Consider the following 71157-nt stretch of genomic DNA (forward strand, 5'->3'; position numbering starts at 1 on the left):
GGATTTGTCAAAATTAATGACCTGGACATAAACTTTATCATATTCAGCAAGTATACCCTTCACACATGAAGCTTCTTCTCGTGTAGCCCTTGCAAAAATCACATTGTCATCTGCAAAAAGGAGGTGTGAGATAACAGGTGCAGAAACATTGCGAGCAATCTTAATTCCACTCAGGTGGGAAGCCCCAATCTTCCTCTGAATTAGAGCAGAGAAGACTTCACCACAAATAAGAAACAGATACGGAGATAGAGGGTCTCCCTGTCGTAGCCCTCTCCCGGGATCAAACGGGACTTGAGGGTTACCATTTAACATCACTTGGAACAGCACAGTGGTGACATAGTCCATAATGAAAGAAACCCAATTAACTGGGAAGCCCATTTTCTCAAGGGCACTACGCAAAAATGGCCATTCGACCCTATCATAGGCTTTTGACATGTCAAGCTTCAGAGCCATGATGCCATTACAGCCATAGATTTTCTTTTTCATGAAGTGAAAGCATTCATAAGCCACAAGGGCATTATCTGTGACCAATCGCCCTGGTACAAAAGCACTTTGAGGCCCAGAAATTATATCAGGCAACACAATCTTAAGTTTGTTTGCAAGAGTTTATGTAATAATCTTAAACGGCACGTTGCATAGACTAATAGGTCTAAAGTGAGTTGCATGAACAGATTTTTTAATCTTAGGAATAAGAACCAGAAGGGTTGGAATAATCGTACCTGGTGAGACTCTTCCTTGCAACACACTGAGACAAAAATGGGCAACATCATCTCCAACAATATGCCAAAATTTCTGATAAAACAGAGTATGAAGCCCATCAAGGCCCGAAGCCTTTGTTGGGTGCATCTGGAAAAGAGGTTCCCTCACCTTCTCTCCAGAGAAAGGGGTGTTCAGAATGGCCAAATGGCCCTTATTGAGGCGATTAGCAACTAAAGATGTTGCTGCCTCAATCCCCATGGGATTGGATGTCGTAAAGAGAGTCGAAAAAATATCCATTAAGAACCCTGGATATGTTCGCATCCTCCACCCATCTTCTGCCCTCATCATCCCAAAGCTCATCAATTAAATTACGTTTCTTCCGCTTGGACGCTTTCTGATGAAAGAATTTTGTATTCTTATCTCCATGTTGAAGCCAAGATGCCTGGGATCGCTGGCTCCACGAGATTTCTTTCTGAACAAGAAGTGAATCAAGTTGTGCCTCAACCAAGTGAGTTTCGGCCACCACCTCCTCTGTCTGGATCCTCTGCTGCAGTTTCTGAAGTTGATCTTTAGCATCAGAGACTATCTTCGAGATCTCTCCATATTTAAGCTTTCCCCAACTACTTAAGGCCTTTCCAAGCTCTGTAATTTTTGTGTCAATATCAGTACTTCCTGAGTGCCATGTCTCTGCCACAATTTCTGCACATTCCTCACCAATTTCGAGCCAAACCTCCTCAAACCGAAACATATGTGTCCTCTTCCTTCCCCGATCTGCCCTCCGGAAGCCACAAGAGACAATAATTGAAGTATGATCTGAGTGAAACCGGGGAAGGTGGAAGATCTCCACCAGTGGCCAAAGAGTGGCCTAGCTATCATTTATTAAAGGATAATCCAACTGTTCTTGTATATTGTTTTGAATCAGGCGCATGTTGGAACAAGTAAATTTGTAACCTGAGCTCTCTACATCATGAAGCCCTCAGTCTGAAAGTGTCTGAATCACAAGCTGTAGGTGTTGAAGATCAACTGGGTTACCTCCAATTTTGTCCGCCGGGACAACACATCATTAAAATCACCCACACATAGCTAGGGTATATGTAAGGCCCTAAACTCATTTTATACTATTCAAGTGGAAAATTGAATAAAAATGAAGGTTTTGACAAGGTTTGAGTTTTGACAGATTCTGGCTGTCACTTTGTACAAATTTTTAGAGGGTCTTAACGACCTCATTTGGGAAAACTTCCTTCATGAGAGTTGTAACCCTTTAAGTTAAGAAAATTCTCCAAGTGGTTTCAGGTCATTACAATCTCGGTAGCTTGAGATATCCGCGTTTTAGAGACGATGGTTTTGGTTGTACAGTGCCATCGGATTAATTGGTAATTTTTCCTTTTAATTCCGGTTTTAATCTTGTTTTTAATAAAAAAAATAATTAGGTTTTCTTTTAGTTCAGACCTTTTTAAGTGTGTAATCAGTTGGGTTCAGGGTTTGCTTGTATTGGGCTTAAAAAGAAAAAGAACAAAACCCTAGTCCATCTATAGTGTAGCCGCAAGTTGACTAAGGAGGAGAATAAGGATTCAACTTCTTTTCCTTAAGAGTAAAACGGCTGACAGAGAGCTCCTTCAACCCACAATTACACGTGAAGCACAAGAGAGAAAAGAAAAAGAAGAGAGGCCGTGAGAGAGTGAAGTAAGGGACGCAAGTTGAAGGGGAGAAGAAGAAAGAGCAGCCGAGAAAGAGAAAGGAAAAGAGAGAGGATGTGAAGGAGAGGAAGGATAGCATGGATTCTATCTTCTTCATCTTCATTCTTCTCAAATCACAAAGAAAACACAACATTTTCCTCTCATTCATGTAAAAGAAGAAAAGAGAAGAAAGAAGAGAGAAAGAAAGAGAGAAAGAAAGAGAGGAAAACCGAGAGAGTGAGAGAGAGATAACGAGAACGAGAGGGAGAGATCGAGTGGGGAAGAAGAAGAGGGGCTGGACAGCAGCTTGTTGGGACCTCTTTTGCATCAAGATCCCTTCTTTTTCATCAAGATTCATTAAGGTAAGGGCTTGTTCTTAGGAAAAGGGTAGAGTTAGGGCTTTATCATGAGTGTTTTGTGATGTTGTGATTCTTGGCATACTTTTATGAAATCTTGTTGAGTGTTGTTGGTTCTGGAAACTAAAGCATGTTATGAGACACATGTTAACTGGATTTTTGTTTTTGGAATATAGCCTTAAACCTTGTGCTTAATTGGTTTATAAATTAATTTAGAGGCGGGAGTTTCTCTGCCAGTTTTCTGTACTGGTCAGCGGACTTCAGGGCCTATTATCACCCGTTTCTGAATCTCGGATGAAAAGGTGTTTAACTAGAGAGTTGTAGATCTTTAAAATAGCTTTCCAGAAAGGTATCATACGTGATTTTTGATTGGAAGATGCGTTCTGTAGGCCAGTTTCAATGAATGTTGTCCCTGCTGTCAAAAGCTAAGTTGCGAAAATGTTTGAAGATTTTGTTTAGGAATATGTGATTAGGAGATGCTATGAATTATATGTGGTTAAGCTTTTGAACATGTTCATGATTGTCTATATGTTAAGCATGATGTTACTTGTGAAGTTTTTGGAAGGTCGCTCATCCAGTTGTAATCTCTTCCATTGTGTTTTGTATGTTGTCGTTTATTTCTGAATCGACGTTGACATAAGACTCTAGGACTGACTTTAGAGCCCTAAATTATGAGATTGAGAATAATCGCTTGCAAGTATTATGTGATGAGAATGTGATTAATGGAACATAGGTCTAGGTGAGGCTATGTACCATGAGAAGATGGTGCCGTTAGAGACAACGGTAGCTTGCACGCGAGGGAGAAACTTTGGTTGATTGCGGTCGTCGTGAGACTTTTGTGAAGCATTGCGGTTTCACGTGATTTGGTTGATTGCGGTCACTGTGAGATTTTTGGTGAAGCATTGCGGCTTCACGTGATTTATACATCTGCGGATGTATGTGATTGGCCAAGGAGTTTTGGTGGGTTGTGTGATGTGAGGATGCGCTAATCTAACTGACTAACTGTCATAAAACTTAAATTTCACAAGCGAATGATTATTGTGCTTTATGATATGGATTATGATTATGTTTTCTTCTTTGTTGCGACCTGACCCTTGCGCTACTTGTTTATTTGTTATTTGTGGGGGGTAGATGGTCGTGAAGATAACGGTGACGACCCATTCTTGGGAGTTGATACTCCGTGACGAGCCACTACCGGATGACGACTACACTCCTGATGAAGAGGAAGAAGATAAAGAGGAAGAGGCCAAGGAGTAGGTTTGGGTTGAGAGACATCCATTTTCTCTTTGGGTTGAGAGTACCGAGTTCGGGAAGCACTGAACAATTATTTTGCTTTCATTTGGATAAATAAAGTTGATGTAATTTACTTTGGTTTTAGATGTATATTTCATACTTATTTTATTTAATTCAAAAGTTTTGGGATGATGTTTACTTCCGCGAGATTTGTTAAGGTTAATCTTTCAAGAGTTTCGCAGTTAATGAACCTTTGTCATTAATTAAAGATTAATAATTGAATCGACGAAAATTCTTTACGAAAATACACATGATTAGTTACTGTGTGACACTCGAGAAATCGGGGCGTTACAGTATAGAGCTATGTGGCTTTAATATGCTAATCAACTCCCAAGTACAATGTTTGTTTTGTGCTTCTGGGAATCCATATACAGCAAGAACATGCATCTGGGTTTGGACTTTTGGATGGTCCACCAAACAAAGAATATAATTCAGGGAAGCATTGATCACCTGAACCTCAGCATCATTTCTCCATAGGAGACAAACTCCACCAGCTCGAGATTTACTTCTTCTTGCACAACTAACAGGAAAAATATTAGGCAAAATTAAATTATAACGCATACCATACATTTCCTGCGATGATTTACGTGTCTCTGATAGAAAGACCACGTCGGGAAATTCTGAAGAGATGAGTCCTTTCAGGACTCGAACTGCCTCTAGGGTTCCTAACCCACAGCAGTTCCAAGATAACAACTTCATTGAGGTGGGCGGAGCTGCTCAGTAGTCTCCGCCGATCCCAATCCATCAAAAGAATTTTGTTTCTTCAAAGAGGGTGAAAACCATGTGTTTGTTCTGTCCAGAGCTGGAGAAGAGACTCCAGTACGCTTCCTGTGGCTATTATTAACTTGCCCCAAATCATGTGACTCGCTCTGCTTTCCACCACCCTTTGTTTGATGTGGCGACCTCGAGTTTGCCTTGCCCCCCCCCCTCACTCTTGCATCGGGTGTGGACTTCTCAGGCATAAGTAAGGAGGCATCATCCACCGCATCAGGCTCCTCTAGCTTGTCCTAAAAAAACTGCTCAGTACCATCATCCTCATCGCATGCATCATCATCTTGAGGCTCCTCCTCCTTGTCGGTTTTTGAGGCCCTTCGTTTTCTTTCGTTATCCCTATCTGTGTCACCACGGGGGATAGGTGGAAGCCTTGAAGGACCGTCCTTGCTTAGAGAGAATGGGCCACCATGGTTAAACTTACTTATTTACCAAGTAAGTAGTTAGTTAAATACAATATCTTCAATACTCCCCCTCAAATTGAGTATTAGATGTTCAAAATTGATTATTCTTTTAAATTTAATTCTTTAATATATGAGCCTACTTTTTAATTTTTTTTTATATTAATTAGCTTATTTTATATTTTTCTTTAAGGAAGCATATTTTAATTAAAAGTAAAAACTATATATGTGACCAATTGGTTTTTGACTTAGTAGTTACAAGTGATAAAAAAAAATAAGTAAATTTAAAAATACTATTATTTTTTTCAAAAGTAATTTATATTTAAATTATAAATTATTATGTAAGTACAGAAATAGTTTTAAATAATAGCAACTAATGATATAAAATTAATATATATTTACTACTAATAAATAAATATTTATAAGTGAGTAGTCTATTTCGTTGTTAGTGAATAGTAATTTTATTTATTTTTATTATAATATAAATAAAAAATAATGTTAACTAAGTATAAGCAAGTGACAAAAAAATGATAATTTAGTTATTTTATATGAGTAAATTCAATATTTTCTCACCAGTAATAAATTATTTCATTTTTAATTAAATTTATGAGTAAATAAAAAATTTAACTTAGCAATAAAAACTACTAGTATTTGTTGAATAATAAAATTAGTATATTACTAAAATTTATATTTTTTAATTAATATTATTATAAATTATATTAAATATAAATATTGAAATAATTTAATTTAGGGTTACGGTACTAAAATTGAACCGAAAGCTGCTATCCTATTTTGTCAGGATAATTCTATCCTAACTCCCCCTTCAAGATAAATTTTACATGATTGACAGGATATGATAAGGGACATGATTGTGTTATCCAATCTTGCTGGCGCAACAAACAACAGATAAGAACATGATATGATTGCACTATTCTATTCTTTAAGCTTTTTTTGTCCACCAAACGGGCTTTGAAGGTAAAAGTTGATTTCTGCTTCAATTTAGTACATATGATGAACTGATGAAGTATTTTTGTTGATTTTACAGAGTGGTAGGATTGACTATGGCTATTTAGATAAGAATGAATTTGAGGGTGTGTGGGAGGTTTTGTGTTTTACAGGGTGGTAGGATTGGCTATGACTATATGGCTATGACTATTTGAAAATGGAATAATCGTCTCATCTGAGCATGTGGGAGGTTTTGTGTTAGACTTGATTTGACATTATCCCATACACACATACCTGAGCATTAAGAGTGGATAATTTAAGCACCAATCTGATTCAATCCCATACACACACCTGAGCAATGGAATCTCATATTTCTTTCATTTTTGCAGTTTGCTTATCATAATATCATGAACTTGCTATTGGCTCTCTAAGTTCTTATCATTTGAGAGAAAATTAGTCTACTAATGAAACTAAAAATTGTATATCCTTCTCAACTGTCACTACTCCTTAGGACATGCTAGGTTCGAAGCATCATGTCATGATATCTCACCTCTGCTCTCAACCACTAGTATAAGAAGGGTCAAGAAGGGATATATTGGACCAAGATTTGAAATTTTTCAGAAACAAAAATGTAATCACTCAGCTTTTGTACTAAGTTACAGTGTTCAAATCATTTGGTAAGTAATTGGGGAGGATCAGGAGAACCATAAAAATACCAACTTAAACTCCTTGGATGCATTTTGTCTTAGCTTTAGTAGTCCCACATCGCTGCAATTCTAACATAATTGACTCTTTATAAATGCTATGGTATGCAACTTCTATCGCCGAGCTTGCACGATAGCTTGTAACCCGAATGGGGGCACCAAGATGGTGGAACATGGCTATGACTTCACTGGGTTGGTCTGGTGGTTGCACCTTGTTGGCCTGCCCGCTCCAAGTCGAGAGGTGGGCCATGTGTCTTTAGTGAAAGCTAAGGTCTTGTGGTTCCTAGACAGGAGGGCAAAGCGTGAGGCTGGTGTCACAGAGCAGCGAACACTTCTGGCTCCTGACAGTGGAGGGATAACAGGCTGCTGCACCTTCAGCCCACAAATGCCTAGTGAACCCAGCTACCTGAACTATCATTTTCTTTTCCCCTTTGTTAATAATTTCAATTTTTTCTAATATCAGTTGTACTATATTTTGCTCACTGCCATAGTGCCATAATTTAACTACTGCAACTAAAGAAGAATCAGAATCTCCTATGTCTTTTCCCCTTTGTTAATAATTTCAATTTTTTCTAATATCAGTTGTACTATATTTTGCTCACTGCCATAGTGCCATAATTTAACTACTGCAACTAAAGAAGAATCAGAATCTCCTATGTCACATGACAATATCAAGTGTAACATTGTATAATGTAAGTTAGCATAAATCTGGTTTTTGCCAGTACACTCACCTCTTAAATTGTATCTCCGTCTCATATTTCTTCACTTTTGATTATCTTAATATCATGAACTTGCTATTCGCTTTCTTAGTTCTTATTGCTGGAAAATTTGTCAACCAAGTGGAACTGAAAATTTTATCTCCTTCTCAATTGCCACTACTCTTAGCAGGGGGCGGATCCAGACTTTATATATCAGTGTGGCTAAACATAAAAGAAATTATAGACATTTTTTGAAAAAAAAATTCCAAAAAAGTTTCTTAGTTCTTATTGCTGGAAAATTTGTCAACCAAGTGGAACTGAAAATTTTATCTCCTTCTCAATTGCCACTACTCTTAGCAGGGGCGGATCCAGACTTTATATATCAGTGTGGCTAAACATAAAAGAAATTATAGACATTTTTTGAAAAAAAAATTCCAAAAAAGAGAAATACTATAGATAAAACCATGAGAGAAAGTTTCTCGTGGAAATAGAAGAGTTTACAATCCAAGAAGGAGACTTACAACGAAATATAACAAAAGAAATAAAGTGAAAACAACAGTACAGTAAAGAAACAAGAACAATAAAACAGGGAAAATGTATTGTATTGGATGACATAATGAGCACAATAATTTGAGTGAACATTAATTTCATGATGGATATGAACAACAGACACAGTATCAAATACATTCAGGAAGAGAATAAAATGAAATCAACACACAATTGTGAGAGACTTGGTTTTTTTTTTTGATCAACTAAGGTAAGATGTATTAAAATGGGAGTACTAGGTATACTCCAAACCCACTTACAGCAAGAAAGCACAGAACTGTGAAAAGCAAAAAAACAGAGCAACAATTATGTTTTGCTTCGCACAAACCTGTTACCCACAAAACCAAACTCAAACAAAACTGGTCATACAAGAAAAAAAAAATAGAAGAAAACCAACGAACACAAGTTTCAGTATAGATACAATTGCCTCACAAACAAGGATAAAATTTTACACGCCTAGGATTGTGAATTGGATAACACAAGATTCAACTCATAAACCAGCATGCCTCACATAAAATCTTACACAACCACAGAGAGCGTGCGTGAGAGGGTTTTTCTTTTGTCATATATTTTTTATAGTAATACTTTGTCAAGCATATAAATTTTTTTTTAAAAAAAAACTGGTGTGGCTTTGCCTTAATGTGGATCCGCCCATAGGAGCAGACCATAATTTCAACTTGTACACCACCTTGTAAGTATTCGTCTTAGCTTTAGTAAGTACCACATCGTGAAGAGTTTGACAGAAATTAGCTTTTATAAAACTCATGATATGCAAAACTGTTCGCCGAGCTGGGTAACACTAGCTTATGACCCAAGTGGGGACACCAAGGTGACCCAAAATTGCTGCACCATGCTGTCCTGCCCACACCAAGTTGAGAAGTCCTCTTCTTCCCCACCGCTGCTCCATCTGGCTCATGGCTTTGGACTCGCCTGGACTCACACCAACAAAATGGCCCTTGTTCATCGTAAGTACTCCTCCTCTCTCCTATTTCTTTTATTTTTAAATTACATTGTAAAAAACTCTCAAAGATTAGAGTAATTTACTTGAAAATACTTGCATGCTAAAGAATATATAATTTAAGTATTTTTTTTTCATAATTTTAGGAATATATAGAGGGATGTATCCCATGAGAATAATATTTTTATATGGGAATATAATAAAAAATCATGATCAATCTAGAATTATCTTTTTATATGGGAATATAATAAAAAATCATGATCATTGATCTAATTATGAATCGTCAAGATCAAAATAATTTTATGATCATGTGACTTTTTTTAACTATTTTAAAGAGTCACATGACATTAATTTCGCAAAATACTAGTTCATATATGTGTATGAGCGAGTTGGCTACATTTTTCAGTCACATTTTTCTACTTCTCTATTCATTTTCACTTTTTACCCTTCACAAGCGTACTAGTTTTATTTTGTGATTATTTACCATCATCTCCGATTATGTAGAATAAAATTTGGTAATAATTTATGGTAATAATATATTGTATGTGGCAGAGCCAGGTAGTTTTTCCCCTTTATTTATCTGTTGTTTTCAAGCTACTTACGCCATCCATCCATCTCTTTTAATCTACAGAAATGATCACTAAACATTAAATCTAAAAAAACAATGTGAGGATGCACATTTGACTAGTATTTGGATAACATTCATGTGTGATTATGTACTAATATATGGTACATACAAAAACAGGTAGAACGATATATTATCAAGTAAACTAATTTTAACTCTTTCTCTTTTGATCTTGTGATGAATTCATGAAATGCAGCATGCATTGGGATTTTCATCACTGAAGAGCTGAGGTGGAGGGATATGTTCAACCATATAGAGTGGCTGGTAATAGTACATCATTCTCTTCATGCTGCCTTCATCAATATTAAGCATCATTCCATTCTGATCACCATCCACTTCTCTATCAGCTTCTTCTTCTTCGCCTTCTTCTCCACTCTTTTCTTCTTTATTCTCATTCTTATCATCACCACCCTCTTCTTTCATCTCTGAGTTTTCTACTTTCTTTTCTTCAGGTTTCTCATCAGTGTCTTTGTCTTCTACTTTCTGTCCTGGTTCAGTTTCAGGTTCAGGTTCTGGTTCTGGTTCAAGTTCTAGTTCTGGTTCTGGTTGGGGAATTATTTTGGCTAGCTTTTTGGTGCGTCTATAGACATATTCAACTAGCTTGTTAGCATCCATGGTCCCCGTCACAATAACCTTCCCTGTGCTAAGCTTTGCCACTGCTGTTTGAACTCCTACATTGACAAACACATATTTTCACATTAAATGCAGATTCAGATAACAATTGTAAAATCTTAACACACCATTTTATTAGTAATAGTGAGTATGGAGTACGCCAAAGGAATTAGGCTAAATAAACGGTTTTGGATTTCTAGGATCATGAATACATGACTATCATTCATCATGTATAAAGCCTTTTATTTTGTTAGAACATGTATAAAGCATGATTAGTTTGTCCATGGAAAGAAAGTGTTAAAGAAATTGTTAGGTCAATGACATTGTTATTTTTAAAATATGATTTCTTTTTAGTTGTATCTCTAATAGATATGAAGTTGTTTCATGATTTTAGCACATTGAAATGCTAAAAAGTAGAATAGTAGTACCTCTCATTTTGAGTATCTTCCCCTTGAGCTGCTCAGCACAGGCCTCACAGTGCATATTTACGTTAAGTTCCACAGTAACTGGTTCACTAACCTGGAACAGAAACCAATTACTAATAATTCATGAACCACATAGCCTGAAGGGGGGAAAAAGAAAAAAAAATATTGTGCTATCATACCTGAGAATTAACAATTTCTGGCACAGGTTCTCCTTCTGCTTCAGGCAATGGAGATATAACTTTGGCTAGTCTCTTTGTTTTCTTGGTAATTATGTTGCAGATTGCTTTAGGCTCCACTATTCCTTTTATCATCACTTCCTTTTTAGCCATATCAATCAAGACTCTTTCAACTCCTGTTAGAAGAAAAGTACAAATGAAAATGAGTGGGCATGCATGCATCAGCATCACATGTGGAATCAAAAGCAAAGAGATTGGTGACACAAGAAAACCTCTCAATTTCATAATACATTTCTCAATTTTCCTAGCACATCCCACACAATGCAAGTCTACAAACAACACACATGGAGATGGCGGCTTAGGATCTTTCTTCTCCTCTACTGATTTTTCTCCTTTCTTCTCTTCTTCTGGTTTTTCCTCTGGCTTGGACTCGGCCTTTGGTGGTTCCTACACAACAGAAAAGAAGAAGAATAAAAACTAGTCAGTACTATCCCAGAAATCTATAAGACAAACTAACATCACAAAGTGCATGTTTGGAAACTAGTTCTAAAACCACAGTGAAACCAACATCATGGTGGACAGAAGCATCTTTCTTGAGCTTTGGCTTTTGTCCACCATTATTTTGGCTTTAATGTGGTTTTCGAACGAGTTTCCAAACATGCAAAAAAAAAGTAAAGAATGCCAAAATTGAAGGCTCACCTGTTTTGCTTCCTCACCCATTTGCTCTATGAAGCTATGACAAGAGATCAAATTAGTGTTCTGAATATGGGGAGAAAATGGGCCTAAAGATACTAGACTCTAGAGATGAAAATGGTTAATCAATATAGCGGAGATTAATATATCATAAGGAAGATGTAGGAGTATGATAGGTGGCTGGTTGGTGATTAGCATATAAAGCTTAACTGAGTTATTCCAGAGCACATGTGGTGCCACTACAGAACCTCTTAATTTAATAATTTTTAGAATCGTTTTCAATCTTTAAGGTTGATAATGGTAGAAAGGAGGGGAATAATTGGAGCATGGTTATCAGATTTATAGACTGAAGGGAGGTTAAAGGTAATAAGGACAAGAAGGAAAAGAGATAAAGGAAGCTTTGAAAATGATAATTCTGCTGTGTTACCTATCCTCTATGGTAGATTTTTCATGAAAAGGTGGTGAAGTGCCATTCTGTCAGATATGCATGACATGTGTGTAAGTGTGGCACCTAATTAGGATAACCTAGAGAGTTTCATAATTCATAGTTTTGTGGATTACCTTACTTCCTAGGTGAGGAATAGTGTGGACCATTTCTTATTATTATTGGTTTAAACCACATGTATTCTCCACTGAGATAATTCTGTTCGAACCGGGTAAGACCCCTATGCGCCACAAAACTCTCCCTACAAGCATTTAACGTATTTGCATTCATAGGGACTCAAACCTAATACATGTATTTATGCTGCATAATCAAGTGAGTTAAACATCATCAGTGAAATCTCAGATGCAGTGTGATAATTATAAAGTAGTATTAAACCTTTTTCTTTTCCCTGTACATTAGCAGAAAAAATTGCAGTTACAAATCAAATGAGCCAAGAATTCATGAATGTAATCACGTATACATTGTGATTTCTTAGAATGAGGTAAACTTATTAAGCTTTAACCATTTTCTTTCTACACAAATTAGTGTTTAAGCAATGCATTTCGGATTTTCATATGGTTGGGATGAATGAAACGTGCCATCTTCATTAGGGGGTTTCTTTTGGTTCCACCCGAAAACTCTGATTGCTCCATCCACATGCTTCTGGTCCGGTCCATAAGCTATTTTCGTGGGGCAGGTAGAGCTTTCGGGTGGTACCAAAAGCAAAAGCCTCTTCACTGTTTGCACTCTGAATTGATTGGATTATAAAATGCATATTCCTGGTTTTATCCATCAATTCCCCTTTTTTGCTGGCTTCAACGTTGTAATTTTGCACATGTTAAAATAATAAATGTGACAAAAAGTTTGATTGAGACTTTTAGAAGATGAAATTTGATCAGCCACACCGGAAGTTGCTCCATTCTCAGATGAATGTGAAGAGTTTGAATGAATCTCACATTTATATTTATCATGGTATTGGAGTATTGGTCTCTAATAAAAGAAAAGAAAAGAAAAGAGTTTGCTTTGGGAAACAAGGAGATGATAACAACCGTGGATTTTGGAGGCAGCATTGATATTAAAAGACCGAATCATATGAAAGGAATATTTACACAACAATAACACATTGTATCACATTGTATCTAAAATCACTTATATGTAGATGTAGACATGGAGCATAACAATAGAACTAACCTAACAATTTTAGGAGAAGAAATTACTTGTTCCTTGAATATACAGAACCTTCAGGCTTCAATGCATGTATCAGCAATAACTAGACGAATTTTACTGAACACTATGCTCATTTAAATATAACTCAGCAATAGCAGTGTGCAGAGCTGCTCCAATTGGAAGAACTTCCTCATCAAGAAAGAATAAAGGGGAGTGCGGGGAGTGAATTGATCCTACTTTCTCATTTCTGATCCCAATGGAAAACAATATTCCGGGAATTACCTCCTGATAAAATGCAAAGTCTTCGCCGGCCATCACCTTCTTGCCTGCATGGACATTGTCTGGACCAAACAGAAGCTTGCCAACTCTTTCCACATGCAGATGTAAATCATTGTCATTGACAACAGCAGGATATGGAGTAGAGTCCTCATCTTTGAAATCAACATAGGCCTCGCATCTGTGCACAACTGCCTGTGCTTCAATAACCTGCAAGTATTTCCGAACAAGATACGCTAAGCAAAATTTATAGAACAAAACCATCAAGTTTATTATTCACCCTACTATTACCATGGATAGATAAGTATGAACAGCCAAATGAACCACTAAATTCTAGACAGTAAAACAAAACAAGTGTCGTGAAATAAGCAAGGTTAGATAAAGGATGTATGTAATGAGTGAATCTGAATACAACAACACTTAGACATGTAATCTACTCAATTGAATCTTCACGGCTCAAAAATCAGAAGCAGGCATAAAATATTGGAAGGCTTCACCGTAATGCCAATTTAAGGGTGGAAAAGAAAATATTTTATGCAGAATGTAATAGCAATAAATGAGCATTAACCAGCAGAAAGTCATAACAATCAACACCACTCATGTTTTTTTTATAGGCAAATGTTAATTGTTAGTACTGTTAGTAAATTAGTCCCTCCTCAGGGTTCGAAACTTGGACCCTTCACCCTTCATTCCCCCCAAGCCTTATGTCCCCTGACTCTTACCACTTGAGCTAACCCTCAGGGACACTAACACCACTCAGGTGAGTTTAGACGACTTCTCAGATTCCTTTATGCATTTTCTATTGATAAGCAAAAAAAAAACACTTGCTGTGCAAAAATAGAAAAAGTTACAACTTAAATCAGGATCTGAGGAAAGTCTGCGTTAGAATGAAAAATAGGGTTTCTGGTGGCGGTCAGGCTAGGGGTCAGTTATGTGCGTGATATTTATGTGTGGGTTTATTCTATTTGTATAGGAGGGTAATTACTATTTACTAGTTATTATGAGTTTATGATGGTTATGTGGGGGGGGCGGGATAGTGTAATGTTTATGTACCAATTTAGAAACCACTCTTCTTGTTATGAGTTTGAGAGAGGAAATGTCTGTTAGGGCTTAGGCCTGGGAATGTGTTTTCTTGGATTCTAATTCTTGTTTAAATCCAGAATTGTTATCAGTAAAAAAGTCCTATTTGTTTGTGCAATCTATTGAATCTAATAGAACCAAAGAAATGATGCAAAATGCAGATGAACCAGAACATTCCACAAACTTTTGAAAGCTTCTCATTTTTATTAATGATATCTACACTGATCAACATGTATACCTCCTTTAATCTCTGTCTGAAATGGTACACTCTCTCAGTTGTCTGGCTCCTCAGGGTGCCTCCAAATTTTACATGGGGTGGGATCACATTTAGTGCAGTCCCACCTTCGACATAAGTCACTGATAACACCTGTGGAGAACATATTTGGTCAGGTACTTCATTACATCAATATTGCAGTGATACTAACTTAGTTTTTTGGCATAGTAAACAGAATACTTGAGAGCTTTTTCAAATGAAATCGCTTAAGCTAAGACCTGATAGAGAAAACAATCTTTTTCTTTTAAAACAGATAAATAAATTCACCTAGACTTCTAGCTATATAAACAACTAGGTGAGGATGCATGAACACAGATCCACAACAATGGACTTAGATGAAGTTTTCGGAAGGTTCTCATTCAAATTTGTTGTAACTAATAAATGCTATGGATAAATCTTCTTGAGAAAGTCACAATTGAGAGTAGCGCATACTTGACTCTGAAGAGGGTCATTTTCCCTTGAGACAAGCTGTTGTAATGCTAATATTGAAAATGATGTAGCCAGCACTGGATCCACATTCCTGTGGGGTGAAGCAGCATGACCACCCACTCCTACAATTTTTGCCTCAAAGATGCATCCAGCAGCTGTAAAAGGCCCTGGAATGGATGCTATGGCTCCAGTAGGCGTCTCAGCATCAATATGAACAGCGAAAATTGCTTCTGTATCTTGAAGAACTCCTTCTTTTATCACTTGAGAGGCGCCCCTAGCTCCCTCCTCAGCTGGTTGAAAAATAAGTCTCACAGTTCCCTTTAATACCAAAGAGTAGGGGGTCAGTGTTCAATTAACAGATTTTGATTTTTTAGTAGTTATCTTATGCATATGTCAGAACCTCCAACAAAAAGAAGAAAACCTCTACTTATATCTTTCTGAACCTCTGCTTCAATACCAGGAAATAGGCAATTCAATTGCTGATATCTAGATTATTAATTGATTTAATTCCGCTGAAAGCAAAAAAGATCTGAACATTTAGTAAGATGGTTCTAGCTGGAACTCTGTTAGTTAATATATCTTGGAGTTTATGCAATTCTATTTTATCTAAAAAATTTATTTTGGATGAAATACTACAAACTTTTAATGAACTTATGATCTGTTCTCCAACTAGCATGTCATCTCGTCAAAGAGACTGGTGGTGTTAAAGGCAGAACAGACACATGCTTAAGAAGCACAGCCATAACTTCAGAACCAGATAAAACTCAGAAGTCACAGGTACAACATACATATGATGTTCTCAGCCATGCTTGAACCTCATTGCATTTTTAATTTCATAAAATTATCCTCGCTTCTGTATGTTCTCAAAAAATACTGGACCAACATAAAACTTATGCTGCAGCAGCATGAATAATATTATTAAAACATCACTTTCACAATTACAGCAACCTGCCTACTTACATACAAGAAATAATGTCCTAAAATATGTAAAATGACATTATTACAGTAAGATCAATCAGCAAATAGCAAGTGGGGGATTCAACTTCAAAAGCCATGTGATATATATATATACCTAATTTGACTAGATGGAATTGACACATCAATTTATTTGGATCAACAAATAACTCCATCACTGCAGACTACTCTTCAACACCACCTCATGTTTATCAAAAGTTCATCCACCCAAATTAGAGAATTTGAAAAGAACCTGAAGTTTATCTTGGCGCTGATGCAGCAACTTTGCAGCCCCAAGTAGCATTGTTGTATGAGCATCATGTCCACAAGCATGCATTCTGCCATCAATTTTGCTCTTGTGCTCCCACTCAACAAGCTCCTAAGCATCAAACCAAAAACAAAACAGTAAGTTTACCCCCTGAAGCAGATGAAGAAGCTAAAGTGGGGTTACCTGCAAAGGAAGTGCATCCATATCAGCACGAATAGCAATGATGGGACGAGAACCAGAGCCAATTTGGGCAACGATTCCGGTTTTGGCAACTGGGTATGTGTAAGTGATACCAAGCTTGTCAAGTTCACTGCGGATAAGAGCACTGGTGTTGTGCTCTTCAAAACCCAGTTCTGGGTGCTCATGAATCTCCCTTCTCACCTGAACCAACCAATCTTTGTCCTTGTTGGCTGCACTAAGAATCGCTTTGGCATAGTCATCGTCTTCCTCACACCACACCAGAGCAGAAAGATTTACACAAGTGCAGAACAAAAACACAACAAGCACGTTAATGGCTGCCATCAAACATTCTTGATCATGGGTTCTTGTCTTTCATAGAAACAGATATGGAAAATTTAGCACAAAAGTTAAAAAAATGCTTTAGAAGTGAAATAATAATGCATATTTGCAATCATTTGCTTATACAATAAAAATGCTATTTTATGTTGTAAGTTTTTTTTAAGGTTTATAAAATCATGGGTTTCCTAACATGGTCCTCTTTAAAAGAGGTCCAATTTTGGACCCTTGGTTTTGACATGTGACCAACCGTCATTTTTAATAAAGTTTTGTTCACACTTGAAAATACATTTTAATCTTGATATGTATGAAGAAAAATGAAAGAAATGAGAGATATAATGGATGATGTGACACTAATAGACGTGAGATATGAATAGAAAGAGAGTTGAAATGAGATGGAAAAGAACGTAAGATGGGAATGAAACATAACTCTTAAAAATCCAATTTTTTTTTTTAATTTCAGTTTGAATATATGTTTATCCAAGCTTTGTGGAAGTAATTTGGGACCTTAATTTTCAACACGCCAACCCTAGTTTGTCAAAATGACCTTAATATGTTTTTGGAATTTTACTAGTGAGTGAATCTGTTATTACGGGGGGCAAATTGGCTTTTCCAACTCACATTCTCTCGAGTGTCAACTCTCTCTGACATGCTTTGACGGGTTGATGTGGTTCAAGAAGATTATTATCTCTAGGAAGTTGTGAACCACAACTTCAATCTTGAACCTCTGTGACCGTGACAGTAGCAAGTTCACGGTGGGTCATGGGTGGTCAAGACGGTTGGGCTATGAAGGTAGTGATGAGGGTGGTGACGACGAGTTCGTGAGCACGACCACAACAAGGACTTCTCAAGCGGCGAGCCTGGTGCTCATATATATTCCTATGTAAAATGGAAACCCTAACCAAATCCAACTAAGTATGATATTGAGAGAGACATATCAAGGCTAGGTTGGAGCGAAATTTCTATTTCTTTTTTCAACAAACATCTCTCATCTTTTGGATGAGCATGGATTTAAAAAATAAATGAGATGGCGTTTGAATTGGGTAACCCATTACCCTTAAAAAAAATAGTTGAACCTGACAATTTGACTTGCCCCTCTCATCGCAAACTCACATAACTTGCTGGCTAAGTGTGACAGGTTATGTCAGTTGGCGAGCTGGATTGTCAGACTCGCTCCCCTAACGGGTTGGCTCGGCATGTTAAACCCACATTGTCAGCTTTAATTACTTATCACAATTCTAGTGAAAGAAAGGTTGATGTCTACTATTCCAACTAAAATTCATTCCATTACTTTCAAATTTTAAAAAATCTCTAATCCATAATATATAGAAATAGGAATTGTTCAGGGTCCCACTATTCCAGGTGGCATTTCAATACCTTTTCTGCATCATAATACACGTGGCATCTTTTCAGCATTTTCCATTTTTTTTTCTTTTTCTCTTTCTCTCTAAGTTTCACGTTTCTCTCTCACTGTGTGATTTCAAATTTCAAGTTTCAAATTTCAAGTTCCAGCGTTCTCTCTCTCTTAAAAATGTTCTCCCTCAACGATCTCACCTTATCGCTCATCAATCTCATTCTCTCATCGCCGCCTTCTCCTCTCCGCCTTCATACGATCCCTATCACCGTTTCCAAATCGCCGCCGCAAACTAATCGACGCTCCCTTCTCCGTTTCATTACGAGCACGCGATTCTGACATGCTATTCTGTTTCTAATGGCCTCCTCGATTCAAGTATGGGTTTTCTGTACTCCAATACTTTTCTTAAAAATGTTCTCCCTCAACGATCTCACCTTATCGCTCATCAATCTCATTCTCTCATCGCCGCCTTCTCCTCTCCGCCTTCATACGATCCCTATCACCGTTTCCAAATCGCCGCCGCAAACTAATCGACGCTCCCTTCTCCGTTTCATTACGAGCACGCGATTCTGACATGCTATTCTGTTTCTAATGGCCTCCTCGATTCAGGTATGGGTTTTCTGTACTCCAATACTTTTCTTAAAAATGTTCTCCCTCAACGATCTCACCTTATCGCTCATCAATCTCATTCTCTCATCGCCGCCTTCTCCTCTCCGCCTTCATCTGATCCCTATCACCGTTTCCAAATCGCCGCCGCAAACTAATCGACGCTCCCTTCTCCATTTCATTACGAGCACGCGATTCTGACATGCTATTCTATTTCTAATGGCCTCCTCGATTCAGGTATGGGTTTTCTGTACTCCAATACTTTTCTTAAAAATTTTCTCCCTCAACGATCTCACCTTATCTCTCATCAATCTCATTCTCTCATCGCCGCCTTCTCCTCTCCGCCTTCATCTGATCCCTATCACCGTTTCCAAATCGCCGCCGCAAACTAATCGACGCTCCCTTCTCCGTTTCATTACGAGCACGCGATTCTGACATGCTATTCTGTTTCTAATGACCTCCTCGATTCAGGTATGGGTTTTCTGTACTCCAATACTTTTCTCTTCTCCATGACTTGATTTTGGGTGCTTCTGGCGGCCTTATCTGTCGTTCTTCCAATCGCCGTTTTGTTCACCCATGTCCAGATCTTCAGATGCTTACTTCAATTTTAGTCTTCCCACCAATGCATTGAAATTGTTGATTAGTTGACTGTTAATGATTAGTTTTAAATCTCCTACTAATCTGTCGTGTTGTTATGTTTATATCGCTGATTTTACGTTTTGCTTTCAAATTTTTTCCTTACTTGACCTTATTAAATTTGAAATTCTCCTCCTATTCTTACATTTTACATTTAATCTGTTTCCTTATAGTGTGATGAAAAATTCAAACCTAATCATACTAGAGGCGAGAAATTGAAATTTGAGATTTGAAACTTATTAATTTTATGAATTAGTATCAAAGGTGGTAAACTGAATTTCGAAATTTGAATTAAAAATTAAATAAACTTAATTAACTTTATCAATTAGTTATTTATGTTTATATTACTACCCCTATTCATTCCTCACCTTCATACTTCATCATGGCCTCTTTACCAGATGGGTGTAACCTTTTCTGCTATAGGATGAGAGCACTTTACTGTGATTTTTATATTTGAGCTTTTATTTTGATCATTAACTCTGTTTATAGTGAGCACTTACTAACTCCAAAAAGAGAGCAACAAGGACGGCCATGGTGGAGCCATGAGGATGAAAGCTCTTGAAAACTACAGATATTATGAAACAGATAATGCAAACTCTTGAAAATTGCAGTTTAGAAGATGCATTTCATATTTGGTGCTGTGCAGAATAAAATGCTTAACAAAAGGGATCTTTGTATATATATTCAGGAAAGTCTGACCAACTTGATACATGACTTTCAATTTAATTTCTGAGTGGAGCACACATAAAAAAAGGTAATGAAGAAGCTGGAAGCCAAACCTATAAGCTTGCTCAATGGTATTTGGAGAGGACCACATGATATTTGGGAGGAGAATTAACCGAAGCATCTTTTTTTATGCCAGGAAATACATCTAATGTAAAATTCTTCTCTGATAAGTTTTATGCATGAGTGAGTGATAAATCATCTTCGTCCTTCTCTTATCTGCAACAGTTACAACTCATACCAAAATAAAATCACTGATTAATTGGAATGGGTGATAGGGTGAAACTCTTGTGGGAAAAAAATGAAATCAAGAAAGAGATGAAAGAAAACTAAAAAGAAATATCATCAAAGTTTTAGCTGAGCTGACTCCAAGTTAATTGCCATATGCTGATGTGCTTCCCCTTACTTTTTAGGTCCCATATTGGTAGTTTGAAAAGGTTTTTAATTTTTTTTTGGTGGGCAGGGTCATGATGTTCCGCCAAGGCTTTCATAATCATTCTCTTATCTTCTTTCTATTTTATTTTCAGAGATTTCCAATCTACTGTAGAGTTGTGTAGCAAGAATGAACCAGCCACTGTTAAGTGATAATGTCAAATAAAGTGAAATTCACAATGATGATGCTTTTGAAACATGTAGCAGAATGACTCCTTTCCTTTTAACTCATTAGCAGATTATGAAAGCCGACAAGGTGTTTTTCTTTCTTATAAATGTGCATGGGTTTCAATATGATGACATATCTGGAATTAAACTTTGTAACGTGATAATGCGTTTAATTGGATCTATTATGGTGTCTTCTAATTTCAAGATCTTTAGATAATCCATGTCACACATTCTATAGTATGTTTATAAAACAAGTCTTTCAAAGAGGATTCTCATATTTTAATGTACAAGGAATAGTCAATTTACATTAACTTTTAAGTTTAAAGACCAAATGTCTAATCAAAACTAAAACCTTAGATGTTGATAAGTGTGTAATAACATTTCCATTATTTCGGTCAAAAATGGATCGTTGTTTACAGTTTATAAATTTAATTTATCTATCTATCTATCTATCTATCTATCTATACTATATATAAAAGCAAAGTTTTTGTAGCCTTTAGGGTAAATCAGTAATTCAATAAGTTAATGTACATGAATTGCAATTTTAACATGGTTATTTTAGTAAATTTTGAAATATTTAAATTGAAACTCAATCTTAGTCGTCCTTTGCTTTTAATCTGTACGGTTTTGACTTCTTCCAACCTTGGCCAAACAGAATTGCCTTCTCGCATTCGCTCCGGAATTAGGATTTCCATCTTCTCTTATGTTTACGTTTTGGTTCCGCAATCAAGGCTTCCGTTTCAATTCTACCACTTCTTCTAACTCCATTCTTTCCGTTCCAGTGATAAATCGACCAATTTGTGCTTAAAAATTTGGATGATGAGAGAGGTTCAGGACGACTTCGACATCACCACTAGGTAACGTTTGTCTGATCCTCTGTCTCCACTGGCTTTGCGTTGTATTCATTCCTAATTTGCAGGTTTTGGAGCATCATGTACGGTTGACTTTGAGAGAAGCTTGGAAATTTGGTGTAGCAGAATACGAATCCTCAGACTGCAATGGGCAAGTGTGATTTCTTCCCCCTTTTTTTTTCTCATGCTATGTTCTCTTTGTAAAATCGATGTTACTTGGCTTACTTCTTCCTCCATTTGTATAATTGAAATCAGTGTTACAAATTGATTTTAGTTTTTTGGGTTTCTCTCTTATCGTCGTACGTTCGTTTCATTTCTTTCACAGGGGGCTAAAGAGACGTCCAACAATTAGGTTTTGTTTGCCACTTGGTTTCCTCCTTCGTTTTCATATTTGTGTTATGAATTCAGAGTTCGATTTCATCATTCATCTTTCAGGTCAATAGCGCTATCAGCAGCAGCTTAATGAAGGATGACTTCAAGCATCCAAAGCTCAGTCCGGTGAGTGAGCCACTAACGATCTCTTTCTCGCATTCCATTTGTTCATTCATTCTTCGACTTTTAAATCACATTTTCTCAAATGTCGATCCTCTTACTATTTTTCAGGAGCATCATATTCGAACTGGCTGCGATTTTGCGTTTGTTATATATAGTTTATGGGGATAATGCCATCAATGATCCCTTATTGAGATTTATCTTTAAATTGTAAGTGGAGTCTATTCTTTTTTTAACTAATCATGTCATGCTCATGCATGTTGAAAATGTCAAGATTTAGATCCCGATTTCTTTTATCTTCTGTGGTAGAACTTATCTTTTAGTTCCTTCTTACTTTCCATAGTGTTTTGATATGTTTATATTCGAAGTTGAAACCTGGGAAAATAGAAATATGAGTTAATATTTTACTTTCTATGCATTGGAACATATATGTCATGTTTCCTGGGATTGTTTTTCTTTCCACAGGCTGCTTCTTTGTTGCTTCACAACTTTTGCATATATCATATTAGTCTTTTTGGACATGATCAGTCAATTTGAATTTATTTTTTTTTATTGTAATTAGAACATATTATTCTTATTTACACAGTTTCTTGATTTCTTCTCAACCCTGAGAGTTTTGATTCATGTAGATGTTTAGATAATGCATGCTGCTTATAATATCTATATTTCATTCCTTATTCTAATTGTTTCCCTTTCATTAAAATTGTATTTGTGAAGCCCCTTTTTCTGACAAAATCAGATTGGCATGGATCCATGCTTGCTTGAGATTGCTTTTCTTGATGAGAATGTCAGTTATCCAAGATTTTTTATTTTTGGGATTTGGACAAATATGCGGTAGTCTATTATGGTTATACTGCATAAGTAATTGAGATTTTATAATGATTTTTTTGCTTCAGAGGAAAAAGATTCAGGCTCAGTCAGAAATTCATTGAAATTTTTTTGTTTGTTAAAAGAGCTAATTGAAGGTCTGTATTTGGACAATTAGTCTACCCCTGAGGTGGGCTATGAATTTGTGATTTTTTCCTTCTTTGCTCTAATTGAAAGCACTCCATGCTATATCACAAGGCAAGCCGCTCCCCTTTTTTTCTTTTCAAATTCTCTCAATTTTGGTGTTTGTTGAATGGACATTCTTCTTCTCGCTATTAAGTTTTTCTTTCTTTATAATGCTTTTATTTGCAGGTAAGTTGACCTAGCACTGACAAAATCCATTTTGTTGAGTCCTCATTATCAGCCATACTTTATGCCACTAGAGGTACTACTATATACATATATGTCTTTTCATAAAATTCGCACTTGGTAATTACTCTTTAATGGGTTATAGCCTAAAACTAAAAGTAATGGGGATGACTAGCTGCAAGCCTGCAACTGATCTTTTCGTTAATGAAATTGTGTTATCTTCGGGGCTCATTTTGAGTACCATTGAATTTAAGTATCATTTGATTATTTTCACATTTTTGGACCATACAACCAGCTGCGTCACTTAGTTTTCTTATCAGCATCACTTAATTCTATTGATTGCTTTTGTTTTTTTATGTTCCATTGGAAATGTCAGATATTGGAATGGCTAAGTTCAGTGATGTCTTTTGGGTATCCTGTTTTGACATTTTGTAGTTGTTTGACACTATAAATGTTTTTCCAAACCATTTCCATGTTTTGTCTTATGAACCCTTTCTTTCATCTATTCTCTCAATCTCCATTCAATTGACATATCCTCCCCCATGTATTTGTTCCAGTCACATAAGATTTGTTCTAACACTGTGCCTTTTATCGATTTCGCCTATGTGGAGATTTTATTTTTCCTTTGAGTACAAATATTACCCTTTCCTTCTTTGATTTGCTAGGTTTTTCAGTTCTTTGTACTTGAGGTTGCAGATCAAAGCTGAAAATAAGCTTCTGAATGGTGAGATTGCAAAAAATAAGAAATCAGATTGCAAAATGGGATCCTTGACCTTTGATATTTATTTCAGATTTGTTGATGGTTACAGCTGAAGTTTTTGTACATATCATGTTCGAACCGTGAGAGTGGAGTAAAGGATAAATGCGATGTTAACAGGCTAAAGAAGACAAAGGTGGAAAGAAATCCTGATTTGAAAGGTAACTAATAAGTTTTCTTTTCTTACCTTTGGCATGGAGTTTTCTTCAAACCTTCATGTTTGAAGTTACAAATAGTTATTTCCTCGATGTGGACAAATAGTTATTTGTTTGGAATTCCCCATTTTGATTTCCCCTCATCTCTTCTTCATACTAAAATTAAACGGATTTTAAGTGTCAATTAAACTATGTCAACTATGTCAAATAGGATCGTTTTCTTTTTCTTTTACATGTAGGCTCGGTTTCTCATAGGTATTTTTATTTTTAAATTTCTGTTTTCTTTCAGTGTTGTTTTTTTACTGAGTTGGGGAATTAATTATGGTCTAATGAGTCATGATTTGGTTAAGTGATGTGTGTTTAGGTAGTGCATGATAGAAATTGAACCTGTTATTTGGAAAATATCATGTTGATCAGCTTTTGTGAATGATTATAGGATTAGTATGGCTGAATTAACGCAAGGAACTATTCAAAAAACTAGAAGACTGTGAAGGTATGCAACCCATTTCCCTTTCTTTTCAAGTACCCCATTATCTTCACATACACATATGCGCTGGCAGGTGATTTTTTTACCCTATTGAACCAATTTCGCATTTTACGGTTCATTTTGCTCAAAGCTTAATTATTTAAAATCTAAAATAGCAAACTCTTATTGCATGAAAGATGAATTTCTAATGTTTCTTCATATATATATAATATGTTAGACAGAGATAAGGAGTGTATGAGAAGAACCAACTAAGGCTTTCAAATGTTCCAAACCAAATATAAATCCTGCGTGGTATCTCAAAAGTGTAGGCAATAGTCAATCAAATCTCAAAATTAAATGGTGGATCATTGCAAAGATGAGCTAGATAACCTTCTAAAGGAAGAGCCTTGCTCAATACATAATGGTCTTTTGCCAGTGCATGCCTCTCAATGTTGAAGAGTTATATAAAAGCATGAGCCACTGTGGCCTTAGATTTTGGTTCTTTCCTTCTTTGGTCTACATAATCTATGAATCATTGATACATGTGTTTCCTTCATGTATTCATATTCATATAGGATACAAGTTCTCTTCAGGGATGTTAACTAGATCCTTACGATACATGTATTCATATCTTCTTCATGTTAATTAGTTCTGAGCTATACTATATAATTAAATGTAGCCTTAAAAAGATTCCTATAGGTTTCCTGGAGCAAATTACGAACAAAAGACCTCTTATGGTAGCAACAACGATGTCACTACCCAATTACTGTCCTGAAAGCTCATGTGGCCAGTGTAAGTTCGAGGCTCATAAATACATATATCTTCAAGAATTAAGAAAGTCAGCTTTGTTTCTCTTCTTCCGTTAAAAATAGTTCTGATATTTAATCATTTTTCAGCTTCTGTTTTGAGCACTATTAAATCACTTAAACGGAAGTTACTGTTAGTAATAAAGTCACTTTTAATTAAAGGTTTGACAGTTACAGAAACGAATGGTCATGAATTATTATGCATTAAGTGCGTTTAAGGGTCATCATTATTTGTTAGCTAACCACTAAGCATTAGCTTTATGTCTATTTAGTATTTTTAATTGAGGAGTATCATGTCATGTAGCATATCCAAATCTACCTTCTCATGTAGCATGTGCAAATTGAGGAAATGATAAAGTTTCTTTCTGGATTAAATGATGATTCATAAGGGAACATGAAGAACATTTTTGTCTATGTGGTTGTTGGCCTAATGTTCCACTTTATTTAGCACCAATTAGTTTGGATGGGCTACTAAAAATGTTGACAGAAGAATGAGACTTGAAACACTTCTCACCCCAGGTTGGAAGTAGAAGAAAGCGTTTATGGTTTTGATAACTAAAATATGTTCTGTGAGCTATTCACCAAAAGAACTCTGCCATGTAATTTGCATCCTCTTACAATACGACCATTAGACCCCTTTATGACTAAACAAACATGTTACTGAGGATAAGTCTTATCACAACTTTCTATATAAAAACTTGAGCCAATTTTTTTATAATTTGATTGTGAAAGTACCTCATTTGATAGATAACCGTTTTAGTTTTCAAGCTAAAGAAGTCTAACAGGTTCTAATATTATAATATTAGAAGTAAGGTTGTTGATTCTATTAAAATATAACTCTTTTCAAGCTGTGATTACCATTTTTTCTTGGTAACCTAAAGTTACTAATTGGCCTTTAGATGGCGTAGCTATGGATGTTGTACTTTGTGAAAGCTTGAGGCATGCTAATGGCCATCTAATAATGATTCTGGAATGGCTTATCATTCTACTGGATTTTCTGGAAATATAAATAGCAATTCAAATCTGCCTTCTATTGATGATAGCTTTGATAAGCATCAACGATTATCATTTTTGTGTCATTTTTGCTGCTTATCCAATTTTTGTTGTCATCGTTCTTTTAAGAATTATACTGAATCATGTGAAGATTTGGATTGCCTTTGGAATGAACATCTGCAAGCTTCCCAAATGAATCTGTAGATACTCCTCATTTTTCAAGGAGCTGCGAACTCGAGTACTGCTATGTGTTCACCTGTTCTTCCTGCTCTAAGGTCCTATTCTGAATTTTCAATATTAACAAATTTGTTTTTTTTTCTCCCTTGAATTTTAATCGTTGTTCTGGCGCAGCCTGATGTAGCAGATCGGAGAGACTTGCGGGTCATGCGATTTAATTCAAAACATGCTTTGCACTAAAAGTTTTTTGATACATGGATATTTTTTTTTTTGAACATTGATACTTGGATATTATATATTAGAAATGTTTTACTTTTTTAAATTTGGCCTTTTACAAGTCTCATGTTGATAATTACATATTCTTTCAACTTTCTCTTATATGTAGAGGGTGAGTTATTAATTGACTCACGCATCCAAGAATAAAAAAATTTCTTTGGCAATGACATGATATTCATCATTATATTAATCATGATTCTTGATCTTATTTTTCATGATGTTGTGGTTGAATGTAAGTTGGAAAAATAGAGGATTAGTGTGAGGGAGATTAAAGCTTGCATCATTTTTTATTAACTTTAAAATTTCCATCAACTAATGACCCTGAAACTTTGGCCATGAAAAGAAAATGTTTCATATTTTGCCTAAGGTCAATAGTAGAAAAAGAGCGAGCATAGCGCCAAGTGATGTTAGTTTCATTTGTTTTGTTTAAATGATAAGAATAAGAATTTAATTTCTATGCACCATTTGTGTAAACTTTCTTTACACAGACATCCAATTGATTTTTCACATTTGTAATTAAATATTTAATTTAATTAAAATAAAAACAGAAACATAACTACTAATCCTACATGACATACAATAAATGGATGACAATTTAAAGATTTTTTTACACCGTCAATACATCAAAATTAAACTTAAAAGAGAATCACATTTTTAGTTAAATATTATTTTCTCAACTTTTAAGGTAATTATTTAATTTTTAATAAATAATTATTTAAAAAAATTGTAATCAAATTGTTTCAAAAAGGTATTTTAAATAGCTTTTTACATGAAAGTGTTGCTATAGATGAAAGAGAATGGAAATTGAAAATAAGATAAAAATATATGTAAAAAATCATAATTTGACAAACAAAAACCTAAACATTTTTTTAGATAAATGCAAATCACTTTATGTTTTTTTATAAAAAAAACTCTCAAAAAAATAATATCATCTTATTTTACAGTTACAAATTATGATTTAAATATTAAACAAAAGGTACTCTTATTTAAATATTAAACAAAAGGTACTCTTATTTAGATATTAAAATATAATTAATTTTGAATTTTGAATATGAAGAAACATTTATTGAGAAATTCTTACCCACTTAATGCAATCCTTGGGCCTTAGAGATTAATCTCATGGTTATCCGTTGTTGGATATAACGAATAATCTTTGATGTCATTGGGATGAAAAAGATGTTCCCTTTTGGAAAATTTATTTTACTCATGCCAAGCAAAATATTTAACAAATTTTTGTGTGCTTAAAGTAAATTTTTAAATTAATAATTTATTTAATAAATAAATATAGTAAAATATTTAAATAAAACTATAATATAGAAAATATCTTAATAAGCAAAATTAAATGGAATGTATTAAAAATGTTCATTTGTGACAAACAAACCAATGAGGAAAAACATAATTCCCAGTTTTATTCTCAATTTTATTATGGCGATAGGAAAAACGAATATATGACCATTTACTCAATGACTTTTATAACCTTATATATGTTACTTTAAGTATTCAACTTTTGAATAAACTATTAAATTTTTATATTAAAAAATTCAAATAATGCAAACATTTAGACAAACAAATAAAAAATATATAATTATTGTGCTTCTAAAAAAAATAAACACCCCGAGGGTTAGCTCAAGGGGTAAGAGATTAAGGACATAAGGGTTGAATGAGATGATGGGTGACGAGTTTAGGGTTCGAACCTTGAGGAGGAACTAATTTACTAAAATTACTAACAGCTAACATTTACCAATTAAAAACATTAAGGTTTATGTTTTCTTATATCCAAAATTAATTTAAAAATAATATCCCTGTTGCATGGGTCAACAATGATGAAAACCACAAATAAATTAATAGTTGTGCTTCTACAAGACAAAAATAAACACATTTATCACCAAAAAAAACTTACAAAATTTCTGATACAATAAACATTTATTCTTTCAATACCAAAATTATATTTTAAAAAGTAACACACAAATAGTAAAAATAAACATAATAAACAAAAATGAATATCCCCCGTGCATCGCACGGGTCTAAAATACTAGTAATTCATAAATCATAACAAATGAGTACTAATATATATCAAATGTCACCCGTGAATGCACGGGTATAAAACTAGTCTAAACTAAAAAGAGGTTTACTCCCTTTTTTTCACAAAAAGAAAAATTATCAATATTCAATCATGCTAGTCATTAGGATTTGATTGATTCTGATCTTCTTTCTTCCCATTTTTTCTCTTTGAATCTAAAGAAATTAAAGGAGTAAAAATGTCACCTCACATATGGCTATAATTTATTCTCCATTAGCTACCACGTGCTTATAAAATGACAATCTTCGAGGCTTCCCAACAAGAAAGTCCATGGGGAATTTCTTTTGCACCTGAGTCTGAGTGATTTTCACCATCGCCACCCAATTATGGTACCTCCGTCCGGACTTATTGGGGTTTTGTGGGTAGAAAACAAGTACATCCCGTGCAATGTAATATTTTTTCTTACAAGGTAAGAAAAGACCATTGAAGTTTCTTCCTTTTGTCTTGCTAATAATTGCTCAAGGTATCCATCCCATGTTTAAATTTGAAAAGGAGAAACAAAGAGCTTATAGGATAGAATTGGGAAGAAAAAAAAGTTAAAACGGTGAAACAGAAGATCTCATGTAAAGCAACAGAGTCTACAGACTAGCCAACCAGGTGAGGCTACATATTATATGCACACACATATATCACAAAGGCAGAAACTAATGATCTAAGCAAGTCCAGCCCTACATGCCTCTCCTCAATTGGCTCCAAAATAAAAAAGTAATGATCTCCTAGACTAGAAGTTCAAAATCCAAGACATCCCCAAATGTTAGTAAAGACTAAAGACGGATAACTAAGACCATCACAAAGGCAGAAACTACAAAAACAGAAGACCACAGCACGATTAGAAGAAGCTTTTGATATGCAAGGCACCCTTCTGAGCAGTAACAAGTCTATTAACACCTTGGTGGAGGAACCTGCATTTGAACCTCGTTGATAAATCTTTCTATTGTTTGTTGACTTAGGTGTCTTCAGCATTGCTTTCACATGATTACTAAGAGTATCATCTTCATCAGCAGCAAGACTTTATGAAGCTTTCTTCTCCTACAGAAGAGAAACAATCGGACAACACATGCAGGCAGAGACAATCTCTTCGACACACGACCTAAATAAACAAAATTCTTACCACTGCAGTGATTGGTTTTGAATTACGATCTTCTTGTGCACGTCTCCCACCTTTCACCACCCGACTTGAGCCATGTGCACTCTTTAACAAACGAATTCACCTATTTGCAGAACCTTGATTTATGTTTGTGTTCACAAGTTCATTTTGCGGTCGTCGAGCCCTTCTTATGATTCCAGTATCACCATCAGCAGATACATTACAATTTCTTGGTTCCTCATAATCATTAACTACATTGCTCACTTGGCCCATGCTAACATCGGATGAAAAGGTCATCTGGGCATCATTTTGATTTTGAAATAACCCAACATTTCCCTTCTGCTCAACGGCACTATGGTCAAAGGGGACGCCAACGGTGCTGAAAAACTCTGGCGCTGTCCCCAAAGGAACATTCCTGTCCATTGCCTCCTCAGGATATGGAACTTGCATAGACTGCAGCATACATACAATTAGACTATCATTAAAAAGGAGACACAAGAAAATCGTGTTACAGCCAGAGTTGACACTAGGAGTTAGGAAGCTACCACATGTTACCATCATGGCAGAACCTACCCGGAAAGACAAAGCAAAAGCGTTAAAGCTGTGTTTACTCACAGGCATATTGGTTACTTTTAAATCTGAGTCACTACCCCATCCGCTGTCCTTAACATTAAACAAGGGGTAGTTCATTGGTTGACTTCCGGTCTCCTCATAGGAGAGTTGATCCGAAGTAAGTGACTCGAAAAGGTCTGAAATACCTGTCTCATTTGTACCATATTGAAGCCCACTTAGACCATCTGGTTCATTGCTTGCTTGATAATCAAATACTTGTGGAAGATGCACAAGTGCCGGGGAGAATAATATGTCATCAAATAGATCATTTTCTAGATCAGAAAATATGTCCGAGTTCAACAGCTGATTCTCCTGTAGGGAACATCGTGTAAAAATACACAGATCAATAAACCAAATAAGGGAGAATGAAAACAATAAAAGAAATGAAGGAATCTATCTATACAGATCAAAGATTAACACAGTTAGGCCATCTAACCTCTAGAGCCAGTTTTACATTCTGAGGTTGGGCATTATGAGCATCATATTCATCACTATTGCGATCAACTGGTGTTATAATGTTGGATGTTGTTTCCTCAGAGGTCTCACGGATAATTGCCTGGGTCTTATCTTCTGTAAGCAGTGATGAGGATACAGCAACAGGAGGTAGAGGAGTATCGGATTGTACATCTTCAGGAGAATACTTGGCAGCCATAGGAGTTGAAGCTGTCTTCTCCACTTCACCACAGTTTGAAACTTCAATGCTCTCATCTTGTTTCTTAAATAATCGACAAATGACATATGGATTCTGGTCCAAGTCAAATAGACCAAATTGACAATTTAGTAACTATCATCATATTCATATAATTCATTAGCTAGTAAGTTGCAATAACAGTACAGAAATTAATAATTACAAATTAGTTGAAGTAATGAATAAGGATTAAGGAACAAGAATGCAAGAGCGTAGTCTAAGAACCTTCACAAGAATCTAAAGCCCTTGTTCTTTATAATACAAATAATTATAAGGGGGAATTATTTCTAAGAGAGATTTGTATGCAATGTCACAGAGGTTGATCTCAAACTCAACAAACAAGAGCTTCAGATAGAGATATAAGATCTTGAAGGCGTATCAGATTTAAAAACATGAGATTTCAGCTTCAGCGAGTAGGAACAAAGCAACCCTTAAATAAAAAGGGAATGAGACTCAGACACAAGAAACAAAACAATAATAAAAAATTCACAAAATTGTATAGCTATTGGAATTCACAAAGATCCAATGTCAACTAAAATCCCATGATAATGAAGACACATTAAAAAACTAATGTAACATAATCAAGAGAATCGACCTGTCCAGGATTGGTACCATCAAGCTCCTGCAAGGTGGGCTGGTACTCATGCATCACCCAATTTGTCCTCTTCCCTCTGGGTGCACGCCCATTATAGAATACCAAAGTCTTCTTTATTCCAATCAAGCTGGACCCAGACTTGACTTTACGATCCCTGCCTGTTGCTTTCCAAAATCCATGTTCTGTTGCTCGGTTCACTAGATTCCCATTTGGATACTTCCTGTCCTGTGGACAGAAGAAGAACCACTCCGGATCCTTGTTCCGTATCACTGACAAATCTGCAACAAAACCAAACCACCACCCAAGAAATTAATAAATAAAAAATAGCAAATAAAATAACATAACCACCTCAAACTCCAAGCCTACTAGCTCTTACAGAGCAGCCCCACACTCATACTTGTAATCAAAATAAGCACTCAGGGGTAAGTACATAACAATCAAATTTATAAACATAGTTTATGAATTATGATATACCCTTTCAGCTTACTTAAGCTTCAATATTGAGTACTGGTTAAGCTATTCTGATATAATCTCTCATGTAATGAACTCATTGAACCAACGACAGCTCTATTAATAGCAAGTTGTGATTGGTGGTGGCACATAATCCAAAGTACAATAACTCCATAAGCTAGACTTCTACTATGTTTGGATCAGATTATCTTTCATCTAAATCAAATCTGAAACCGAGAAGCTTGTTCCCAGATTTGATTCGGACAATTTTAGAAGAATTTCTAAGTGCATGTTTGGAAACGCTTCTTCCCAGAATTGATTCATCAGAAGCAATTGTAGAAGTATTTCTAAGTACATGTTTGGAAACTCGTTTGAAGACCACCATGAAGCAAAAAATCATGGTGGATGGAAGCAACTTCTCTTAATTTTTGCATCTGTCCGCCGTGATTTTGGTTTCACAGTGATTTTCAAAAACGGTCTAAACACATGATCAGTGCATATTAAAATCAGAATTTGCATGTCTTGAAATTTTGAACTTCACTGAATCAGCGAGAGAAAAAAAGTACCGGGTAAATCCCAGGGCTCCCATTTGCAGACATCGATTTCTCGGATAACCCAAACATCATCACCATTACCGTTGATCTTCTGCCTGAGGTAGAAATCGATGATTTCCTCATCCGATGGCCGGAATCGGATCGCAATCGGCAGAGAATTCAAAGACAACACCGGCTTGGATGTTGTTTCCTCTGAGGTCTCAGGGATAATTGGCTTGGGTTTAACATTTTCTGTAAGCAGTGACGAGGATAAAGCAACAACAGGTAGAGGAGTATCGGATTGTACTTCTTCAGGACAATACTTGGCAGCAATAGGAGTTGAAGCTGTCTGCTCAACTTCACCACAGTTTGAAACTTCAATGCTCTCATCATGTTTCTTAAATAATCGACAAATGACATATGGATTCTGGTACAAGTCAAATAGACCAAATTGACAATTTAGTAACTATCATCATATTCATATAATGCATTAGCTAGTAAGTTGCAATAGCAGTACGGTCGGAAATTAATAAATACAAGTTAGTTGAAGTAATGCATAAGGATTAAGGAACAAGAATGCAAGAGCAGTCTAAGAACCTTCACAAGAATATGAAGCCTTTGTTCTTTATATTCCAAATAATTGTATGCAATGTCACAGAGGTTGATCTCAAACTCAACAAACAAGAGCTTCAGATAGATATAAGACCTTGAAGGCGTATCAAATTTAAAAGCATGAGTTTTCAGCTTCAGCAAGTAGTAACAAAGCAACCCTTAAATAAAAAGGGAATGAGACTAAGACACAAGAAACAAAACAATGACAAAAGAATTCACAAAATTGTATAGCTATTGCAATTCACAAAGATCCAATGTCAACTAAAACGCCATGCTAACAAAGACACATAAAAAAACTAATGTAACATAATCAAGAGAGTCGACCTGTCCAGGATTGGTGCCATCAAGCTCCTGCAGGGTGGTCCGGTACTCATGCATCACCCAGTTGGTCCTCTTCCCTTTGGGTGCACGACCATGATAGAATACCAAAGTCTTCTTCATTCCAATCAAGCTGGACCCAGACTTGATTTTACGATCAATGCCCGTTGCCTTCCAATACCCATGTCCTGTTGCTCGCTTCAAACGATTCCCATTCGGATACTTCCTGTCCAGTGGACAGAAGAAGAACCACTCCGGATCCTTGTTCCTTATCACTGAAAATTCTGCAACATAACCAAACCACCACCCAAGAAATTAATAAAAAAAAATTGCAAATAAAATAACATAACCACCTCAACCTCCAAGGCTGCCAGCTCTTACAGAGCAGCCCCACACTCATACTTGTCATAATAATAAGCACTCTGAGGTAAGTAAATGCAAATCAAATTTATAAAAATAGCTTATGAATTATGATATACCCTTTCATCTTACTTAAGCTTCAATATTAAGTACTGGTTAAGCTATTCTGATATAACCTCTCATGTAATAAACTCATTTAAGCAACACCAGCTCGATTAATAGCAAGTTATGATTGGTGGTGGCCCATAATCCAAAGTGCAATAAATCCATAAGCTAGACTTTTACTATGTTTGGATCAGATTATCTTTCATCTAAATCAATTCTGAAACCGGGAAGCTTCTTCCCAGATTTGATTCGGACTTCAGAATCAATTGTAGAAGAGTTTCTAAGTACATGTTTGGAAATTCGTTTGAAAACCACCGTGAAGCAAAAAATCATGGTGGATAGAAGCAACTTCTCTTAGTTTTTGCTTCCGTCCGCCGTAATTTTGGTTTCACCGTGATTTTCAAAAAAGTTTCCAAACATGCATGCCACTTTTCTATATGGGGCTTCACATCGCTGAACCAAAAAAACTTTAAATCCTCATTTCACAAATCAGATTCACACTAAGATCAATTCCATTCCTTTAAAAGCAACAAAAACAATCTAAACACATGATCAATGCATATTAAAATCAGAATTTGCATGTCTTGACATTTTGAACTTTACTAAATCAGCGAGAGAGAAAATGTACCAGGTAACTCCCAGGGCTCCCATTTGCAGACATCGATTTCTCGGATAACCCAAACATCATCACCATTATTGTTGATCTTCTGCCGGAGGTATAAATCGATGATGTCCTCATCCGATGGCTGGAATCGGAACCCTAACGGCAAAGAATTCAGAGACAACACCGGCATCGCCGTCTCAACCACACCCATTAACACAAAAAAGGGAAAACCAAAATTGAGATAGAGTAAAGGTGGAAACTTTGGATGGAATGAACCTGGATCAAATATAAAGAGTTGAAAACCTAAGCAGATGCTGACGTGGCTAGTGTAGAGTGTAATATAGAGATAATTTGGCGGCGTCATAATCCGCACTTTAGGATTTATATATTATAATAGATAGATTCGGATAACAATTGTTAAATCCTAACACTCTATTTTGTTAGTGAGTATGGAGTAAGCCAAAGGAATGAGCCTAATTAAACGGTTTTGTTTTTAGGCATCATGCATACATGACTATCATTATGTATGAAGCCTTTTATTGTGTTAGAACATGTATAAAGCATGATTAGTTTGTCCATGAAAAGAAAGTGTTAAAGAAATTATTCGGTCAATGACATTAATATTTTTAACATAATTCCTTTTCAGTTGTATCTCTAATAGATATAAATATGTTTCATGATTTTAGCGCATTGAAATGCTAAAAAGTAGCACATCTCATTTTGAGCACCTTCCCCTTCAGCTGCTCAGCACAGGCCTCATAGTGCATATTTACATTAAGTTCCACAGTAACTGGGTGACTAACCTGGAACAGAAGCCAATTAGTAATGATTCATTAACCAATAGCCGGAAGGGGGTGGGGGGAAACAAAAAAAAAAAAGTGATATTATACCTGAGAATTAACAAATTCTGGCACAGGTTCTCCTTCTGCTTCAGGCAATAGAGATATAACTTTGGCTAGTCTTTTTGTTTTCTTGGTAATTATGTTGCAGATTGCCTGAGGCTCCACTGTTCCTTTTATCATCACTTCATTTTTAGTCATATCAATCACAACTCTCTCAACTCCTGTTTAATAGAGTATAATAGACTATTTTCTGCAGATCAATCACAACACTCTAATCTCTCATTTTAGTCATATCATACATGATGATAGTCATGTATGCATGATCCCTAAAAATCTAAAACCGTTAATTTAGCCTCATTCCTTTGGCTTACTCCATCCTCCTCACTAACAAAATAGAGCGTTAAGATTTAACAATTGTTATCCGAATCTATATATTATGTTTTTCTCAAAAAAAAAATTATATATAAATCCTAAAGCGCCGATTATGATGCCGCCAAATCAACTCTATATTACACTCTACACTTGGCACGTCAGCATCTGTTTAGGTTTTCATTTCTTTATATTTGATCTAGGTCCATTCCGTCCAAAGTTTCCACCTTTATTCTATCTCAATTTTGCTTTTCCCTTTTTTGTGTTAATAGGTGCATTGAGACGGCGGTGCCGGTGTTGTCTTTGAATTCTCTGCCATTAGGGTTCCGATTCTCGGATGAGGAAATCATTTATCTATACCTCATTGCGTTTTTAATTTCATAAAATTATCCGGGCTTCTGTATGTTCTCCAAAAATACTGGACCAACATAAAAAGAATGCTGCAGCAGAATGAATAATATTATTAAAACATCAATTTCACAATTACAGCAACCTGCCTACCTTTTTTTTTATAAGCCAAAGAATATATTGAAAAGAAGTACAAGCGATACTTCACCCCAATAGAGTAGCAAAGACAGTTTAAAACAGCCATTGGAATTACATCCCACAGAGAACTTAAAACCCCTTGGAGGCAAGGCTTTTAAGGATATGCCTCACTAAAACCTTACTAGGCCTACTTACATACAGGAAATTGCAGGCAAGAAATAATGTCCTAAAATATGTAAAATGCTACTATTACAGTAAGATGAATCAACAAATAGCAAGTAGGGTTCAACTTCAAAAGGCATCTGATATATATACCTAATTTGACTAGATGGAAATGACACATCAATTTATTTGGATCAACAAATAACTCCATCATGGCAGACTACTCTTCAACACCACCTCATGTTTATCAAAAGTTCATCCACCCAAATAAGAGAATTTGAAAAGAACCTGAAGTTTATCTTGGCGCTGATGCAGCAACTTTGCAGCCCCAAGAAGCATTGTGGTGTGAGCATCATGTCCACAAGCATGCATTCTGCCATCAAACCACAAACAAAACAGTAATTTTTTTCCCTAAAGCAGATGAAGAAGCTAAAGTGGGGTTACCTGCAAAGGGAGTGCATCCGTGACAGCACGAATTGCAATGATGGGACGAGTACCAGAGCCAATTTGGGCAAGAATCCTCGTTTCGGCAACTGGGTATGTGTAAGGTATGCCAAGCTTGTCAAGTTCACTGGTGTTGTGCTCTTGGAAACCCAGTTCTGGGTGCTATGAATCTCCCTTCTCACCTGAACCAACCGATCTTTTTCCTTGTTGGCTGCATAGGTTTCTTCATCCCCTTCATACCTCACCACAGCAGAAAGGCAAATGCAGGACAGAAACACAACAAGCACGTTAATGGCTACCATCAAACATTCTAGATCATGGGTTCTTTCATCTCTTTCAAAGTAACAGATGTGGGAAATTATGCACAGAACTCAGAGGTCAAAAACAAAGCTTGGGAAGTGAAATAATTCATATCTGCTATCATTTGACTATCAAAATTGTTAAAATGTCTTGTTGATACCTTAATCATTAAGGTGGAAAGAGGTGGATAAGGCAAAGAGACAAAATAGAAAATATGAGATTTGATTTTTTTTTTTTTGTTAAGGTAGAAAGCTTAAATAAGAAGGAAGTAAATTAAGTACTTGCGTCTAAACTCTAAATACAAGAACTCATACGAGATTTGATATGTGACGTGATAGATTGTATCTTGATTTAATTTAATAAAAATTTGCTTTAAAAAAATGGAAGAGATAAATAGAATCAAAATTTGGTGAAAATGAAATAGAAAAGATTTGGAGTGTGAAAAAATCAAAAAATTATGGATCTTTACCTATAAAAAATGCTATTTTTTGTTTGTTTATAAAGCTTGTGCATAACCCTCATAATATCCCGGTTGTTGTTGTTATTTGGTGGTCCTGACGTTGGCGAAATGATCATGGGATGGGTGGTCAATAATGTTGTGTGTCAAGTTTTGAACGATGTTGTGTGTTTGAGGTGATGGTCTACTGTATATTGGCACTGCTTCCTTGACTATAGTTGTGAACCTGTGTTATTTTGCATATAGTAGCTTCAATCTCATCTCTAAGAGAATGTGGTGCACTACAGTGCAATTGTGAGAGATGCTCATGGTAATTGGATTTTCGAAGTGTCAGTTAGCTTTGGGTTTGGAAATGATTTCCTCACAGAAGTCTTAGCCATAGAAATTGGCTGGTGGCACATATGGGATCTTGCCCATAAGGCGGTTCTTTGTTACTCTGATTGCTCGAATTTGGTTGATACATTTCATCAGAATTTGGATGTGTCGTATTTCATGGCGATGAATTCTATTATGAGGGTTCGAGTCTGGCTTGGTCGAGACTAGGATGCTCGCATTGCTTACATTCTAGGGAGAATAACAATGTGTTAGAGATAAATAAGCATAATATCCTACGAGATATTTCTTTATTTATTTATTGAGTTATTTTGTAATATGCCTTAGAATATTCTTAGCATATTATGTACTTTCATTATTATAAATAACATTGTCTACCTCACACACAATTTTTGGTGAGAGTATCTAATCTTACATGATATCAGGTTTAGGTTACAAACCCTAGCCTCCAAACCTAGTGCCACCACCTTTCTCTCCCTTTTTACTGGTCCAGCCGCCGCTCCCGCCAACCTCTAGGCATCTCTGTTGTGCTCCTTCATACTCAAATTCTGGGCAAATTGACGTTATTTTTTGGTGCAGTCGTTCTTTTCTTTTTTTTGCAGCAGCCTCGTGTTTCGCGCTGCCAGACAGCCGTCAAACTTGTTGTCCACTCACCTTACGCGCCGCAGGTTTCTGTCACCTCACATCTCGCGCCGCCAGACACCTTTCCTGCGCTACCAGACCTCATGTTCCGCGTCGCTCCCTTGTCCATGCAAGCCGCTTGCTTTTCCTTGTTTTCAACTCGCCGCCACACGTCTCTCTCTTGTTTCCTGTCGCCTCTTCTTGGGATTCGACTGCCTTCAGCTTTCGGGATCCGCGCTGGTTCCTTTTTCTGTGCCTGTTGACCGCTGCCAGTGCATAACAGTTGAACTTTTCAACTTTTAAATTATCTTTTGTGTTGTCTTTTGACCATTGAATATTTTTCAGAATGGCCGACACACCTTCTCCTTTGTCTCTTCCATTTTCTGTCTTGGTGCACATGATTACAGTGAAACTCAAACCAGATAATTTTCTCCTCTGGAGTAAACAGGTCACTGCTCTTCTTCATAATCAGAACTTGTATGACATTGTTGATACTACAGTTGATCCTCCGTCAGCATTTATCCACCAAACATTTACACAAACAGGCACCCAACCGCTTCATGATGGTGCTTCTGCTCCGAATCCTCTATATGCTCAGTGGCAGGCTCGCGATCGTAATGTCAACAATCTGCTTCTTTCCTCTCTGACTGAGGAGGTCTTATCTGAAACTCTTAGTGCAACCACTGCTCGTGATGTTTGGGTTGCTCTCCACTCTGCTTATGCTTCACGAAGCAAGGCACATGAACTCCGTCTCCTTGATGAACTTCAGCTCATGCGTCGTGGCTCTCTATCTGTTTCTGAATACGGAAGAAAATTCCGCACTATTTGTGACCAATTGACTGCTATTGGTGCAATTGTTCCTAATGATGACAAAGTTCATTGGTTTCTTCATGGTCTTGGCTCCTCCTATGCAAATTTTTCCACGGGTCAGCTTGATCAACTACCCCCACCTCTCTTTACTGATATTCTTTGTAAAGTCGAGAGCCATGCTATTTTTCAGGCTTCTCTTGAGGAATCAATGATCCCTCCACCTGCGAGCCATCAACCACGCTCTTCTGGTAATCCGTCTTCTAATAGTGGCAACTCTAGTGGAGGATCTCGTCAGCATCGCAATAATGGTGGCTCTAGTCGTCGTGGCTCTTATACTCCTCGTTGTCAAATTTGTCGTGAGCAGGGTCACTATGCTGATAAATGGTCGGTTCGCTGGGCTCGTCCTTCTGAGTCTACAAATTTGGCACAATCATTTGCTGCAAGTTATTCGTTAAACAACTCAAACCGGTTCGATTGGTATATGGATACGGGTGCTACCTCACATATGACTCATTCTCTATCTCAGCTGACAGACTCTCATGCCTGCTCTGGTAATGATCGTGTTCTTGTTGGTAATGGAGCTGGTTTACCTATTACTCATATTGGCTCTCGTTCTGTTTCCCATTATGTATATTTATCTAATGTCTTGGTTGTGCCTCGACTAACCAACAATCTTGTCTCTGTTAGCAAATTGACTCGTGAACACAATGCTAGAGCTATTTTTCAGGATGATTCTTTTGTTATTCAGAATCGACAGACAGGCACCGTTTTGGGAAGAGGCCCATGTGATAAAGGGCTTTATGTGCTTGACCAAGGATCACAGGCGCTGCTTGCTTCCAGTTCTCCATTACCTCGTACCTCTTTTGAATTGTGGCACTCATGGTTAGGACATGTTAATTTTGACATTATTCAACAATTGCATAAAATTGGTTGCTTCAATGTTTCCTCTATTTTGCCGAAGCCTATCTGTTGTACTTCCTGTCAGATGGCTAAGAGTAAACGTCTAGTCTTCTATGATAATCATAAACGGGCTTCTGCAGTTTTAGACCTTATCGATTGTGATTTGTGGGGACCGTCTCCCGTTGCTTCTGTTGATGGATTTTCTGACTTTGTTATTTTTGTGGACGATTTTTCCTGGTTTACTTGGTTTTTTCCATTGAAGCGCAAGTCTGATTTTTTTGATGTACTTGTTCGATTCAAAGCATTTGTGGAAAACCAATTCTTCCGGTCGATCAAAGTTTTTCAAAGTGATAATGACACTGAGTTCACTAATAACAAAGTCCAGGCTTTATTTGCTTCTGCTGGTGTGCTTCATCGGTTTTCATGTCCTCATACTCAGGCACAAAATGGACGGGTTGAACGGAAACATAGACATGTTCTTGAGCTTTGTCTTGCTATGTTATATCACTCACATGTCCCTACTAGCTATTGGGTTGACGCTTTTAGTACTGCGGTATATATTATTAATCGTGTGCCTTCTAAGGTGTTATCTGATCAGATTCCTTTCCAGCTCCTATTTCAGGTTGCACCTACGTATGCAAATTTCCATCCTTTTGGATGTTGAGTGTTTCCGTGCTTGCGTCCCTACATGAAAAATAAATTTAGTCCTCGGAGTACTCCTTCCATATTTCTGGGATCCAGCAGTCACCACAAAGGATTCAAATGCTTCGATCCGACTACTTCTCGCACTTATGTGTCCCGTCATGCTCAATTTGATGAATTTTGCTTCCCTTTTGCAGGCTCAAACTCTTCTACCAATGACTTGGTGGCCTCTACATTTTATGAATCAGCTGCAGGTTCTTCTCCATCTTCACAACCTGTTATTCCTGTCGTTCCGGAGAGTTCCCCACCGACTGGTCCTCTACCTTGTCCATCTTGTGCTGACCTAGATGTTCAGCCGGTTCTTGCTAATGATGCACCACCTTGGCCAGTTCCTCACAATGATGCTCCACCTTCGCCGGCTCCTACTTCACCAGCACAACCGGCCACCCCTCCTGTTGCGACTCAGGCTCCGCCTACTTCACCGCCTACCACTCCTCCTGTTGTGGCTCAAGTTCCACTTGCTCCTATTGATGCTCGTCCGCGGACTCACTCTCAGAATGGTATTTTTAAGTCGAATCTGCGTTATGCCTTGGTTCACGCTCAGCCTACTGGCCTTCTCACTGCTTTGCATACTATTACTGAACCTAAGGGATTCAAATCTGCTATGAATCATCCTCACTGGTTGGCAGCTATGGAGGATGAACTTTCTGCCCTTCATAAGAATTGTACTTGGACTTTGGTTCCTCGTCCTTCCACTACCAATGTTGTTGGAAGTAAATGGGTCTTTCGCACTAAATTTCATAGTGACGACACTGTTGAGCGCTTAAAAGCGCGTTTGGTGGCTCAGGGTTTCACCCAGATTCCAGGGTTTGATTACTCTCTTACTTTCAGTCATGTTGTCAAAGCTATTACTGTACGCCTTATTTTATCTCTTGTTGTGCTTAATGATTGACAGCTTCATCAGTTGGATGTCAAAAATGTTTTCCTTCATGGTCATCTCACTGAAACTGTTTATATGGAGCAGCCTCCTGTATTTGTTGATCCTCGTTTCCCGACTCATGTGTGTCGGTTGAACAAGGCTCTCTACGGCCTCAAACAGGCACCTCGTGCTTGGTTTCAGCGCTTGAGCTCCTTTCTCCTGCGTTATGGTTTTTCGTGTAGTCGGGCTGATCCATCCTTGTTCTTTTTCTGCAAAGAACATATTACTCTTTATCTTCTTGTGTATGTGGATGACATCATTCTTACTGGTAGTGATCCCACTCTTCTGACTCAGTTTATTGCTCGTCTTAATGCTGAGTTCGCCATTAAATATCTGGGTAAGCTTGACTACTTCCTTGGTCTTGAGATCACTTATATTGTTGATGGCTTGTTCTTGGGACAGGCCAAATATGCACATGATTTGCTTTCTCGTGCTATGATGCTTGAGGCCAGTCATGTTTCGACGCCCCTGGCTGCTGGTTCTCATCTTGTCAGTTCCGGTGAGGCTTACTCAGATCCTACACATTATCGTTCTTTGGTTGGGGCCTTGCAGTACTTGACTATTACTCGCCCTGACTTATCGTATGCTGTTAATACCGTTAGTCAGTTCCTTCAGGCTCCGACTGTGGATCATTTTCAGGCTGTCAAACAGATTCTTCGTTATGTCTGTGGCATGCAACACTTCGGTCTTACGTTTCATCGCACCTCTTCCCCCGCTGTCCTTGGTTGTAATGATGCTGATTGGGCTCGCTGCACGGGCACTCGCCGCTCGACTTATGGCTACGCTATTTTTCTTGGTGACAATCTCTTGTCATGGTGTGCCAAGAAACAACCTACTGTTGCTCGCTCTAGTTGTGAATCTGAGTACCGCGCTATGGCTAATATTGCTTCTGAGCTAGTTTGGTTGCTTAATCTTCTTCATGAACTTCGTGTTTGGTTATTAGCGACTCCTCTTCTTCTTAGTGACAACCAGAGTGCTTTGTTTATGGCTCAAAATCATGTTGCTCATAAGCATGCCAAACACATTGACTTGGATTGTCACTTCATTCGTGAGTTGGTTTCCTCTGGTCGACTAGCTGTTCGCCATGTGCCCACTTCTCTCCAACTTGCTGATATTTTCACTAAGGCCTTGCCTCGTCCGTTGTTTGACCTTTTTAGATCCAAGCTTCGAGTTGGTCTTAATCCAACGCTAAGTTTGACGGGGGGTGTTAGAAATAAATAAGCATAATATCCTACGAGATATTTCTTTATTTATTTATTGACTTATTTTGTAATATGCCTTAGAATATTCTTAGCATATTTTGTACTTTCATTATTATAAATAACATTGTCTACCTCACACACAATTTGTGGTGAGAGTATCTAATCTTACACAATGCAACAGATGCGTTAGCCTGACAAGCTTGCAGCGATCACACTTTGCACCATATTTGGAGAATACCTCGTCTATTGTTACTCTGACCTTGTGCCTGGATGTGCTAGTCTAGTTTTAGCTGTTTTTTTAGTATTTCTCTTGTAACAAAAAAAATTTCAATTCTAAGGTATTAATTTAACGGTATTCTTCCGTGACATGAGATTTCAAATGATACTAGTGTCATCTTTACTTATTTTGCAAGTTGTCAATCATTTTAAATTTTCTTATTCTAATGCTTATTATTTACTGTTTCTTTTCGTCTATATTTACTTAAAGTAATATAATATGTCATACATTGTTAAAGTAATATGTCATACATTGTTGTATTTTTGTACCTTAGACAAGGTACCGAAGAAGCATCATTAATTTAGTGATGGGTATTTATATTAATATTTCAATAAGTGTCTATGAAAAACATATATTAAAAATTGTGATTAATTTTATTAATTTTGAAAAAGTACGATTAATTTTATTAATTTTAGAAAAGTATTATTTATTTTTCTATATTTCCCATAAAATATATTTTTATTTCTCTTTATTTACTCTTCTCATAAAGGCATTATTAGATGCTCTCTTTAAATTCTAATTGGTTATATATATAGAAAAAATATCTCTTTGAACAGTTAAACATATGTTTTTTTTTCGAAGAATGTTAAACATATGTATTGCCCGTTTATTTAATGGTTTCAGTTTTGTCAAAATAAATTGGGTCTAGTTATGTACCAAAAAAAACTTGGGTTTAGCTTTTGTGAACCATCTATTAATTTTGTTTGGCTATTAAAAATCAGTTTTAACTACGGTTTGAATATATATTAACCCAAACTTTGTGTAAGTAATTTGGGACCTGATTTCAAAAAAAAAAATTTGGGACCTAAATTTTCAACCCATCAACCCTAGCTTGTCAAAAGGATTTTTGAGAATTCAAAGCCATATTCTTCATTTCATAATTTTTTTTTGTACTAGTGAGTCAACCCGCCATTAAGCGGGACGAATTGACTTTTCTAACTCACATTCTCTGGAGCGCCAACTCACTCTGATCTGCTTTAGGCAGGTTGAGGGATAGACAAGGCAAGGCGAGTTGACCCAAATTGCCACCCCTATGACAAACACAATTAATTTCCTACTTTTAAAAATTAAGAAGGTTCAGCTAATTAATCTATAACAAAGTCAATGTGGTTCAAGAAGATTATTATCACTAGGAAGGTGTGAACTAGAACTTAAATCTTGAACCTCACATGACAATAGCAAAGTTCGCGGTGAGTGGTCATGACGGTTGGGCTAGGACGTAGCGATGAAGGTGGTGACGACGGGTTCACGAGCAAAGCAACTACAAGGACTTCTCCGGCAGCGAGGCTAGAGCTCTTCTCCTTTCATATGTAAAACAAAAACCTTAACCAAGACCAACTAAGTATGACATTGAGAGAGACATCTAGACTACACTGAGGCGAAATTTTATTCTTTTTTCAACAAACTTCTCTCCTCTTTTGGATGGGCATGGATTTAAAGAAAAAAAGAGATGAGGTTTGAATTAGGGAACCCATCACCCTTAAAAAATAGTTGAACTCGACGAGTTAACTAGCCCCTCCCATTGCAAAACCACCAAGCTTGTTGGCTGAATGTGGCGGGTTTTGTGAGTTGGCGAGCTAGATTGTCTGACTCACTTTCCTAGCAGGTTGGCTCAGCAGGTTGAACCCACATTGTCACCCCTAACAAAGGTTCAGGTTTACTACTCCAACTGAAATGTCATTCCATTATCCTATTTTTATTTTTTTTTCACAAAAAGAGAAATTATCAATATTCATTATTCAATCATGCTAGTGATTAGGGCTTGATAAATTCAGATTTGTCCCATCTTTCTCTTTGAGTCTAAAAAGAAATTAAAGAAGAAAATTGTCACCTCACATTTTGCTATAAAAAGTTCCAATTAGCTACCAGGTACTTATTTAGCTAGCTAATGACAATCCTCGAGGCTTCTCAACAAGAAAGTCCATGGGGGGATTTTCTTCTGAGTCTGAGTGATTTTCACTAATGCCACCCAATTATGGTACCTCCGTCCGGAATTATTGGGGTTTCGTGCGTAGTAAACAAGTACATAGCGTGCCATGTGATGTTTGTTCTTATAGGTTAAGCAAAGACCAGTTTTCAACTTCACTCATTATTGCTTGTAATTTAAAACCATACATGTAAGATGCCATGTGGCAACACTTGTACTGAATTGTAGAAAAAGCTGCAATCAAATACGGATATACTACTACAAGATGCCCCATTAATATAACTACGTTCCATTATTTTATGACGAAACAGTGAAACACTTTCACCGTCATGATTCATGCACACTAGATCTAACAATGCATAGCCCACAGAAAATGCTAGTATGCAATGCAAACAATAATAATTCAGCATTGAAGTTTCTTCTTTTGGTCTTTGCTAATAATCCCATGTGTAACTATGAAAAGGAGAAACAAAGAGCTTATAGGATAGAGTTTGGAAAAAAAAAGTCAAAACGGTGAAACTGAACATCTCATGTAAAGCAACAGAGTCTACAGACTAGCCAACCAGGTGAGGCTATATATTATACACCAACTAGATATGCACACACATATATCTGAGTTATCAACAAAATCTAAGCAAGTCCCAACCCTACATGCCTCTCCTCAATTGACTCCAAAATAAAAAAGTAATGATCTCCTAGGCTAGAAGTTCAAAATCTAAAACATCCCCAAATGTTAGTAAAGACTAAAGACCATTACTGAGACCATCACAAAGGCAGAAACTACAAAAACAGAAGACCACATAGCGCGATTGGAAGAAGCTTTTGATATGCAAGGCACCCTTCTGAGCAGTAACAAGTCTTTCAACACCTTGGTGGAGGAACCTGCATTTGAACCTCTTTGATAAATCTTTCTATTGTTTGTTGACTTAGGTGTCTTTGGCATTGCTTTCACATGATTAGTAAGAGTATCATCTTCATCAGCAGCAAGACTTTCTGAAGCTTTCTTCTCCTACAAAAGAGAAACAATCTTACAACACATGCAGGCAGAGACAATCTCTTCGACACGCGAGCTAATTAAACAGAATTCTTACCACTGCAGTGATTGGTTTTGAATTACGATCTTCTTGTGCACGTCTCCCACCTTTCACCACCCGACTTGAGCCGTGTGCGCTCTTTAACAAACGGATTCTCCTATTTGCAGAACCTTGATTTATGTTTGTGTTCACAAGTTCATTTTGCGCTTGTCGAGCCCTTATTATGATTCCAGTATCACCACCAGTAGCTACATTCCAATTTCTCGGTTGCTCATAATCATTCACAACGTTGTACACTTGGCCCATACTAACATCGGATGAAAAGGTCATCTGGGCAGCATTTTGATTTTGAAATAACCCAACATTGCTCTTCTGCTCATCGCCACTATGGTCAAAGGGGACGCCAACGGGGCTGAAAAACTCTGGCGCTGTCCCCAAAGGAATCTTCATGTCAATTGCCTCCTCAGGATACGGAATTTGCATAGACTGCAGCATACATACAATTAGAGTATCAATAAGAAGGAGACACAAGAAAACCGTGTTACAGTCAGAGCTGACACTAGGAGTTAGGAAGCTACCACATGTTACCATCATGGCAGAACCTACCCAGAAAGACAAAACAAAAGAGTTAAAGCTGTGTTACTCACAGGCATATTGGTTATTTCGAAATCTGAGTCACTACCCGATCCACTGTCCTTAACATTAAACAAGGGGAAATTCATTGGTTGACTTCCAGACTCCTCATAGGAGAGTTGATCCCAGGTAAGTGAATCAAAAAGGTCTGAAATAGCCGTCTCATTTGTACCATATTGAAGGCCACTTCGGTCATCTGGTTCATTGCTTGCTTGATAATCAAATACTGGTGGAAGATGCACAAGTGCCGGGGAGAATAATTTGTCATCAAATATATCATTTTTTAGATCATTATACATGTCCAAGTTCAACGGCTGATTCTCCTGTAGGGGAACATCAAGTAAAAATACTCAAATCAATATATCAAATCAGGGAGACTGAAAACAATAAAAGAAATGAAGAAATCTATCTATACAGATCAAAGATTAACCCAGTTAAGCCATCTAACCTCTGCAGCTAGTTTTACATTCTGAGGTTGGGCATTTTGAGCATCATATCTGTCACTATTGCGATCAACCGGGGTTATAATGTTGGATGTTGTTTCCTCAGAGGTCTCAGGGATAATTGCCTGGTGCTTATCATCTTCTGTAAGCAGTGACGAGGATACAGCAACAAGAGGTAGAGGAGTATCGGATTGTACTTCTTCAGGAGAATACTTGGCAGCCATAGGAGTTGAAGCTGTCTGCTCTGCTTCACCACTGATTGAAACTTCAATGCTCTCATCTTGTTTCTTAAATAATCGACAAATGACATATGGATTCTGGTACAAGTGAAATAGACCAAATTGACAATTTAGTAACTACCATCATCGTCATATGATTCATTAGCTAGTACTCCCTCCGGTCCTATTTATAAGCATGAAAGAGAAGAAAAATCTTGGTCCTTTTTATAAGAACCAAATGAAAGTTTGAGCTATATTAATTAATTTTTTCTAATGATACCCTTATTAATTCTAACTTGTAAAATGTATCTCATTAATTATTCTCTCTCTTTCCCACTTTCCAACACTAATAACAAAGGGTAATTTTGAAAGTTTATTTTAATTTAAGACAAATTTAATGCATTTTATCTAGTTTAACTACATTTCTTAAACTATGTGAATTTTTTTGTTGTTGCTTATAAATAGGACCGGAGGGAGTAAGTGGCAATAGCAATATGGCAATTAATAAATACAAACTAGTTGAGGTAATGCATAAGGATTAAGGAACAAGAATGCAAGAGTGTAGTCTAAGAACTTTCACAAAGAATATGAAGCTAGAGAGATTATAAGGGGGAACTATTTCTAAGAGATATTTGTATGCAGTGTCACAGAGGTGGATCTCAAACTCAACAAACTAGAGCTTCAGATAGAGATATAAGACCTTGAAGGCGTAACAAATATAAAAGCATGAGTGTTCAGCTTCAGAAAGTAGGAAAAAAGCAACCCTTAAATAAAAAGGGAATGAGACTTAGATACAAGAAACAAAAAATTACAAAAAAATCACAAAATTGTATAGCTATTGCAATTCACAAAAATCCAATGTCAACTAAAACCCCATGATAACAAAGACACATAAAAAAACAAATGTAACATAATCAAGAGAGTTAACCTGTCCAGGATTGGTGCCATCAAGCTCCTGCAGGGTGGGCCGGTACTCATGCATCACCCAATTGGTCCTCTTCCCTTTGGGTGCACGACCATGATAGAATACCAAAGTCTTCTTCATTCCAATCAAGCTGGACCCAGACTTAATTTTACGATCCTTGCCCGTTGCCTTCCAATACCCAAGTATCGTTGCTCGGTTCAATCGATTCCCGTTCGGATACTTCCTGTCCTGTGGACAGAAGAAGAACCATTCTGGGTCCTTGTTCCTTATCACTGACAAATCTGCAACAAAACCAAACCACCACCCAAGAAATTAATAAAATAAAAAAAAATAGCAAACTGGTTAAGCTATTCTGATATTAATCTATCTCTCATGTAATAAACTCAAAGAATCAACAACTGCTCTATTAATAGCAAGTTGTGATTAGTGGTGGCACATAATCCAAAGTACAATAACTCCATAAGCTTGAGTTTTACCATGTTTGGATCAGATTATCTTTCATCAAAATCAATTCCAAAACCGATAAAGCTTCTTCCCAGAATTGACTCATCAGAATCAATTATAGAAGAATTTCTAAATGCATGTTCGGAAACTCGTTCGAAAACCACCCGTGAAGCAAAAATCATGCTGGATAGAAGCAACTTCCCTTCAATTTAGCTTCTGTCCGCCGTGATTTCAGGGTGATTTCCGAAAGAGTTTCCAAACATGCATGCCACTTTTCCACACATTAAATCCTTATTTCACATATTAGATTCATATTAAGATCAAAACTGGCATGTCTAGAAATTTTCAACTTTACTAAAATCAGCGAGAGAGAAAGAAAAAAAAGTACCGGGCAAATCCCAAGGCTCCCATTTGCAGACATCAATCTCACGGATAACCCAAACCTCATCACCATTACCGTTGATCTTCTGCCGGAGGTAGAAATCGATGATCTCCTCATCCGATGGCCGGAATCGGAACCCAGTCGGCAGAGAATTCAGAGACAACACCGGCACCGCCGTCTCAACCGCACCCATCAACACAAAAAAAGCAAAAAGCAAATTGAGATAAGATAAAGGTGGATGGAATGGACCTGGATCAATGATAAAGAAATGAAAAACCTAAACAGATTCAATGGAATGATTCAGAGGATTTGAAGAAGAGTGTGATGTGTGGTGCCCATGGCTTTTTGATCTTGTCATATAAAGGTTCAGTGACACTGTAGTGCAGTGTTGTAGTGGGGAGTGTACGATGATGTAGCAGTGGTGAGAAACCGCGTCTATGTACCGAGTAGATACCGCGTACGATGTTTTACCCACTGTTTTCCAAGAAACTACGGTAATGCCACCGTTGGTAGGGGTATATGGGTGAGGGACTGAGGGGTGTTTTGGGAATAAAATATTGAGAAATTGACATGTTATCAGGCGAATGATATCTTGACACGTATATCTCAAGAAAGATAGCCTGACACGTCGGATTGAAATTGTATGATGGAGCACACTCTTTCCTTTTACGTGCTGATTAAGAATACGTTTTTTTGACATAGATAATGTTTAGCCCGACTTATTTTTTATTTTTAAGTTACTTTTATGAAAAATTTGGTCAAACATATTTGATAATAAGCTCTAAAAGAACAAGCTACTTATTTATTACAAAGAACATATACAAAAGTAACTTTTAAGTAAAAAGTTAATGAGAGAGCTTTTTTAAAATAAGTTGTAGAGATATTACTTCTACCCTCTGCCACTACCACCACTTCTACCACCACCTCCACCACAACCGTCCACTACCACCATCGTTGCCACCGTCATGACCACCACCACCACCACCTTCATTGCCACCACCACTATCACATCCACTACTACCACCACCGTCCACCTCGACCACCACCACCACCTCTACCATTACCTCTACCACAATCGTCCACTATCACCATCGTTGCCACCTCCACGCCCATCGTCACCACTACCGCCACCACCACCACCGTCCACCTCGACCACCACCACCACCTCTACCATTACCTCTACCACAATCGTCCACTATCACCATCGTTGCCACCTCCACGCCCATCGTCACCACTACCGCCACCACCTCCATTGTCTCCACCACCACCACCACCTTCATAGCCACCACCATCATCATCCCCACTGTTACTGTCACATCCATCCTCCACCACCATCACCACCTCTACCATCACAACCGTTCACCACCACCATCATTGCCGTCGTCACAACCGCCACCACTTCATTGCCACCACCACGATCACCTCTACTAATATCGCCACCCTCCACCGCCACCACCACCATTACCACCGCCATGACTACCATCACCACCATCGCCACTACCTCCATTGCCACCAACACCACCACTTTCATTTCCACGGCCATCACCCTCCACCTTCCACCACCACCACCATCACCTCTACCACAACCGTTCACCGCCACCACCGTTGCTACTGTCACCGCCACCGCAACAACCGCCTCAGGAACCACCACCATTGCCATTGCCGCCAACTCTTCCTTCATAACCCCACTACATCACCGCCACTACCACCACCCCCACCATCGGTAACAACCACCGCCACCACGACCACTGCCAATAGGTAACATCGACGTCCAACACCAGTGCTACCTGACCCTCCGCCATCATGTCGCTTCAACCACCTAGTGTTGTGATTTTACTAACTAACAAATAGTTTTTAAATTAAAAGTAGCTTTTAAGTTATAAAAAAATTGACAAACAACTTTTACTTTTTCCCAAAAGCTCTTATTTTTCACTTTTACGTAAAAGTCACTTTTAAGACAAAAAAATCTAGCCAAAGACTACCTTACTTAAAAAAATAAGGGTCTAAGTCTGACCTGTTCTTCTTTGTAGACCTTCTTTTAGGCGTGAACCTGATATTTTTCAAAAGTTTAAAAATGGTATATCGACGTTTTTAGAAGCATGTTTTATGATAAGATATTCGAGTAGACGACTTGGCGTGAAAGGAGACGACTTGTAAATATGTTAACGCTCCAAGTCCAACACACTCTCATCCTCCAACTCCTCTATACACTGCCCCAGTGACTCAGGCCACTCCTGATGTTCCACTTCAACCTGTCCTACTTCAAGTAGAGGTTAGCTGCAAGAAATAGAAGAAGAGAAGCTCTGCATGAAATGCGTCTGAGAGAAAAGCTTTGGAAGACTATGGAAGAAGCCAGAATAAGGAAAGAACAAGAAGATGCTGCTAAGATGCAACTTGCATTATCTGAAGCTGCTAAGCTGGAATCTGCACGTTTGGAAGCTCTTGAACAGGCTGCTAAGTTAGAAGCTGAGGCTGCTGCTCTGAAAGCTCAGGCCCTTGCCTCTGCCTCTGACACCGTGATGGCTTCATCCTCTGCACAAGTTATTAGTTCAGTTCCTGGCTCTGACATTCCTTCTACCTCTGATCAAGCCATTCCTCCTGCTGCAACTGGATCTGAAAGGTAACTTGATCAACAAGATGTTCTCAACAAGAAGGTACAAGACATGTTTACTACCATCCTCAGCAGATTACCAGAACCTCAACCCTAGATTTAGGAACTCTATTCTTTTTCACTCTTCTTTCTTATTATGCTTTTAAATCGTTTATAGTTTCTGCTCTCTTTAAACCTTGTCTTTAATTAGTTAACTCGTTGATTTACTAATTACTTCTTTTTTCTGTTAGTTTATTCTTAATTTCTTTTTCATTTTAGCATACACATTCACACACAGAAGCTCTGAGGAAGGAAAATCTCTTTATTCATTAAAACAGTTGAGTACATTTAGAATGGAGGATTCATCCTCATTACATGATAACGCTCTAACATTGCTGCTAGCTGCCTATCTAAGATGCGCCTCTGATATATCAGCTGCGCCATCTCATTCTTGCATTCTTCCTTTCGCTCCTCTGTGTCGTCTTCTCGAAGCTCCAGTTCCCATTCCCAACCACCAATTTGTCTGGTGATTTCAGCCTCTTCTTGGAAGAGCTCGCCTAGCTCCTCCACGAATTCTAGAAAGATGCAAATTGCCGCATCCAGGACCGAATTCAGCTCCATTGCAAGCAACCGGCAGACAAGCTGACGAATGTTGCATACTGTCGTCCTCCGATAGTACAAAGCAACATATAAGTTCTGCTCGAATGCTCTTTCTCTCAATTCGTTCAGAGCTCTCTCAGAGTTTGCCATGGTTGATTCACTCAGATAGCCTTGCTATTTATACTCATGGAACGCTTGCTAGAATTTAACACTGAAACACCTTCCCGAGACCCCGTTATCAAGATCATCTTAAAGTCTTTTGACCGGTGGTAAACGTCTTGCTCCTTCTCTGGCCGATGTTCTTCACCTCATTTAATTTCTTCATCTACACTCACTATTTTCATAATTATTTTTATTATCTATTTATTTTTATTTTTTTTAACTTAGTCCTTCTCTAAGGGGGAGTACCTTGTACTTCAAGCTAAGTTTCTCACACTCTCAGCTCTTTTTGCTTATGACAAAAAAAGGGAGTACTCCCAGTTTTTGATGTGTATATTGTGTTAGTGTGATATCTTTTTCTTTTGGAGAATATTAAGTGATCAATCGCTATGACTGTAGATCTTTCATGAGGCACCAATAAGGAAACATTTTCACTTCTTCTGAAGTGATCCTATGCTCTGATAGTTTGACTCTGATATCACTCCTTGATTACCTCTGATTATTCATGCGCTCTAATATTCTTATAAAAATCTATGTCATGTATGAATCTGATTGATTTATCACTCTTATCACTATTATTATTTAGCTCAGAATCTAGACGCTACTAACATGTTTATTAAGTCTTAGATTCAGGGAGAGCTAAGCTTAGAATCAAGCTGTGACTTGGATTCAGAACGAGCAAAATAAACCATACATCTCAGAATAAGTTCACCTCTGATACCCTAAACTCTGAGTGTATTCAGTTTATTGTTTAAGAATTGTTCATCAAAATACTTGGTTTTGTCATCATAAAAAAGGGGGAGATTGTAAGACCAAGAATTGGTCATGCAGTACAACTCTATGTTTTGATGATTACAAGTTAATTATTGTATATGAACAATTATGATACTCTAACATTGTTCTATGAGTGTTCAATTGACAGGCTCTAACTCTGGTCTAGAAACACACTTATTAGAAGCACAAAGCAAAAAGAGTAGCCAACACAATGCTTTCGCTCTCACTATGTTCTGTTTGAACAGTAGTATATGCTTCAGAAGTTCTGAAGATCATAAGCTCTGATATGGATTCAGATCACTTCAAGTTCTGAAGACCAGAAGCTCTGAAGGTCCAGAAGCCCTAAAGGTCCTGAAGCTCTAAAGGTCCAGAAGCTAAGAAGTGAAGGTTCTGAAGTCCAAGAGTAAGCTGGCTCTGAAGACCAAGTACTTCCAACTCTGATGACTAGAAGTTCTGATGAACAGTCCAGAAGCAGAAGCTACGAAGGTCAGAGGATCCAAGCTTCCCTCTGACTCTGATCTCATAAGCTACACGCGTCCCAACATGAAGCGTCGCCAGATCAGAAGTCAACTAGGATAAGGCTCACGTCGCTATCCAAGTACAAAAGCTATTGTACTATTCTGACAGCCTTACCTAAGATGTTCAGCCATAACATAATCTGGAAGTTCCGGATTTGCCCTCCAACGGTAGCATTCCATGCAACAGCTACAACCCTAAACCTTGGAGTATAAATAGATGCTGAAGTTGGAAGAAAGAAGCTAAGAAACTTTTGTGCAAAACTCAAGCAAATAATCAACCGATCAATTAGCAATCTTTCTTCAAATTGTTCTTATTGTGTTTACCTTAGCTTTCTTAGAAGCACTTCATTGTAAACCAAAACCTTTCAAACAGTGAGTTTGTATTTCCTTAAGGGACCAAGTTTGGTCAGATCCTTGAGAAGACTAAGAGAATGAATCTTAGTGTTTGCTAGTTCATTGTATTGTTAGTCACTTAGCAGGTTACTAGTGCAGTTGTAACAACCATTGAATAGTGGATTGCCTTCATTCTAAGAAGGAAGAAATCACCTTAACGGGTGGACTGGATTAGCTTGAGAGATTATCAAGTGAACCACGATAAAATACTTGTGTGCTTCTCTTCATCTCTTATCTTTGCACCTTGTGTTATCTGTGCCGAAAAGATTTCTTTAAATCTTTGAGTGGGAAAAGTTTTTATCTGAAAACGCTATTCAAACCCCCCCCTTTCTATCGTTTTTCATACCTTCAGTTTAGATTTTTTTAATCTACTTATTGAGTCTTTTTATTAGTTTTAGTTAGAGAGTAATTCCTATGATCAGTTTTGAGCTGAAGTATTTTGAATTCATGAGTATTGATTGCATATTGGGAGTTTTGTTTGCTAAATTGAATGAAGGGATAGTGAATTGTCATGATTAATGAGATGTTCCCATGAGTTACATTGTTGTTTTTATGGGTTCTTGAGATTCTTTTCAGGTTTGTTGAGATTTTGATGGCTAATGATGATGGTGGAAGGCCAAGTAATGAGTCATGATGATAGGAGAAGTTGGAGTTACAAAATTGAAGAAAAACCAGATGAGCCACTCATGTGCGCCACCTGGCCACGCACATGTGTGGCACCCAAACCTGATGTCGATGCATGTGCGCCGCCTGATCCACACACCTGCGCCATGGCCTGACCTTTGGGCTTGGTGTATGATTCCACAAATGGTGTTGCCATCTACCAAATCGCAGCCCAGATCAATGCGCAAATTTTTTATTAGGGCACTCATGGCAGTTTTGTGGGTTTTGCTTTTGCTCGTAGGGTCTTTGAGGGTCTTGGGTATTTTTGGTTGTTTGTCTTTAGGCTTGAGGTTTTTTCTTTCTCCTTTGGAGCTATGTAGGGTTGACTGTTTCTTTTTTTTGGGTTGGATTGATTCTGATTTTTTGACGGTCTTTTGTTATCTCTGACTTATTCCTCATCAATACTAATAATATTTTTCTTTCGATAATAACTAAGTCATTTTTAGATAAATAAACTAGTAGTATGATTTTATACAACAATTTGGTAAGAGTGGGGAGGATATCGCTGAAAAGAAAGGAAGCAATGTGGTGCAGTCTAGAGAATGGGGTGTTGAAGTTTAATGTGGATGGAACGACTAGAGGGGCACTGGAAGCAGGAGGCATTATGGGAGTTTTGCGTGATTGGAGAGGGGTGGTGAGGGGCATTTTTACATGTCTATGGGGGTGTTGTATACTCATGAGGTGGAGATCAAGGAGATTTGACATGCTTCAGAGTTTTGTAGGAAATTTAGCATTCAACATGTAATGATTGAAAGTGATTCTACCTTAGCGGTGGAGTGGGTAATGACCTCATCGCATCGGCCTTGGAAACTTCTAAATGATTTGCATATGATTGATTTACCAAAGGCATGATCGCACTTGAGGAGGGGCCTCCTACATCAACCACAACCGAATCCACACCAATTGTCGGGGGCACCTGACGTGGCTTACAACATCTCTTGACATTTTTTGGATGCCCTCGCCTACGGAGAAGAACATCAGGAACAAAGACATCTGAAGACGATGCATCCAAACCAACTGCCAAATCAACAAGCTGATGTTGAGCTACCCCACCATCTTCAGACAAAACCAGGCATCCAAGCCTAGGAGGAAGAGAACCAAGCCCATCACCAGCAACAGAAGGATGAAACGAGCCAAACTCGTAGCTTCCTACGAATCCATCAAGAAAACATCAGGGGAAGATCTCAGAAAAGACATAGGAACCCGTATGTCGAAGGGCAAAGCCATAACAACCTTCCCTTCTCTAAAGAAAAGGCTCCGCATAAAGGTTACCAAAACAGCCCCCACAGAGTTATCATTAAAGATGATACCTCTAATACCAAGCTGATTAATACTAGAAGAAAACACTGACACGACCTGCAGAGAATCAACTACCAACTCGCAAATAGCCTTCGAAGGGGAAATAACTGGAGAAGAAGCATCAAAATCCTCAATATCTTCTACCACTCCAGAAGGACAACCAATTTCAGGGAAAAGAAAAGCATCCCTCCCTCTGACAACCAAGGTTGGACCACCTTCCAAAATAGAATCAAATGCCTCAAGGAAAAAGACATCGTCAAGGATACTCAGCCCCAACTCGCCGCGATCGCCAACAACGGAAAAACCCTCCAAATCTAACATCCACGGAACGGTAGCAAAATCCCTATCAAAAGAAGGGCGTCCCACCACATCTCCAACGGCGCCTAATGACGCATGAGAATCCTTCTTTAACCCCACAACAACATCCTTCCAAAAGGGAGCACCAAGACCCGAAACCGAAATCCTAGAGGCCAGTCGATTAGGAGAGACTTTGGTGTCGAAACCCATCATAGCCTTATTCGGAGGCTTAGCCAAAGAAACCAGGAGAGAAGCTTTACCCATCTAAAACCCATCCAACCATTTAATCGTCGTAGTAGCAGCCTTCAACGACGAGAAACAGACGACAGCAAAACGAAATCGTCTCCCAAGCCTCCTAGAGCGCAGGACGAAAACGTTCACCAAGCAACCGAATTGAACGAACAATCCTCTAATCTGATGATAGGAAATAGAGTCTGAAATGCCATCCTTAAAGAGAGCCACACGAGCCTTAGCACCCAAAACAGCGTCTGTCCTAGACCCTCCATCTGAATCGTCATTTCCATCATCCTCCCCATCACCACAAACACTGGTTTCTCCTAAACCAGAACCCATTAACAACATAATAGAGAAGAGTAGCAGGGACCAGAAGTCAAAACAGAGGAAGATCAACAGCGGAAAAAGGGACCATAAGCGTTCTTCGTCACCGTCCTGAAGGTGCTCGCTGTCACTGAATTGTACAGGGAAGAAGAGACAAGAAACACCTCGTGAAGGGGCGCTGGTGAGACCCATGAGCAGGAAAAACAGAGGCAGGGCAGTAGACGGCGACAGGAGACGAGCAGAGGCAGAACACGACCTTGAAACGCCTCAAGGATGAGCGCTGATGAGACACGACAGCGAAAAACATAGGTAGAACAAGGGTCAACGGTCGCGACCTTGGGGGGAGAGCAAGAAACTGAAGGAGATGACGATTTGGGGAGGAGAAGAACGGCGCGCCGCCACCGGCGACGGCTAGGAGATCAGTGCTAAGAGTCGCTCATCGGGAACCCTAGCAGAGGCGAAAGTACTTTGAGGTTAATAATAAAATTTCTCTTCTAAAAAAAAATTTAAAAAAAATTCTTGAACTTGTAATTAGTAATTGAATTATTAATAAAGTTTATTTTTATTTTTAAATATTTTGAATTAAAATTTCTTACAATTAGTAAATAATATTAATGTTAATTTCAAGCCAATTACACTTTAAAAAAATTGCTTAAAATGTTATTATTATATTACTTTTAATTTTTGTGAGACTCGGATTTTTAAAGCTTAGAATAAATTAATTAATGTCCTGTTCACAATTAGGATTTAATACAACGTGAGAGGAATTCACATAAGTGGTTGCTGTTTAAAAATAATTTAATTCATGGATTAATTAATTCTATCCCTGTAGTCAATTTAGTCGATAACTTGACTCATTTACATGACTGTCTTAGAACGAGAGCGTTTATATAGAGCCAAAGTACTCTTAAAACACTGTAGAAATTAAGTCATAAGAATTCTGGAGATATACAGAATTGCTCGTATACCTTCCTACGACAAGCAGATTAATACGAAACCCTGGAATTTACGAACACTCATTTCCGATACCGGGAGGTTTGCCGAAACTGAATCCCTGGTTTTTCTAGAGCTATTAAATTAACCTACGATGAAGACTTTTCCTGTTCGAAGCTTCAAATAAAGATTTCATCCGCGTACGCCCACTCTAATCGACGTTCCAAATCTTTCTTCAGAAGGAAGTTTCTGCATCCGAGGTCAAAACCATAAAGTGCATTTTAAGCCGGTAAACATTAAAAACAAGCCTCGAAAACCAAAAATCATACTGATATTTCTTTGAAGAATTAGAAGATTCAGCGGGAAGAATATCGTGTCTAAAATACGTTGGAATCAGTAGGAAAAATCGGAATCGCGAAATAATCATTTTCTCACGTTTTCAATTTCCTATAAATAGGACTTCAAAAACTCAAAAAAAATCACACCATCCTTTTCATTTTCTTTGTTGGCCGTGGGTGAGCTTGAGGGAGAAAGGAGGAAGAGTTTTTTTTCCGGTTCTTGCCTGATCGTTGCTCTGTTCGTTGCTACGCGTAGGCCTTGAGGTACTGATGTTATTTCTTTCTTCTGATCTTAAATTCCGTCGCTTTTTGTTATGTCTTTCTGTGCTCCAAGTTTTGAGCTTTTTGTAAAACTGTCCAAATATGCTGATTTTAGTGTCTAAACATATTCCCTGCATGCCCCTGAGCGTGTTTCGCGGATTACATTTTGCTGAATGTCGCCGAAATGCCGCCGGAATTCATTTCTGTTGGAAAAACCCATTTCTGGACAAAGTTTCGTTCTTTAAGCTGAAAACTCACAACTTAGCTTAGCGCTAGTAGGATTAGTCGTCATAAACGTCCCCATCCAATTTGTTTTTCGAAATTCCAATTTTGAAATTCTGAGCTGAAAATAATGACCAAAATACCCCTGCGATAGTTTTCGATCCGATAATTTTTCTGAGACCCTGGCCTAGATATCGCCTAAGAATACCTAGGAATTAAATTAGATCGAAGAAAAAGTTCGGGAAGCCCTATTTTGATAGTGGCCGAAACTTATATGCCATGGTACCATGTCCAAAAATAATTTTTTGGTCTGTATGGCCTGAGCTATAGCGTTGCTCTCTCCGTTGTCGAAATTTTGGCTCTGGTTTCGTGTCATTCTGAGTTCTGTAGCTCGAGTTATGCACGTTTTAGTGAATAAAGTGTTTTTTGTACAAAACTTGAATCGAGTCAAAACTCATCCATTCGGGAAAAGCCTTTCCATTCGTGCCTAAATGTGGTACTCTGAAGCTCCTTGAGCTTTGTCTAACGTTAGTTAGTATTGTTTCGAGTGCATCGACTTATTTTGAGTGATTTTGCTTTGTTTGCTCTAAGGTTCGTTTGTGGAAACTTTGGGGTTGACTAAACAAGCTTGTGAGGGAGACCTGCACCGCGAGACTGGAACAACTCGAGGTTAGGGCAACTTACTTACTAGCTATTTGTATTGTAGGCGTCGATAACTTCGACTTGAATATTGCTTGATATTGAAGATTGCATTGAATGTTGTTTCTCGCTTTGAACTGGAAAATGATTTATGGGGGCTTCGGCCGAGTGAACTTATATGAGACATATGTCTCCGTTTTCTGAGAGGCTTCGGCCGTTTACTGGTTTCTGTCTTATCGCTTTCTAGTGGACATGACAGGGTTATGTTTTGCAGCACTGCATTAATGTTTCATCGCTCAATAGAGCTTGATGTATTTGTGTTTATGATTAAATTGTGCTGACTATATTCGTGCATTTAATGCGACCTTCGGAGTGTGGATTACACTTATCTTTGTCATGGCAATGACGGGTTTGTATTGGGAATGTTTGATAGGTCGAACCAAGGTTCGAGCCTTTATTGTTTTAGGAATCGAGACCTTCCCGGGGAATTATTGGTTTTATTGGGATCTTTTTACTTATAGAGTTTTGGGTCAAAAGAGAAACGAAACTTGACTTCATAAATGAAATTCATAATGCATTAACCAAAGATAGAACATCTTCAAATAGTAATAACAATTTCTTGGAAAAGACTTAGGATCTGAAATAAGTTTGAAAACGGGAAGTGTCGGCGATCCTAGTGTTGCGACTGAGACAGTCACTGAGTGCGGATGACACTCCTTGCTCCTTGAGCATTTGGTTCAGTCTTCAAGATGATGAGCTGTTGTGACGAGAAGTCACAGAATGCGAGCGGCATGCTCTCTAATTGTTGATGAGTTGTTTGGCCATCGAGATGGTGAGCCAGGGTAACTTGAAAGGTCACTCAGTGCGAAATGCATTCTTTTGCTCGTGGAGCAGTTTGGTTGGCCATCGAGACGGTGAGCCAGAGTGACTAGGAAAGTTACCAAGTGCGACTAGCACTTCCTTGTTTACCTTAGGGTATTGTAGAGACAATGTACTCTAGCTAGACACGCGTACCTTGGTGAGGACGTTTCGTTGTTTGGCTAACCATATTGCATTCATGCATACATTTCTTGGAAAGTGTGCTGCTTTCCGAAGGACAATCTCAGATCGGACTTCATCGGAGCGAGATGCTTCATTGGAGCGAGATGCTTCACAGGAGCGTGCTGCTTCACAGGAGCGAGATGCTTCATAAAAGCGAGATGCTTTACAGAAGTGAGCTGCTTCATAAAAGCGAGATGCTTTAGCGGAGCGAGATGCTTGGCTTGTTCCATCCATCGAGATGGTGACATTTTATCCGGATCATCTTTTGAGCATGACATAGCATTGGCACACCATGCACTTAACTATATTCGTTGATATATTGCTTATCGAGTTTTCGAGATATAACTTATAGAATTGTTGAGATATTGAATATTGAATTGTTATTAGAAATCTGATAACATGTTATGTATATACCTTAGGGTAGACGATACAGAACTTATATGTATATATACAACCTATATATATATACCCCTTTATTCATCACATGTTGCTTGTATTATCTATTATATTCTGTGAGTTGACCCTAGCGCCTTGGCTTTGTGTGTATGGTTGTGTTTGGGCGGTCGGCCTGCTGCCAGACGTCCAACAGCTGATTCAAGATGGTTCGTCGTTCGAGGAGGATCCTGAGCGCAATGACTACTACTGAGCCTTCGACGTGGACCCGGACTTCATGCATGATCGGATGAGGGTCGATGTTAGGAGTGTATTATATGGGGGATTGTTTTCACAGCTCTGATTGTCATTTCTCATTTTGGGGCAGGGTAGGTCCCCGACTATTAGCTTTTGTGTGGTTCTCTTCCAGGAGGATCACAGAGAGTTTGTCGGACATAGGAAGTCTTTCGAAGGCCGTTTGGGGCTGACTTATCTTCTTGAAAACTGTATTCATAAAACTCATGGCTCTGACCATGGGATGTACTTATTCGCCTGCGGGCACTATCTCCAATTACTTTATGTTTATTATCTTTGGGTTGAGTCTTCATTATGTTAAGTCTTCTATTTGAAAAGAAAACGGAAAAAAATATTTACGCATTTTTCGCACTATTGATTTAAAGTTACTAAAGTGGCACCACCGAAATCGGGGTGTTACAATTTAAATATGAGGAATTAAATTTTTTACAATTAGAAATAAAAACAATTATTGGAAATATAATATATATTTCACTTAAGGCTTTGATGCCTAGCTTATATTTTACTTCAAATTGATAACCCAAAAGTTTGGCCAACCAACACTGTTGATCAGGAGAAGTCACCCTTTGCTGCAGAAAATGTTTCAAGCTCGTATGATCAGTATAGACTACAAAAGGTTTTCCTAAGAGGTAATGTCTCCGGTGTTGAATGGAAAGCACCAAAGCCGACAATTATTTTTCATACACATATTTGGACAGATTCCCATCAGATAAAGCTGTTGTTGCTGATATTTATTTGGTGCTGTCATTTTTTTTTATGATGTTGATGACGAATTTGCTGCTGTTGCTGTCAATAATGAGCTGTTGTGACAGGTTTCCAGATGTCGTTTAATTTGTGCGTGCTGCTTTAACAGAAATTAGGAAGGGGCAATTTATGTACTTGTATTTTTGTATGGGAGTGCAAAATTGGCTATCTTAAGGAAGTGGTACTCTTTTTCCTTGCTAGGTTTTTATCATTGGGTTTTCCTTAGCAAGGTTTTAATGAGGCCCTTTCTTAAGATTACGTCTTGAGCTGTTTCGCGGGGGTATCATTTGGGGGTTGCGTAGCTGCCATGTTAAGTGTTTAGGAGTTACGGAACTTGTACGTTCTCACAACCTTGAGAGCTTTTTCTCATGGTTGAGTTATTACCAATAATATTATTTTCATTTTAAAAAAAAAATGATATTATTATTTTAAAATATATTCCTTAACTTCTAACTATTAATTAAAATTGAAATAATATATTTGTTTAATATTAAATATGAGAAGATAAAAACAAATTCCAATTAGTAATTTTTATAATAAATAATAAAAAATTTGGGTCAAGTCAATTATACTTAATTAAGTTTTTACTATTTTGAAAAATTTACTTAACTTGTATCTAATTTTTTTAAAACATTTATGATATAAGGAGTTATAAAGTTTATATATTAGTAATCAACATACTAAATAATATTAATGTAGTTGTCAATTTAAATTTACTCATTTATGATTTTTAATTTAATATATTTTCCTTAAATAAAATTCAAAATAATGTTTTTATTTTATTTTCATATGAGGAATTAAAAAATTTACAATTATTAATTAATATAGTAAATACTAGCTATATAAAGGTCCAGTCAATGTTTTTTTTCTTCTAAAACACAACAATATTATTGATGAAAGTTAAGAAGCCATGAGAACGACCCTCTCATGAATGGGAAAAACCTCAAAAGACAACCCTCTATGAAAAAAACCCAGACTAGACAATGTGCCTCATTAAAACCTTATACTAGGAAAAACTCAATGGGAAAAACCCTAGTGAAGGAAAAAAAGTACACATGCTCTAGTTTTCCTTATGAACAACACACACCTTACAATCAATATTAAAATTCCCATAAAGGATGTATCATCCAAACGTGAATCTGCGGACATGATAATCAAAGAAAGCAAACCAACCCACCCCTTACATTATTTGTTAAGTTAATGTTACTTATTTTCTTTTTAATTACTTTTTAGAAAATTCCTTAACCTGTTGTTATTAATTAAAATTGGAAAAGTAATACTTTAAATGTTAGATATGAGAAAAGAAAATCAAAAATTATCAATAAACATAATAAACATTACTGATGAAACTATGGAGGTGTATTTACATTTTAATTTATTATTGGTTTTAAAATAACATTAAATAAAAATTATATGTTTAATTATAAATATGAGGAATTATATATTTTTAAAATTATTAATATCATAGTAAATAATATGAATGTAAAGGTCAACTCAATTGAACTTATTTCTATTTTTATTTTTAAAAAATTCCTTACCTTTTTTATTAGTAATTAAAATTTAATTAATATTATTTTATATTTTAAATATGAGGAATTGAAAACTTTTACATTTAGTATTCAACACAATAAATAATATTAATATCAATATCATTTCCATTTTACTTATTCATTAATTTATTGTTTTAAAATATTTTCCTTAATTTGTGATTTATTGTATTCATAAAATATTATTTTTTATAAAACAATTACCATTACTAATTAACATAAAAATAATATTATGTAATGTTCAAGTCAATTATAATTTTTATTCAATATACAAAATTATTTTCAAAAAATCCCTTAAATTTTTTTTATTAATTAAATATAATGTTTTTAAAATTTTCAATATGGGAAATTAAAAATTTTAATAGTGATTAATCAGCATAATAGATGCTATCAATTTCATTTGTTTATTAATTCATGATTTTAAAATATTTTCTTTAACTTGTGATTATTAATTAAAATTTTAATAATATTAATTTTTTAAAAATGAGGAATTAATTTTTTTAAATTAATAATTAGCATAATAAATAAATAAAAAATTATGAATAATTAATGAGTATTTTTGTTAATGTTGTCAAGCCAATATGTATAGATAGACAGATTGATAGATAGATAGATAAATAGATAGATAGATGGATATATATATATATATATATATATATATATATAGATAGATAGATAGATAGATAGATAGATAGATATATTGTGCTTTATTTAATAATAGTTTTTGCATTTGGTATTAAAAAAGATAAAAATAATAGTAATGGTATATGATAAGATAAAATAAAATGAAAGAAATAGAGATAAGAATGACACTTACCTGATGTGTCATTACTCTTATGCCATTTTTTGTGTGGTGGTTTAAACCGCGAGTACATATTTTGTGGCGGTTAAAACCCCCCACAAAAAGGATAGTGGGATCAAAACCTAGTCATCTTAATAAATGAGACTTAAATAAGTTAAAAAATAAATGGAGACTAAAATCAATAATTTGCTATTTTAGGGATACCAAAAACATTTCAACCTTATCTTAAAAGAGGACTTCTAGAAACAATTACTTTAACATTTCTTTTCAAAAATCTCTCAATGATTGGTTGAAATTTTATGTGGGCCCCACTAAATTGGAAGTGAGTCCAATATTTTCAGTGGTCCTCACATGAATTTCAACAAATCAATTAGATGTAATGTTAGAAAGAGAGTATTAAAATGAATGTTTCTAGCTAGCATTTCTCATGTTAAAAAATTATATGGTTTAAATAATTTTTAATAAAAATAATTTACATTTTTGTTTATTGTGAAAAAAGAAAAAATACTGAACACGTGGCTTGATTGTGTTTTATCTTAACCTAATAATCATTTTGCCATCCCTATAAATACCAATCCAATCCTCTCATTTTCCTCACTCACTTTCTCTTTTCTTCTCTGGCTATTGTTTCTCTCAAACAACATTGGCCACCATGTCTCGTCACCGTCGTCAACCCTCCCAAGCCTTTCCGGAAATAATCATCACTGATGATGACCTCTCAAAGCCCTCTATTCAGTTGCCATACCTATTAGTTAAACCAACCACCACCTCCTTCATCATCACTTCTCCTCCCCCGACCGAAAACAGCCAAGAGATCAAAGGGACTCCTCTCACCACCACCGCCGCCACCACCACCACCACCACTTCTGTGCAGAACACAGAGGATCCGAAGACAGAGAAATCTGCTTGATTGAAGAACCTTATGCAAGAGTCTTTTTCTTCTAATGCTTGTTTGCTTTCGCTTTTGTTTCTTACAATCTGTCCTAGTTCCAAATAAGCGCGTGTGTGCGCAAGATGAAGTCTTGTATAATGGTCATCATCTATGGTTTTAATGTTCTCACCTTTTTATTTGAAATATTTTGAATAATCCATGCATAAGGTTTTATTATCATTTTTGTCTCTATAAGATGTTTGATTCTTCTCTTTTTATATATGAAAACGCTTTAGAGGTTGGATCTGACACGTGAATATTTTTTATCTCCTATGTCACACTTATAATTTTGATAAAAATATATTAACACCATAAATTCAGAGACACGTGAATAAAATAAAGAGAAATGTGAGATGTGATGGATAATGAAATTGAATCACAAAATAAGAGAAAAATAATAAGAGAACTGAATAAAAGTAAGATAAAAGAAAAAATAGTGTGAATGAATTATTAAAATATTGATAAGTTACTCATGCTCTTCACAACAGAGAAAATAAACTTTGACATCTGTTATACCTATACCTTACATATAAGATGAATAGAAGAGAATAAAGTGAAGGATATATATGATTATCACTGAGATGGAAAAAAAAAATACATATATGAAAAAATGTGGAAATAAGATATATAGAAGAGCATATGTAAGTTATAACTTTAGATATTATTAAATAGTTTCTTACAAATTTCATTTTTTACAAGCACAATCTACCTTCATTTCAATTAATAACTTTATTCATAAAATATGTCATGTTATTTTTCACTCATTTTCTTTTCACATTTCTTTCTTCTTTTTCTAACATATCACTCATTATCATACTCCCTCCGTTCATTTTTAAGTGTCATTCTAGCAAAAAGCTCTCCAACCAAGATAGTGGATTGTCGGAGTATTTTTCCCTTCTACCATCTCACATCCTAATCATGAAGTTATAAAGTTTTCCAACCAAAATAGTGGATAATTAATTTTTTGTTCCACTCTCTCTCATATCATTAAACTATTTATCATTCTTCCCTCCTTAGTAGTAATAAAAATTTAGAACCTCCCTCCAATTTTTAATGTTAACACCATTTTCTATGCAACTTTGAAAGCTCTTTTGGGTACTTTCATTGGAATATAATTTCCACTTACTAGACAAGACTTTGAATTGATGTAATGGGAATTTAATTTCCACTTACTAGTAAGGGTATAATTGAAAAAATGGACCTTAAAACATCAAAACGACAGTTAAATAGGAACAAAAACTTTCTTCTAAAACGACACTTAAAAAGGAACGGAGGGAGTATTTCATTTTATTCTTATACTTTTATGTCGTTTTGAATATGTGGATGGATCCGGATGTTTATGAGTTAATTTATAACTTCATATATTATTAAATAGTTTTTTTTACAAATATTTTAAATTTTTCTATTCAATGGCTAGGGTTTAGTTTGACCCTGAATTTCAGCCGTCGGAGGTAGTGGTTGAAGCATGACCAGGCTTAGTGGGTGGGCACGAGGGATCTACTATTGGTTGTGAAGGGTTTGGCGATTGTTGCGCTGTTGGAGAAAACAACCCTATCGTTGTGTTTGATAACGACTCTGACATTGGGTTGAGAGGTTTGGATTTACAATTTTGTGTTCTTTGTTTTGATTTTTTTCTTGCTTAGATCATCATTTTCCAAGCATTAACGTCATTTGCATTGCTCTCTTTTCTTTTCATCTTTAATGGTGTTGTACTGTTTCATTTGTCGAGAGAACTTGTTTCTCGATTTCAATTCAATAAAAAAATTCTTTTCAAAAATAGTTTTTTGAAATTTCATTTTTATACAAGCACAAAATACCTCCATCTCCCATTTGAATTTATACTTTATTCATATAATATAACATGTTATTTTCCACTCATTTTTTCTCTACAGATCCCTATCTTCTTTTTGTAACATATCACTCATTATCATCTCTCATTTTGATCTTATATTTTTATATCTTTTTGAATGTGGATGGATCTGTTTGTTTATGAATTATTTTTCAGTTATATATAATTATCCATTAAATTTTATAATAACCAACCTTTTAAAGCAGTAGTTTTAATGTTTGTTTATATCATCTATTTTTTCGGATGTTAACCTGGGTATCCCCACAGCAGATTACCGAGAGACTAATTTCTCTCTCCATTGTGTTTGCACTAAACGGTATGAGGTTAACCATTGAGTTTATTGATATCAAATTATCTATCTTATTTTATATTTTGTTTCCTCTCCATTCTTACGGATCTCTTAAAGGCTATAGAAAATCAAATTTTAAGTATAAGTATGTATTTTTTTTTCAAGTAATAGTGAATTAGAGATGAAGTAAAACTGAATTTATTTGTGTCAAATGGCCAAGTCTTGGGCCTGCTTCCTTAGCTCTTGTTATACCTTCGGTTTTTTTCCTCTTTGTGCTTGGGTTCGACACAGTTTCGCTTTTTTGGCAGTGGATGGTAAAAAATATCTTTTATTTTTTCAAAAAATAACGATAACACAAAATTTTGGACGTTCTTTGTTGTTTTCATCACCAACAATCACCATTAATTTACATCAATTTTGGTTGTTACGAGTAGAGCAAGGCACAAACGCATCAATACTTACATTCTTGTTTGCTGGTATCTTCACCTCATTTTTTTGAAAATGAAAATAATATTATTGATAATAACCCAGCCATGAGAAAAAACTCTAAAGGTTGTTAGAACGTACAAGTTCCAAAACTCCTAAACACTTAATATGGCAGCTACGCAACCCCCAAATGATTCCCCCGCGAAACAGCTCAACACATAACCTTAAGAAAGGGTCTCATTAAAACCTTGCTAAGGAAAACCCAAAGGGAAAAACCTAGCAATGAAAAAGAGTACCACTTCCTTAAGATAGCCAATTATGCACCCCATACAAAAATACAAGTACATAAATTGCCCCTTCCTAATTTCTGTTAAAGCAGCACCCGCAAATTAAACGACATCAGGAAACCCGTCACAACAACCCATTATTGACAGCAACAGCAACAAGTTCATCATCAACAACATCAGAAAAAATGGCAGCGCTAAATAAATATCAGAAACATCAGCTGCAAACTCGACAATAACAGCACCGGAAACACTCGACAGCAGCAAATAAATTACAGCAACAGCAGCATAAAACGACGACATCAAAGAAAATACAGCAACAACAACAACAGCACAATCCCGGCAGTGAATTCCTTGACAACAACAACAAAAATGGGTCAGACACCACTGTCAGCCCCTATAAAGAACGTTCCCGTCACAAACACAAAAGACCCCCTCCAATTCCAATAGACATGTCAACTAAGATGAGGGAACTATTAATTAAAATTGAAATAATATATTTGTTTAATATTAAATATGAGAAGAATAAAACAAATTCCAAGTAGTAATTTTTATAACAAATAATAAAAAATTTGGGTCAAGTCAATTATACTTAATTAATTTTTTACTATTTTAAAAATTTACTTAACTTGTAACTAATATTTTTAAAACATTTCTGATATAAGGAGTTATAAAGTTTAAATATTAGTAATCAACATACTAAATAATATTAATGTAGTTGACAATTTAAATTTACTCATTTATGATTTTTTATTTAAAATATGTTCCTTAAATATTATTGTTAAATAAAATTCAAAATAATGTTTATTTTTTTTATTGTCATTAGAGGAATTAAAAAATTTACAATTATTAATTAATATAGTAAATACTAGCAATATAAAGGTCAAGTCAATGTTACTTATTTGTTTTTTAATTACTTTTTAGAAAATTCCTTAACCTGTTATTATTAATTAAAATTTGAAAAGTAATACTTTAAATTTTAAATATGAGAAAAAAAATTCTAAAATTATCAATCAACATAATAAACATTACTGATGTAAATATGGAGGCGTATTTACATTTTAATTTGTTAATAATTTTAGAAAAACATTAATTAAAAATTATATAATGTTTAATTATAAATATGAGGAATTATAAATTTTTTAAATTATTAATATCATAGTAAATAATATGAATGTAAAAGTCAACTCAACTGTACTTGTTTCTATTTTTATTTTAAAAAAAATCCTTAACTTTTTTATTAGCAATGGAAATTTAATTAACATTATTTTATATTTTAAATATGAGGAATTGAAAACTTTTACATTTAGTAATCAACACAATAAATAATATTAATATCAATATCATTTCCATTTTACTTATTCATTAATTTATTGTCTTAAAATATTTTCCTTAATTTTTGATCTCTTGTATTCATAAAATATTTAAAAAAACAAATTACCATTATCAATTAACATAAAAAATAATATTATGCAAAGTTAAAGTCAATTATAATTTTAATTTTATATAAAAATTTATTTTCAAAAAAATCCCATAACCTTTTTTTATTAATTAAATATAAATATTTTAAAATTTTCAATTTGGGGAATTAAAAATTTTAATAGTGATTAATCAGCATAATAAATGCTATCAATTTCATTTGTTTATTAATTCATGATTTTAAAATATTTTTCTTAACTTGTGATTATTAATTAAAATTTGAATAATATTAATTTTTTTAAAATGAAAAATTAATTTTTTTTAAATTAATAATTAGCTTAATAAATAATAAAAAAATTATGAATAATTAATGAGTATTTTTGTTGATGTACAGATAGATAGATAGATAGATAGATAGATAGATAGATAGATAGATAGATAGATAGATAGATAGATGGATAGATATATAGATAGATTGTGCTTTATTTAGTAATATTTTTTGCATTTGGTATTAAACGGATAAAAATAATAGTTATGGTATATGATAAGATAAAATAAAATGAAAGAAATAGAGATAAGAATGGAACTTACCTGAGGTGTCATTACTCTTATGACATTTTTTTTGGTGGTTTAAATCGCGAGTAACATATTTTGTGGCGGTTTTAGTGCATCAGCGGCAGTTAAAACCCCCCACAAAAGGGATAGTGGGATCAAAACCTAGCCATTTTAATAAATGAGACTTAAATTAGTAAAAAAATAAATAGAGACTAAAATCAATAATTTGCTATTTTAGGGATACCAAAACATTTCAACCTTATCATAAAATAGGACTTCTAGAAACAATTACTTTAACATTTCATTTCAAAATTATCTCATTGGTTGGTTGAAATTATATGTGAGCCCCATTAAATTGGACGTGAGACCAATATTTTCAGTGGTCCTCACATGAATTTCAACAAATCAATTAGATGTAATGTTAGAAAGAG

General features: G+C 36.3%; 5 protein-coding genes and 1 long non-coding RNA gene across 24 annotated transcripts; 1 reads left to right on the forward strand and 5 right to left on the reverse strand.

Moving 5' to 3' along the window:
• Nucleotides 1-9687: 9687 nt before the first annotated feature.
• On the reverse strand, nt 9688-12934 carry LOC130748232 (heavy metal-associated isoprenylated plant protein 9-like). The gene is made up of 6 exons (XM_057601414.1): nt 12140-12934; nt 11585-11618; nt 11158-11332; nt 10889-11061; nt 10713-10803; nt 9688-10343 (listed from the first exon to the last, which is right to left on the reverse strand). Exons 2-6 carry the CDS (start codon nt 11603-11605, stop codon nt 9856-9858), a joined length of 948 nt encoding a protein of 315 aa, XP_057457397.1. The 5' UTR covers nt 11606-11618; nt 12140-12934; the 3' UTR covers nt 9688-9855.
• Nucleotides 12935-13057: 123 nt separating this feature from the next.
• Nucleotides 13058-17073, reverse strand: LOC130748224 (IAA-amino acid hydrolase ILR1-like 5). The gene is made up of 5 exons (XM_057601403.1): nt 16634-17073; nt 16436-16561; nt 15232-15546; nt 14764-14892; nt 13058-13655 (listed from the first exon to the last, which is right to left on the reverse strand). Exons 1-5 carry the CDS (start codon nt 16970-16972, stop codon nt 13284-13286), a joined length of 1281 nt encoding a protein of 426 aa, XP_057457386.1. The 5' UTR covers nt 16973-17073; the 3' UTR covers nt 13058-13283.
• A 4439-nt stretch (nt 17074-21512) lies between these two features.
• On the forward strand, nt 21513-27080 carry LOC130748270 (uncharacterized). Of its 17 annotated transcripts, none has more exons than XR_009022646.1 (10): nt 21513-21891; nt 22062-22088; nt 22172-22234; nt 22340-23480; nt 24070-24128; nt 24214-24322; nt 24753-24809; nt 25482-25574; nt 26711-26856; nt 26933-27080. It is a non-coding gene; the product is annotated as an uncharacterized LOC130748270 (long non-coding RNA). The 17 variants fall into 17 exon arrangements; XR_009022650.1 differs by having other exon boundaries at nt 26733-26856; XR_009022636.1 differs by having other exon boundaries at nt 22340-22438; nt 22946-23015; nt 23125-23480; nt 24753-26856.
• Nucleotides 27081-29650: 2570 nt separating this feature from the next.
• LOC130748327 (protein NTM1-like 9) lies at nt 29651-37872 on the reverse strand. Of its 2 annotated transcripts, XR_009022653.1 has the most exons (11): nt 37382-37872; nt 37226-37310; nt 35969-36729; nt 35103-35881; nt 34016-34293; nt 33113-33506; nt 32097-32374; nt 31250-31558; nt 30817-31125; nt 30226-30654; nt 29651-30143 (listed from the first exon to the last, which is right to left on the reverse strand). XR_009022653.1 is itself a non-coding variant. In XM_057601511.1 (10 exons), the coding sequence occupies exons 4-10, from the start codon at nt 35440-35442 to the stop codon at nt 30322-30324; spliced, it is 2241 nt and encodes a 746-aa protein (XP_057457494.1). In that variant the 5' UTR covers nt 35443-35881; nt 35969-36729; nt 37226-37310; nt 37382-37872; the 3' UTR covers nt 29651-30321. The 2 variants fall into 2 exon arrangements, 1 of the variants encoding a protein (XP_057457494.1); XM_057601511.1 differs by having other exon boundaries at nt 29651-30654.
• An 8462-nt stretch (nt 37873-46334) lies between these two features.
• Nucleotides 46335-50312, reverse strand: LOC130748350 (protein NTM1-like 9). Its single transcript, XM_057601564.1, has 6 exons — nt 49915-50312; nt 49086-49363; nt 47945-48256; nt 47511-47819; nt 46921-47349; nt 46335-46838 (listed from the first exon to the last, which is right to left on the reverse strand). The coding sequence occupies exons 1-6, from the start codon at nt 50099-50101 to the stop codon at nt 46563-46565; spliced, it is 1791 nt and encodes a 596-aa protein (XP_057457547.1). The 5' UTR covers nt 50102-50312; the 3' UTR covers nt 46335-46562.
• A 468-nt stretch (nt 50313-50780) lies between these two features.
• LOC130748358 (uncharacterized) lies at nt 50781-58262 on the reverse strand. 2 transcript variants are annotated; one of them, XM_057601585.1, is made up of 3 exons: nt 56916-58262; nt 56370-56754; nt 50781-52521 (listed from the first exon to the last, which is right to left on the reverse strand). In XM_057601585.1, the coding sequence occupies exons 1-3, from the start codon at nt 57463-57465 to the stop codon at nt 52458-52460; spliced, it is 999 nt and encodes a 332-aa protein (XP_057457568.1). In that variant the 5' UTR covers nt 57466-58262; the 3' UTR covers nt 50781-52457. The 2 variants fall into 2 exon arrangements, with proteins under 2 accessions (XP_057457568.1, XP_057457559.1); XM_057601576.1 differs by lacking the exon at nt 50781-52521 and adding an exon at nt 52803-54744.
• Between the last annotated feature and the right edge of the window lie 12895 nt (nt 58263-71157).

The sequence above is a fragment of the Lotus japonicus genome, chromosome 1 (genome assembly GCF_012489685.1).
Source record: "Lotus japonicus ecotype B-129 chromosome 1, LjGifu_v1.2".
NCBI classification, from domain to species: domain Eukaryota; kingdom Viridiplantae; phylum Streptophyta; class Magnoliopsida; order Fabales; family Fabaceae; genus Lotus; species Lotus japonicus.

What these genes read in the sequence shown, in the direction of transcription:
- LOC130748232 (XM_057601414.1), bottom strand. Translation starts at nt 11,605, where the DNA reads ATGGGTGAGGAAGCAAAACAG. An exon ending in TGGGTGAGGAAGCAAAACAG is followed by an intron (nt 11,333 to 11,584) that starts GTGAGCCTTCAA and finishes TCTGTTGTGTAG; the next exon opens with GAACCACCAAAGGCCGAGTC. An exon ending in GAAGATACTCAAAATGAGAG is followed by an intron (nt 10,344 to 10,712) that starts GTACTACTATTC and finishes TTGTCAATGTAG; the next exon opens with GAGTTCAAACAGCAGTGGCA.
- LOC130748224 (XM_057601403.1), bottom strand. Translation starts at nt 16,972, where the DNA reads ATGGCAGCCATTAACGTGCTTGTTGTGTTTTTGTTCTGCACTTGTGTA. An exon ending in ATGACCCTCTTCAGAGTCAA is followed by an intron (nt 14,893 to 15,231) that starts GTATGCGCTACT and finishes TGTTCTCCACAG; the next exon opens with GTGTTATCAGTGACTTATGT. An exon ending in TCAGACAGAGATTAAAGGAG is followed by an intron (nt 13,656 to 14,763) that starts GTATACATGTTG and finishes AAATACTTGCAG; the next exon opens with GTTATTGAAGCACAGGCAGT.
- LOC130748327 (XM_057601511.1), bottom strand. Translation starts at nt 35,442, where the DNA reads ATGACGCCGCCAAATTATCTCTATATTACACTCTACACTAGCCACGTC. An exon ending in ATGGTACCAATCCTGGACAG is followed by an intron (nt 31,559 to 32,096) that starts GTCGATTCTCTT and finishes GACTTGGACCAG; the next exon opens with AATCCATATGTCATTTGTCG. An exon ending in ATGTAAAACTGGCTCTAGAG is followed by an intron (nt 31,126 to 31,249) that starts GTTAGATGGCCT and finishes TGTTCCCTACAG; the next exon opens with GAGAATCAGCTGTTGAACTC.
- LOC130748350 (XM_057601564.1), bottom strand. Translation starts at nt 50,101, where the DNA reads ATGGGTGCGGTTGAGACGGCGGTGCCGGTGTTGTCTCTGAATTCTCTG. An exon ending in ATGGCACCAATCCTGGACAG is followed by an intron (nt 48,257 to 49,085) that starts GTTAACTCTCTT and finishes CACTTGTACCAG; the next exon opens with AATCCATATGTCATTTGTCG. An exon ending in CAAAACCAATCACTGCAGTG is followed by an intron (nt 46,839 to 46,920) that starts GTAAGAATTCTG and finishes TCTCTTTTGTAG; the next exon opens with GAGAAGAAAGCTTCAGAAAG.
- LOC130748358 (XM_057601576.1), bottom strand. Translation starts at nt 57,465, where the DNA reads ATGGGTAAAGCTTCTCTCCTGGTTTCTTTGGCTAAGCCTCCGAATAAG. An exon ending in TAATCAGCTTGGTATTAGAG is followed by an intron (nt 56,755 to 56,915) that starts GTATCATCTTTA and finishes ATGGATTCGTAG; the next exon opens with GAAGCTACGAGTTTGGCTCG. An exon ending in TTACCCACTCCACCGCTAAG is followed by an intron (nt 54,745 to 56,369) that starts GTAGAATCACTT and finishes TCCAAGGTTTAG; the next exon opens with GGTTGTAGCTGTTGCATGGA.